Below are 72,089 nucleotides of genomic sequence, written 5' to 3'. Positions count from 1 at the left end.
TTACGAGGTTTTACATGTTATGAAATAAATCTTCAGTAAAACCTACACTAGGTTCACCTACCAACATGTGTAAAGAACTTCTCAAATGTTGGCTGTTTAATTACAAGGTTATGTTTGCGAAGTTCTGAGATGTTTGAAATAGTTATTTAAAATCTCAACATGATGTACTTTTTGTATACCTTAAAACTGCAAAATGTTTATATGCCTATGTACCTATGAGACTACTCAAACTGGGTACGCTATAATTGTTGTACTGAATTATTCTAAATAAAATAAATATAAAAAAAAAAAAATTGAGGAGAACTTAACCTTGAACATGCAATTATTTCCCGGCGCCCTTTCTGGATATTTTCTATATGAATTGACCAACCTGCTTCATATATCATCAGGGATTGAACATATGTTTCAAATGTTAAACCTTTAAAGGTAATAAATTTGATATTATGTACCCATTGGATGTGTCTCTGGCTGATATGACGGACCCTGTTTTTACCTTATCATCAATATATGCAAAGATTAGGATAATATAAGAATGTGTTCACCCCTATTCTTCAAATGATAGTGCCATATAGGAGGTCCAGATGGGTGCCTTGTATGAACTTTTGTATGAATATTTTTTTTTAAATATTCCATTATTTTAACTTTTACAATAATTAATTTTACTGTAGCTATAGTATGCAGTTTAGTTAAGGGATTTGAAGTAAGATTCTGGTGTGACAATTTCATAGACTGTTTTGTCTGTGGGATTTTTTTTACTGCACTTTGGTTTTTTGAGGTGACATGGTTATGGTACTATTTGATTTTTAATGTGCTGGGGGGGGGGGGGGCACAAACAATTATTCAGATGGCAGTCAACTAAAGAAAACCATTTTTTTTTTATACATTTAAAGTTATAATTGATTATTTTTTATTTTTGACCCTACTCTACCAAAAAAAATAAAAAATAGGATAATAAATAATGGGCCAAGTGTGTTATATTGCAAGTAGGGAAGCAGTATCAGAAGATGATATATGATATCAGTGGACTTGACTACATCTGAATTTCCTTCTGATTTATTATTTACATAGGATTATTCATTAATTTTACATATATATATATATATATATATATACACATATACACACACTTATACACTATATTGCCAAAAATATTGGGACACCCCTCCAAATCATTGTATTCATGTGTTCCCTATTACCTCCATGGCCACAGGTGTATATAATCAAGCACCTAGGCATGCAGACGACTTCTACAAACATTTGTGAAAGAATGGGTCCCTCTCAGGAGCTCAGTGAATTAAAGCGTGGGACTGTGATAGGTGGCCACCTCTGCAATAAGTCCACCCATAAAATTTCCTTACTATTACATTTTCCACAGTCAACTGTTAGTGGTATTATAACAAAGTGAAAGCAACTGGGAACAGCAGCAACTCAGCCATGAAGTAGTAGGCCACGTAAAATGACAGAGCGGGGTCAGCGCATGCTGAAGCGCACAGTGCACAGAAGTCGCCGACTGTCTGCAGGGTCAATAGCTACAGACCTCCAAACTCCATGTGGCCCTCAGATTAGCACAACAACAGTGTGTAGAGAGCATCGTGAAATGGGTTTCCATGGCTGACCAGCTGCATCCAAGCCTTACATCACCAAGTGCAATGCAAAGCGTTGGATGCAATGGTGTAAAGCACACCACTACTGGACTCTAGAGCAGTGGAGATGTGTTCTCTGAAGTGAAAAATCACGATTCTCTGTCTGGCAATCTGATGGACATGTCTGGGTTTGGCAGTTGCCAGGAGAACAGCACTTGGCTGACTGCATTGTGCCAAGTGTAAAGATTGGTGGAGGGGGGATTCTGATGTGGGATTGTTTTTCAGGGGTTGGGCTTGGCCCCTTAGTTCCAGGGAAGGGAACTCTTAAGGTGTCAGCATACCAGGGCATTTTGGACAATTTCATGCTCCCAACTTTGTGGGAACAGTTTGGGGATGGCCCCTTCCGACATGACTGCGCACCAATGCACAGAGCAAGGTCCATAAAGACATGGATGAGCGAGTTTGGGGTGAAGGAACTTGACTGGCCTGCACAGAGTCCTGACCTCAACTCGATAGAACACCTTTGGAATAAATTAGAACGGAGACTGCAAGTCAGAGCTTCTTGTCCAACATCAGTGCCTGACCTGACATATGTGCTTCTGGAAGAATGGTCAAACATTTCCATAGACACACTCCTAAACCTTGTGGACAGAACAATTGAAGCTGTTATAGCTGCAAAAGGTGGGCCAACTCAATATTGAACCCTACATACTAAGACTGGGATGCCACCGAAGTTCTTGTGCGTGTAAAGGCAAGCGTCCCAATGCTTTTGGAAATTATATATATATATCAAAGAGTAGGCGTTAAGGTTGTCACACAAACTCATCTCAATATCACAAAGCATGAGCCGAAGGCTTATTTATTTAGCTGAGGGCAAATCTTTGCATTATGAGTTTCTCCAGAGCCTGTCTCACATCTTGGTTCCTTAGGCTGTAAATAAAAGGATTCAGCATAGGTGTAATGATGGTGTAAGCCAGGCTAACAATGCGATCATACTGGGAGGAGTAGTCTGAGGGAGGACGGAAGTAAATGAAAATGATGGTACCATAGAACAAGGATATGACCATGAGATGAGAAGAACAGGAGGACAAGGCTTTACTTCGGCTACTGCTGGTCTTAATTTTCCAAATATCCCTTGCAATGAACACATAGGAAATAAGTATTAAAAGAAATGTAATAATAATAGCAATAGAACCTTCGGTGTATATTAGTAGCTCAACTAGTGTAGTACTGGAGCAGGACAATTTGATGAGGGGTGTCTCATCACAGAAGAAGTGGGGGATCAGTCTGTCTTCACAGTAGCTGAATTGTGACACAATATAAACATGCACAACTGAATGCAGAGTTCCAATCACCCAGCAACTACTAGCCAGCATGACCATAACGGTATTATTAATGAATGATTTGTAGCGCAAGGGGTTACAGATAGCCAAATAACGATCAAACGCCATGATTGACAAAAAAAAAATCTCTGTGACCCCCAGAAACACAAAGAAGTACATCTGTAGGAAACAGCCAAGGAAGGAGATGGGGGCTTCTCCATGAAGAATGCTGGACAGAAGCTTGGGAACCGTCACTGTAGAGAAAGAGATGTCCACTACTGACAAGTTCCCTAGGAAAAAGTACATTGGTGTGTGCAACCGAGGAGAAAGTATAATAGAACTTAGTAAAAGTAAATTAGCAGTCCACGTGAGGCCGTATATAACCAGAATGGTGGAGAAGAAAGCAGCATGGTTGTACTGAAGATCCGAGAATCCCAGTAGAATAAAATCAGAGGTTACATTTACTTTTTCCATCAAAAAGAGCAAGAGACATTGTTGTCACCTCTACTGAAGAATCATATAAGTGGTCATCCACTCTTAATGTGCAGATACATACTGTATACAGATTCCTTTATTGTGTTTTTTTGGTGACAATGATAAGCAGCAACTCAAAGTATTCTCAATATACTACATATCATACCTTTCCATAGAATATGCAATTTTCGGGAGGTTCCCAATTTGTGAAACTTAACACCATGACTGAAAGAGATGAATTCCTCAGATTCCAGAGTACAGGATTCGGATAGAACTCTATAAAATATGTCTGCAGTTCGTACAAGTGTGTATACATCCAGAATGGTGGAGAGAAGAACAGCACAGTTGTAATCAACATCAGAAAACCTCAGAAGAAAAAAAGCTGAAGGTTAGATGGACATCTTCCATGAAAATGATCTAGAATGTAAAGACAGACATGGAGGAAATCATTGGAGTGGCTACATGACTCAGGTGAGGAATAGTCCCCAGGAAAGAGTTCATTGCTAAGTCTAAAACTGTAGCTTTACCTGGTTCAGGTGGTAGTGAGGAGGCATGAGAGAAGGAGCTGCAGGGGCTCCTAGAAGTTCTGTCCAGGAGGTCAATGAGCGAAGACAGTAGTCACACCCTCCCTCGTGAAATTTTGGATTTTAATGTGATTGTTATGGTAGCTTGGTGGGTTAGGAGGTCTTTGGGGGTGTAAAGAGGTGAGAAAGTTACAAAGAATGGAGCCCATCTAGTAGTATGATGAACTTAGAGCTTAGTGAACCTCATTGATGTTGATGTTGGAATTCAATTATAGTAAATTTTGGAGCTGTCCTAGAGCCATGGTGTGGTTAGAGACAATGGTGGATTTTAGAAAATACTTTTTGGTTACGGTTGTGGGTGGGGCTTAAGATGCTCAGTGGGGATCTACCCCTGCTAATTGCCTAAACCTAAGCAGGGAACTACGTTCATGTGAAATCAGCATTAAGGCAGATCTACCAAACTTAGAAGTGAGCATACCTGCACAATTAACTATATGTAACCCATGGCCAAGCTAGTTAACACTGTTAACCCTAGACTTAACTGCTGGTTAGAGAACACCACTTCCCAGGTGTGTAGCATTTAAGAACCTGTACCAGCCTCCACCAACCCAGCAATTGCTGCCACCTCACTCCCAGTGACATGTTTGAATGCTGTTAATGGATACTAAGGATGCTTTTTAATGTAACTACATGCATGTACTCTAAAAGTGCCAGAATAGGACTGGTCCTTAACCACTTCTTGACCGGCTAACATACATATACGGAAGAAGGTTGGCTTTCCTGCGCGAATTGCTATGTACGGCAGCTCCTTTAGGAGCCATAGCAGGCACGCGCGTGCCCGCTGCACAGGGGGGACCCGATGTGCATGGCCGGCGGGCACGATTGGCGCCGGCCTCCTGCGATTGGGGGCACCAGAGCCAGTAAGCATACAAATCCCTGTTCTGACAGGGGAGGAGAGACAGATCGTCTGTTCCTACTAAGTAGGAACAGCGATCTGGCTCCTCCTCTAGTCAGTCCCCTCCCCTCACAATTAGAAACACACCTAGGGAACACACTTAACCCCTTGATCGCCCCCCCAGTGTTAACCCCTTCCCTGCCAGTGACATTTACACAGTAATCAGTGCATTTTTATAGCACTGATCGCTGTATAAATGTCAATGGTCCCAAAAATGTGTCAAAAGTGCCTGATCTGTCCGCCGCAATGTCGCAGTCCCGATAAAAAAAAAAAATTAAAATAATAAAAATGTCATAAAAAAACATAAATCTATCCTCTATTTTGTAGACGCTATAACTTTTGCGCAAACCAATCAATATACGCTTATTGCAATTTTTTTTTACCAAAAATATGTAGAACAACACATATTGGCCTAAACTGATGAAGAAATTTGTTTTTTTAACATTTTTGGGGGGATATTTATTATAGGAAAAAGTAAAAAATATATATTTTTTTTTTTTTTCAAAATTGTCGCTCTTTTTAGAAATGAGCACATACCACCAAAAGAAAGCTCAATTTGTGGGAAAAAGAGGGACCTCAATTTTGTTTGGGTACAATGTCGTACGACCGCCCAATTGTCAGTTAAAGCGACGCAGTACTGTATCGCAAAAAATGGCCTAGTCATTAAGGGGGCAAATCCTTCCAGGGCTGAAGTCGGTAAGTGGTTAAACCCAAAAGCAAAAATGTATTATTTTTGCATAATTAGTAAATGAGGGATTAAGCTATTGCAATATTGCCCTATGCATTTCCCTTTATCTTCTAAAGTAAGTTATTCAGGTTAAGTTTTAGTTCTTTGAATAAATTGTGTAATGTGTTCTTCCACAATTTCCCCCAATGTTTTGAAATATATTGTGTGCATATTGCAGTTCCCCTATAAACCAAAATAAGAAATGGAAATCATTGTCTACCCTTATTCTGCAACCATGTTATAAATATCAGAATGGTATGATCATAAATTATCTGATTGAAAACACCCATACATTATATTTCCAATCCAGTGCTACCAAACTTCAATAGTGTCTCAAAAATAATCCACAAAAATTATATTTAATAGTAAATATAATGTATATACATGTAAATAATTATTTGTGTAAAAAGTGTTCTTGGATAATAAATGTCTATGCGATTAAGGTATAAGTGTCCATAAATCAAGATGAATATCTAAATATCCCTCTAAATATATGCGCTTTCACCATGGATGAAAAAATAGCTCACCTCAAGATCCTTCCCTTTTAGAGTAGGTCATACATGCCCACCATTGGGAGTTTTATTTTTTTATGTTTTGACTTTTATATTTGTGGCTTTTGGATGTTTTGATGATGCCATACGGATACTTTATTTACTTACGACACATTGCACAATAAAGGTACTGACTCCTTGATTAGATCTGTTATTTTAATGTATTAGAGCATCGCACAAGATATTAATTGAGAAAGTTCTTATTTCTTTTTTTTTTTTTTTTTTTATTAGCAGCAGCAGCTTTTGTTACAATTTGTAACATGTCACACTTGATTTGATTGTAGCCGTATTAGTGCAATTGTGACAGAGAAAAATGAGTACTGTCCGTAATACTTTTTTTATTTGCACTAACATACAATTTTTCAGGACAAGCTTTCGGGGTATGTATGTACCCCCGAAAGCTTGTCCTGAAAAATTGTATGTTAGTGCAAATAAAAAAAGTATCACGGACAGTACTCATTTTTAACATGTCACAAATATTGTTAGTGCAGATTAACCACCCGGACCATTTGGCTGGCCAAAGATCAGAGCACTTTTTGCGATTCGGCACTGCATGGCTTTAACTGACAATTGCGCGGTCGTGCAACGTTGCTCCCAAACAAAATTTACGTCCTTTTTTCCCCACAAATAGAGCTTTCTTTTGGTGGTATTTGATCACCGTTTTTTTGATCTGCGGTTTTTATTTTTTGCGCTATAAACAAAAAAAAAATAGCGAAAATTTTGAAAAAAACACATTATTTTTTACTTTTTGCTATAATAAATATCCCCAAAAAATATATAAAAAAACATTTTTTTCCCTCAGTTTAGGCCGATACGTATTCTTCTACATATTTTTGGTAAAAAAAAATGCAATAAGCGTATATTGATTGGTTTGCGCAAAAGTTATAGTGTCTACAAAATAGGGGATAGTTTTATGGCATTTTTATTAAAAATTTTTTTTTTTTACTAGTAATGGTGGCAATCAACGATTTTTATCGTGACTGCGACATTATGGCAGACAGATCGGACACTTTTGGAGCTATTTTGGGACCATTCACATTTATACAGCGATCAGTGCGATTAAAAATGCATTGATTACTGTGTAAATGTGACTGGCAGTGAAGGGGTTAACCACTAGGTGGTGCTGTAGAGGTTAAGTGTGTCCTAGGGAGTGATTCTAACTGTGCGGGGAGGGGCTGTGTGTGACACGACACTGATCATCACTCCCGATTACAGGGAGCAGTGATCAGTGTCCTGTCACTAGGCAGAACAGGGAGATGCTTGTTTACATCAGCATTTCCCCTTTCTTCCTCTCCGTGAGACGATTGCGGGTATCCCTGCGGACATCGAATCAGCGGGACCCGCAATCACACTCACGGAGCTCGCGGCTCGGCTGTTATCCTAGAGGAGCGGGAGGGGACATCCCCCCCTCCCGCTGCATCCGCCGCCTATAGGCTGAGACCCGAACAAAGCCCGATTCAGCTTTGATTGGGTCTCCAATGTAAAATCCCAGATGCAACGTCACAACGTAGGTATCACATCAATATTACAATTGTACGTTTATGGTAACAAGGGGCGTAACATAGGCAGGCTAATTCTAATCAGGACTCGAAAGGCTGCAAACATGTAATGAAAACATTGTTGGTGCCGTGTGCACAGTGAGGGTAGTGTGCAATACATATAATAGAATACAATTATATACAGAACTTACAAATTTCCTTTACACACCGATTTTAAAAAAATGTTCAGAAACGCTGATTTTGGCGATCTGAATACTTTTAAGTGCAAAGGAGGGATGTTTACATTCCTTGTGACAGCAATAAAAGTGATCAGATTTTTTTTTTTAACCACTTACCACTTCTTGCCGCAGTTTTACGTCAGCTGTTCGAAGGAGGATATCGTTGTTATGGCAGCAGCTAGCTGCCATAACCCCAGTATCCCCTTCTTCAGTGGGTGGTCCGCTACAAGAAAAAAGTGGTCTCTGCGGCGGATTCGCCGCAAGATCACTTTTATCGGTGACGGGAGAGGGCCCCCCTCCCGCCTTGATCCGGTGCCCTCCACCGCCTCCCGGGGCCGTCGGCAGCGGCGGAGGCGATTGCGTCCTGTCAGTAGCTGGGTATGGAGACGAGTGAGGGGAAGATAATTGAGGGCAATAATTCTAGCCCTAGACCTCCTCTGTAACTTAAAACATGCAACCTGGAGAATTTTTTAAACGTCGCCTACGGAGATTTTTAAGTGTAAAAGTTTGTTGCCAATTTTGAAGCCTGACAATTATCTTTCACAATATAAAAAAAAATTGGGCTAACTTTACTGTAGTCTTATTTTTTAATTCAAAAAAGTGTAGTTTTTCAAAAAAAAGTGGGCTTGTAAGACCGCTGCGCAAATACGGTATGACAGAAAGTTTTGCAACGACCGCCATTTTATTCTCTAGCGTGTTAGAAAAAAAAATTTATAATGTTTGGTTTGGGCGTTCTAAGTAATTTTCTAGCAAAAAAAAAAATGTTTTTAACTTGTAAACAACAAATCTCAGAAAGAGGCTCGGTCCTTAAGTGGTTAAAGGGACAATGTAAAAAAAATAAAAATAAATAAGAAGAAAATAAATAAAAAATTTTAAGAGCCCCCGTCTCCGCTTGCTTGCACAGCAATAATAATAATAATAAATGCATACGTAAGTCACGACCGCAAATGTAAACAGTGTTCAAATAACACATGTGAGGTATTGCCACAATCGTCAGAGTGAGAGCAATAATTCTACCAAAAGACCTCCTCTGTGACTCAAAACTGGTAATCGTTATTTTTTTTTAAAGCGTCCCCTATGGAGATTTTTAAGTACCGTAGTTTGTCGCCATTCCAACGAGTGTGCGCAATTTCAAAGTGGGACATGTTAGGTATCTATTTACTCTGCATAACATCATCTTTCACATTATATAAAGAAAAAATTGGGTTGACTTTACTGTTTTGTTTTTTTCCTAATCCATGAAAGTATCTTTTTTCCCCAAATAATTGCATTTAAAAGACTGCTGCGCAAATACCGTGTGACAAAAAAAATTTGCAGTGATCGCCTCTTTTTTCTCTGGGGTCTCTGCTAAAAAAAAATATATATATATATATATATATATATATATATATATATATATATATATATATATATATATATATATATAATGTTTAGGGGTTCTAAGTAATTTTCTAGCAAAAAATGTGGATTTTGTACACTTGTAAGCAACAAATGTCAGATATAGGCTTAGGTGTGAAAGGGATTAATATTAGTTAGTAACCGTGGGGTTGATTTACTACAACTGGAGAGTGCAAAATCTGGTGCAGCTGTACATGGTAGCCAATCAGCTTCTAACTTCAGCATTTTAAATTAAGCTTTGACAAAAAAAAATGGAAGTTGATTGGCTACCATGCACAGCTGCACCAGATTTTGCACTCTCCAGTTTTAGTAAATCCACATCCTATGTTTTGGAGTGCAGCTTTCAGCATTGGGAATTCATCTCAAAGTTTTTTTTTTCCTTCTAGTATGTGGAAGTTTAAAGTTTTCGGTATAAAAATTTTGTGATTCCTGACTGTAAACAAGCTACACATTGCCAAGAGAAAATGATTTCAAATTGTGTCCTCCATTTACATGTCATAACATTTTCCTTCAATATATTTGTACATTTTCACCCCCATTCATGTCTCAGACTGTTCATCCCTTTCTATAGGAGTCTCTTCTCTTCTCTGCTCATTCAGTAATGAATCTATCATTTTGTATTTTTTTTTTTAATCTATCATTTTTTAAACGAATATTGGATGCCTTGTGTTACTTACAATATTCTGAAGGAAGAAATTGATCTTCCATACATAGGCATCTCTCTATATATAATACAGAACACGGCTTCCTTTCATGTAGAGAACTGGGTGCACCAGGGAATGTTACTTTTTGTAACTAATTATGTTTCAAAAATTCTCTTGTGTTTTTGCTCTCATGTTTAACAAGAAAACTTGTTCTAAACACTAAAAATAAAAATGATCTCATTTTCGAGAAATACATAAAGTTTATTTTGTCTTGAGAAAAGTTTACTTTTGTTTCATTTTTTATTTAAACTTGTTTAACCACTTGCCTACAGGGCACATTTATCCCCCATCTTCCTGCCCAGGCCAATTTTCAGCTTTCAGCGATGTCGCACTCTGAATGACAATTGCGCGGTCATGCTACACTGTACCCAGATAAAATTGTTATCATTTTATTCACACAAATAGAGCTTTATTTTGGTGGTATTTAATCACTGCTGGGTTTTTTATGTTTTACAAAAAAAAAAGACCAAAACATTAAAAAAAATTTTTTTTTACTTAGTTTCTGTCATTAAATTTTGTAATTAAGTAAATTTTCTCCTTCACTGATGTGCGCTGATGAGGCGGCACTGATGGGCACTGATAAGCTGAACTGGTGGGCATTGATGAGGTGGCACTTATGGGCACTGATTAGGTGGCACTGATGAGGAGGCACTAATATGCCGCACTTATGGGCACTGATAGGTGGCACTGATGAGCACTGATAGGTGGCACTGGTGTTCACTAATAGGTGACACTGATTTGCATTGATAGGCAGGACTGGTGGGCACTGATAGGTGGCACTGATTGGCATTGATAGGTGGCACTGGTAGGCACTAATAGGTGGCACTAATTGGCACTGGTAGGCAGCACTGGTGGGCACTGATAGGCGGCACTGGTGGGCACTGATAGGTAGCAGGGATAGGCGGTACTGATGGGCACTGATAGGCATTGATGGGTGCCACTGATGGGCTACACTGATGGGCATTGATGGACAGCAGTGATGGGCATTGATGGGCAGCACTGATAGGCAGGACTGATAGCCAGCATGGACTGGTATCACTAATGGGCACTGATTGCTGGCACTTAGGGGCAGTGGTGGGCACTGATTGCTGGAACTGGTGAGCACCCATCGCTGGCACTGATTTGTGGCACTGCTGTCGCTATTGTAATCAAATCAGGGCACTGATGATCAGTGCCCTGATTACATGGATAGATGTCTCCTGAGAGGAGATGCCAGTGATCGGCTCTCCTCGCCACACACTCTGATGCCGATTACCGGCATCTCCGTGTTTACATGTGACCGGCTGTGATTGGACACAGCCGATCACATGGTTAAATAGCCGCGGACGTGGCTCTTTACAGAGATCGGGATCACGCCTTGTCCTAGCAACACAGAGGGGCCGTGATCGCCGCGCTGCGCGTCCCCGCGGGTGCGCGAGAGCAGCCATTCTGGGACGCCATCATATGACAGCATCCCAGAACGAGAGCCACACTGCCCCGCCATCATTTGATGGTGGGCGGGCGGAAATTAGTTAAACTATATGATAGATTGATGGAATCTGAGAAACATATATCTAAAATGACAAAGAAACATTGAAAATAAGCCAATTCCAGATAGCAAGGACAACTTGCTTCAAATTTGTGGCAGTGTTGAATTGTAAGTCTTGTTAAAGCCGAGTTTCACCCAAATTGTTCACTCTTCACCATGCAGTTAAAATCTATTTTTTTTTTGCTAGAAAATTACTTAGAACCCCCAAACATTATATATATTTTTTCTAACAACCTAGAGAATAAAATGGCGGTCATTGCAATACTTGCTGTCACACCGTATTTGCGCAGCGATCTTACAAGACCACTTTTTTTTGGAAAAAATACACTTTTTTTAAATAAAAATAAGACAACAGTAAAGTTAGCCCATTTTTTTTTGTATATTGTGAAAGATGATGTTACGCCGAGTAAATTGATACCCAACATGTCACATTTCAAAATTGCGCCCGCTTGTGAAATGTCGACAAACTTTAACCCTTAAAAATCATTAAAAAAATTCTACAGGTTGCATGTTTTGAGTTACAGAGGAGGTCTAGGGCTAGAATTATTGCTCTCGCTCTACAGATCGCAGCGATACCTCAAATGTGTGGTTTGAACACCATTTACATATGCGGGCGCTACTCACGTATGCGTTCGCTTCTGCACCCGAGCTCAGTGGGACGTGGGCGCCTCGAAAAAATTTTTTTTTCTTTAACAAAAAAAAAATGGTGTCACTTTTATTCCTATCACAAGGATTGTAAACATCCCTTGTAATAGAAAAAAAGCATGACAGGTCCTCTTAAATATGAGATCTGGGGTCAAAAACACCTCAGATCTTATATTTACACTAAAATGCAATAAAAAATAAAATATAAAAATGTTGCAATGGTATGGAGCCGGGTGGGGGCCATTTTCCCCTCACTCAGCTCCATGCCAAGCAGGGGATAGGATCTGATCGCCTTCGGTAAGCGGCGGAGGGCACTGGAGAGCAGCAGGAGGGGGGGGGGCCTCTCCCGCCACCAATAAAAGTTATCTTGTGGCAAATCCGCCGCTGAGACCACTTTTATCTTAAAGCGAACCACCCGCTGAAGAAGTGGATACCGGGGTTATGGCAGCTAGCTGCTGCCATAACAACAATATTCCACTTCAAAGAGCCGACGTAAGTGTTTAAAATGAAATGGCAATTTATTTTTATTTTTTTCTGTTCACTTACCTGATTTATGCCTATATTTAATTTCACTTCCTTTAGGGGCGGCGGCGCTGTATGTCATTTTTGCATTGTCTCCTGGCCTGGGAGATCTTTGTCAGCTTGGCAAGAGACTGCTCCTGTAACATTTAACATTGACGTCTATGAAAATTCTTGGTCAGCTTGGCATGGCACTGCTCCCGGAAGATTTAACATTGACGTCTGTATAAATTCTTGGTCAGCTTGGCATGGCACGGCTCCAGTAACATTTAACATTGACATCTATGCAAAATCTTGGTCAGCTTGGCATGGCTGTGCCATGTCAAGCTGACCAAGATTGCACCGCACTGCACATGCGCAAGATTGACAGGTGCATGCTGGGTAGCCAGTATGCACGGAATCCAGGAAGAAGGACACTGTGGATCAGATGCCCACACTGGAGATGGCCATGCTGTGCAGGAACTTCACAAAGTAAGAAAACAATGCTGCACAAAGAGAAAACTGGGCATTGTTTACAGCATACCTTTGTTACGCTGCACAAGGCATGAGTATTCTGGTGGTATTTTTATCTTAAAAGTCATGTTTCGGCCTGAACTCCACTTTAACTTGCTTCATATTTTCACTGGCAAGTTGTACACTTGCAGAGCACTTGAAGCACAAGTTCTAGTTGACACTTTTCCAATTTGTAGCAAATTTGCATGGCAAGTCTCTAGGAAGAGCAAAGTTGCAGTGGTGAGTCTACAGCAAGAGCTCTGCAAGCCTACAGCATGACAATTCAGACACAGTGACCCCTGTGGTGGGAGGACTATTGACACAACATAACTGAACCAGAACTTTCAGCAGCTTTACAGAATGCTTGAAAAGAAAGTTGATCTGGAGTCATGCAATGTGGACTTGCTGCAATTGTGTAACAAAATTGTGAAGCCTGGCAAGTCTAGCAATGTAGCAAGCCATTTTCAAACTTGCAGCACAATTGCTTGCTATCTGGGATGATTCTAATTTACAGATTTTTGAAAAAAAATTCTTATTTATCAATGGTGACAGCTCAAAAGCACTTGACATACACTCACGGGCCACTTTATTGGGTACACCTTGCCAGTACCGGTTTGGACCCCCTTTTGCCTTCTGAACTGCCTTCATTCTTCGTGGCATACAGTGCATTGATGGCAAAGATTGGAAACATTCCTCAGAGATTTTGGTCCATACTGACATGATAGCATCACGCAGTTCTCACAGATTTGTTGGTTGCACATCCATGATGCAAATCTCCCATTCCACCACATCCCAAAGGTGCTCTATTGGATGAGATGTGGTGAATGTGGAGGCCATTGGAGTACAGTGACCTCATTGTCCAGTGCTGAGATGATTTGAGCTTTGTGACATGGTGCATTATCCTGCTGGAAGGAGCCATCAGAAGATGGGGACACTGTAGTCATAAAGGGATGGACATGGTCATGGTAGGCCGTAGCATTTAAATAATGCTCAATTGGTACTAAGGGGCCCAATTACACCACCATTTCACCACCACCTGAATCGTTTATACAAGGCAGGATGGATCCATGCTTTCATGTTGTTTACACCAAATTCTTACCCTACCATCTGAATGTCGCAGCTGAAAATCAAGACTCATCAGAGCAGGCAACATTTTTTTCAATCTTCTATTGTCCAATTTTGGTGATCCTGTGCGAATTGTAGCCTCAGTTTCCTGTTCTTAGCTGACAGGAGTGGCACCCGGTGTGGTCTTCTGCTGCTGTAGCCCATTTGCTTCAAGGTTCGATGTGTGCATTCAGAGATGGTATTCTGCATACCTTGGTGGTAACGAGTGGTTATTTGAGTTAATGTTGCCTTTCTATCATCTTGAACCAGTCTGCCCATTCTCCTCTGACCTCTGACATCAACAAGGCATTTTCCACAACACAACTGCCGCTCACTGGATATTTTCTCTTTTTTGGACCATTCTCTGTAAACCCGAGAGATGTGTGTGAAAATCCCTGTCGATCAGCAGTTTTTTAAATACTCAGACAGGAAGTAGTTCCAGCTGAAGGTAGATGATGCCGGATGTTTGCTAATGAGATCAGCTGGCCAACTCCTTCCAGTGTCATGACCTAATATCTGCCCAGGAAGTAAGGCAGACTTAATTGAGCAGTGTGTTTAAACAGTTATGAAGAGAGTGAGGTAAGCCTGTGTAGAATTAATGGAAAGCTGTTTTATTTTTGCAAATAAAGTATTGTAACATGGGGGACCATTAGCTCTAGTGGTCCATGCGTTTTCAAGTGATTCACGGTAGTCAGGAACTATATTTTAAGGGGCTGGTAGCCCATTTTTATTTAAAGGCAAATAAAAAGTCTGTAACATAAAGGTTTCCCACGCAGGGGTTCTTCTCCAGTAAATATCCAGATGAAAAATGCTAGCCCACCTGGCTCTCTATTTAGCAGTACCTCTGCTCTTTATGCTGGTCACCCAACCATAGGTGCTTCTGTGCAGATTGGTTTACTCTAGCACCCAGAGCTCCACTCTGGCCTTAGTCCTCAGGCCATTTACTGCCTCTTGCAGACACTCACAGGCTGTGGCTGCCACCTACAGCTTCTCTGACTCCTGGAGAGGATTGGAGTCCTTCTGACTCCCATGCACAGACCCCCTGTCTGTTGGGTGGAGCAGGCTCCAACTGGGAGCCCTGAGGTATTCCTATACCTTCATTATAAGGCTTATGTGCACCTGAGCACACACCCTCTACAAAACCTGGACATAGGGTTGGAGATTCCATCCTACCCAAGACATACAAACTCTGTGTCTATTAAAGGACTGATTTTGTAGTGACAGAGTTTTGTACTGTCGCAATACATTCATACCATATTGGTACATAGGAGAGCTGGCATTTAGAAAGAAAAGGTGAACTTAGCCTTTAAGCATTTAATAAAGTTTGTATTTTTGCAACATTAACCCTATTATGACCCATTGTCACTTCAGTAATCCCCTATTTGCCAGGTATTCTTTATACCAAGGCTGTGTAGTTCATTAGTTGTTTGGTTATTGTGATAACACCTTAACAGGTGAGTGGTCTATAGGATCGTATTTCTTATTTCCTTAAATTGTATGCAGATGTCCGGTTCTTGCTATCTCTATGAAAATTACCTTACCAAGTAAAAGCAATTACAGTATGTATGTTAGAGATACAGTACTGTATTATATTTTGTCAGCTACACAATTGTTCCCTCAGACTGATAAACATCCTCAATTTAATTCCAGCTAATTCTCATTAAATCACTATTGAATGGTGGAGTTTATTCATTGCAGAAACACCTTAATTTCCTACGCAGTTTCCATTACCAGCTCTTGTCTACTATCCTAAACTGCCAATACCACTACCAGTGTCTGCCCCAGTCTGCTGACTTGCCTCCATTACCACCTCCTGCCACCTCTCCTGGCCTACTGCTGTCGCCATCTACCAGCTCCTGCCACCTCTCTTTGACTACCATCATTACCAGCTTCTACCACCTCTTCTGGTCTGCCATCACTACTAGCTCCTGCCACCTCTGCTGGACTGCCATCATTACCAGCTCATGTCACCAACACCAGCTCTTACATCCTCTGCTAAACTGTCTCCATTACAGTTCTTGACACCTCTCCTGACACCATTAGCAGCTGCTGTTGCCACCATTACCATCTCCTGCCACCTATTCTGGCCTGCAGCTGCCACCATTACCTGTTCCTGCTACCTCTGCTTGCCTGTAACCATTACCAGCTTCACCCCCACTGCCCCCACCCACCAACTTACTTACCGCTCAACAGATTGCCAACCACTTCAAGAACAAAATCGACACAATTCGCAAGGAGATATCCAGCATTCACATTCCTCCCCTACCCAACATATCAGGTCCAACTCCAAACTCAATACTCTCCTCCTTTTGCTCATTTACCACAGATGAAGTTGATAAACTCCTCTCCATGGCCCACCTCACTACCTTTCCCCTGGATCCTGTCCCCTCTCAATTACTGCGACCACCTTCCCACTCTATCCTCAACTCCCTAACCCACATCTTCAACCTCTCCCTCTCCTCCTGCACCTTTCCTTCCCCGCTCAAACATGCACTGGTTACCCCCATACTCAAAAAACCCTCACTAGACTCCACCTGTTTGAATATCTTAAGACCCATCTCCCTGCTCCTGTTTGCCTCCAAGCTCATCGAACGCCTTGTTCATGACCAAATGAGTCGCTACCTCACGGACAACAACCTTCTCGACCCCCTACAGTCTGGCTTCCGCCTACAACATTCTACTGAAACTGCCCTACTAAAACTCACCAATGACCTACTAACTGCTACAACCAATGGCCACTACTCCATACTCATACTTTTAGACCTCTCTGCTGCCTTTGATACAGTTGACCACCTGCTCCTCCTCAGCAAATTACACTCCCTTGGCCTCCGTGATTCTGAATTATCCTGATTCTCCTCCTACCTATCTCAGTGCACTTTCAGTGTCACTTACAACTCCATCTCCTCCTCTCCCCTTCCTCTTTCTGTTGGGGTACCCCAAAGCTCCGTCCTTGGGCCTCTCCTATTCTCACTCTATACCTCTTCCCTGGGCCAGTTGATAACCTCCCATGGCTTCCAATACCACCTCTATGCCGATGACACCCAGATCTTTCTCTCCACTCCTCAACTCACCCCCTCAATCTCCTCACGGATCCCAAACTTACTGAATGACATATCGGTATGGATGTCACACCACGTCCTCAAACTTAATCTTTCTAAAACTGAGCTTGTTATATTTCCTCCTTCACGACACAACACAACCATTGGTCCCTCCACACATGCCAGGGTCCTGGGTGTAATCCTTGACTCTGACCTCTCCTTCAGCCCCCATATCCAATCACTGGCTAAATCCTGCCGCCTTAAGCTCTGCAACATCTCCAGAATTCGACCCTTCCTGACTAATGACACCACAATGCAACTTATTCACTCCTTGATTATTTCCCGCCTTGACTACTGCAACTCTCTCCTTAATGGCCTACCCTTAAGCAGGCTATCCCCCCTTCAGTCTATTATGAATGCTGCTGCTAGACTAATACACCTCACTAATCGATCTGTGACTTCCGCCCCTCTCTGCCAATCTCTTCACTGGCTTCCCCTACCCCACCGTGTAAAATTCAAAATGCTAACCATAACATACAAGGCCATTCACAACATCACCCCATCTACATCACCAACCTCATCTGCAGATATCGCCCAAATCGTCCCCTCCGCTCCTCCCAGGACCTCCTGCTCTCCAGCTCCCTTGTTACCTCCTCCCATGCTCACCTTCAGGACCTCTCCAGAGCCTCTCTCATCCTCTGGAACTCCCTACCCCAGTATGTCTGATTAGCCCCTACCCTGTCCACCTTTAGGAGATCCCTGAAAATTCATTTATTCAGGGAAGCCTATACCACACCCACAAAACAACTATCCTCGAGCCACCCCCATCAAATCATTCTCTGCAGCAATTACCTTTTGTACCACCACCCCCTCTCTTTAGAATGTAAGCTCTACGAGCAGGGCCCACCTGTACCTTTTGTATTGAACTGTACTGTAATTGTGTTGCCCCCCTATACATTGTAAAGCGCTGCGTAAACTGTTGGCGCTATACAAATCGCATATAATAATAATAATAATAATGCAACCTCTTCTGGCCTGCAACCATTACCGGTTCTTGCAGCTTCTCCTGCACTATTCCAGGTGCTCTGGCACCATCAAGGTGCCATGAAAAATGTTTATGCAGCTGCATCTCAGCTTCAAAAATGTAAATGTTGACTATGTCTCCCAGTTTGCAGCCTATTCTAGTGCTCCAGAACTCAAAAATATGTGTGGCTATTTTTTCTCTGAAACATTACACTCTAAACTTTATTACAAGATACCCTTCAGCTAATATAATCTATTGTAATACAAATTTCTACATGCTGTATATTGAATGACTGTACAATATTTCTGGCCACTGTCTGTGATATAATACACTCTATTTTTTTCCTGTTAAAACCGGCCTTGTCTCTCCCAATTACATTGTGCTGTGCAACGCAAATTTTTTTTTCTTGATAAAAACCTGCCTAGTTTATCACATTTAAATGGTAGCCTAATAAGCCTGTCTACATACTGTGCATCAACTGTATAACATTTTTGACTATTGTCTGTGAATTAAGGAAAAACTATTATTTTTACTTTGTGATAAAATCAGCTTGGATCCCTCTTAGATTGCAGCCTAATAAAGTTGATTGCTTTCTATGTTTTGATTGTAGAATATATCTGGCTTTTGTTTCTGAAATTATACATTCTAATTTATTTCCATGTTAAAACCAGCCTCATCTCTCCCTCTCACATTGCGGCCTGATCAAACTGCTTACATATTGTGCAGCAACTGTACAATATTTGTGATTGTCAGTGAAATAATATACACATTTTTTTTTTTAGAAAATCTGCCTCATCTCTTTCTCTTAAATGGCACCCTAATAAGGCTGTCTACATGCTGTACATTGACTGAATGTGGCCTAGTGTGCTTTAACTGTACAATAGTTTTGGCTTTTATCTGTGAACAAATATACTCTAATTTTTATTTCTTGTAAAGATCTGCTCAGTCACCCTTATACTAATAAGGTTGATTATTTGCTGGTAATCAATTGTCCAACATTTATGTGTAGCCAGGTGCTTGGCTAAGAATGGAAAGTAAGATAAACACTGGCTGCAGCGGCTCTCTGTAACTGCTGACCTGTGGTGCTGATCTGGTTTACAGCTGTATCAGTGAGAGGAGAGAAACTGCTGAGCAAGAAGAGTTTGATGAACTGAGTCAGGCAGCACCGCACTGTGAGAACTATAGTCCAGAGGAGAGAGACTCTAATGTATTCAGGAGCTTTTCCCAGAGAAAGATTGTCAGGAAGAATGTAGGACGTGCAAAATACAGCTTCCTCTTGACATGAGGGAGACCAGAGTGTGCACACCTGCCTTTTTGGGTGTGCCCCCATCTGATACAAACCCATGACCTGAGCCAGAGAGTAAGGACCTGTCCCTGGGGTGTCTGCACCGAGAGACCAAGCCAGTCCCAGGATACAGTCTCTGCTGTGCTGCAGACCAGAGTTGCCCCAGACACCCCACAGTGATCTGACATCTAACCAGAGGGACAGCTGCTGCTTTGTCACTGGGTCTGGTGGGAGGCCCTTGTTGCCATAACCTGTTGCTAGTAGAGAGACTGAGCCCTTTAAGAACTGACTACACTGCTGCCTGGTAGCCTTATTGCTGCCTGCATGTTTGATTGGGACTGTTCTTATATGCACCAATAGGCCCCAATATTAGTCAACTTAAAAGTTAGGACTGAAGACTGCTCCTTTTCAGTTGCTACACAGACTTTTGCCAATTTCATAGTTTAAGAGGTACCTCTCAGGAGACATTGCACCATATCCTAGCTACAAGTATTTTTTGGTATTATCCTACAAGCTTTGCACATCTAGAGAGTTTTTTTTGCCCATTTTTGCCCATTCTTCTTTGCAAAATAGCTCAGGCTCTGTCAGATTGGATGGAGAGCGTCTGTAAACAGCAATTTTCAAGTCTTGCCATAGATTCTCAATTGGATTTAGTTCTGAACTTTGACTGGGCCATTCTAACACATGAATATGCTTTGATCTAAACCATTCCATTGCAGCCCTGACTGTATGTTTAGGGCAGTGTTTCTCAACTCCAGTCCTCAAGGCACCCCAACAGGTCATGTTTTCAGACTTACCATTATTTTGCACAGGAGATTTGATCAGTTTCACTGCCTAAGTAATTACCACAGCTATTTCATCTGAGGGAAATCCTGAAAACAAGACCTGTTGGGGCGCCTTAAGGACTGGAGTTGAGAAACACTGGTTTAGGGTTATTGTCCTGATAGAAGGTAACCCTCCACCCCAGTCTCAAGTCTTTTGCAGACTCTAACAGGTTTTCTTCTAAAATTGCCCTGTATTTGGCTTCATGCATCTTCCCATCAACTCTGACCAGCTTCCCTGTCCCTGCTGAAGAAAAGCATCCCCACAACATGATGCTGCTACCACCACCATGTCTCATGGTGGGGATGGTGTGTTCACGGTGATGTGCGGTGTTAGTTTTCTGCCACACAGTGTTTTGCTTTCAGGCCAAAAAGTTGAATTTTGGTCTCATCTGACCAGAGCACCTTCTTCCACATGTTTGCTGTGTCCCCCACATGGCTTCTTGCAAACTGCAAATGGGACTTCTTATGGCTTTCTTTCAACAATGTCTTTCTTTTTGCCACTCTTCCATAAAGGCCAGATTTCTGGAGTGCAAGACTAATAGTTGTCCTGTGGACAGATTCTCCCACCTGAACTGTGGATCTATGCAGCTCCTCCAGAGTTACCATGGGCCTCTTGGCTGCTTCTATGATTAATGCTCTCCTTGCCCGGCCTGTCAGTTTCAGTGGAAAGCCATGTCTTGGTAGGTTTGCAGTTGTGCCATACTCTTTCCATTTTTGGATGATGGATTGAACAATGCTTCATGAGATGTTCAAAGCTTAGGATATTTTTTTATAACCTAACCCTGCTTTAAACTTCCCTGCAGCTTTATGCCTGACCTGTCTGGTGTGTTACTCGGCCTTCGTGATGCTGTTTGTTCACTAAGATTCTCTAACAAACCTCTGAGGGCTTCACGGAACAGCTGTATTTATATTGAGATTAAGTAACACACAGGTGGACTCTATTTGGTCAATTGGTTCCACTAGATTTTAGTTAGGGGTATCAAAGTAAAGGGGGCTAAATACAAATGCATAACACACTTTTCAGATATTTATCTGTAAAAAAAAAATTGAAAACCTTTTATCATTTTCCTTCCACTTCATAATTATGTGCCGCTTTGTGTTGGTCTATCACATAAAATCCCAATAAAATACATTGACTTTTTGGTTGTAACAGGACAAAATGTGGAAAATTTCAAGGGGTATGAATACTTTTTAAGGCACTGTATTTGCTTTGTAATAATAAATCACCTCTAATGTTGGGTGTCCTACATGTGTCGATGCTGCCGCATTATGTGAAACTATTGGAATAATTTTTTACATTTTAGAATGGTGTGCCTTGAGACCGTCCATAATTTTAAAGGGTGCCTTGACTGAAAAAAGGTTGAGAAACACTGGTCTAGTAGACTGCATCACCATTCATTCTAATTCATACTAAAACATTGAGTTCATTTACAGCTAAACAGTTTTGTGTCTAATTCGCTGTTAAAGTTATCTATAGTCCTTTTCTTATATGTGATTGCAGTGACTTTAATTCTACCAATTGAGGTTGTTCTTGGAGTTAAGGCACAGAACAGAGAACCCAAAATACCAAGTGACTGCTTTGGGAATAGCATTACTTATGGCTATTAGGTCTCAAAAAATACACTCTCATTTAATTTCATGATAAAAAAAAAAACACCAAATGTGTCCCACTTACATTGCAGCTAAATCATATATTAACATTGCAGCTAAAATATATTATCATTTTTATTCCAGAATAAAAACGGCCTCATCTCTGGTATGTGGGGTTGTGGTTTTGAAGTGTTTTTGGTGCACTCTGTTTTAACAATATATTGGGAAACTACAAAAAAGAAGTTCACAAACTATATTATTAAAATGTTGTGCAACAGGTCAATTGACATGAAGCTGAGGACTTCAGCCTTACTTTTTAAAGTTCATTTTGCGATAGCTTTTAGATCTGTTGTGGCTGCTACTTCCACCAGCCATTTCAAACATATTAATGCGTGATAAAAAAAATCAGGTGTTGCAGCCAAAACTACCTAAAATAGGCCCTTTTTTCAAGTTGAAAAGAATCATAATGGTGTGCTGCATTAATGTATAAGTTATAAAAAAAAACTATTGTGCATGCAAAATATGATGCCAGATACAGTGTTGTTGACCCTGTAATTGAAAGGATTGGTGTTTTTCCTGTGTTGCCCTCATAGTCACATAAAATAGAGGATCCTGCTGTACATTTGTTTTTGTATTGGACATGTTCCCCATGGTAATGCCTAGCTCCCAGCACCCTATGCTTGACAATTCCTTGTTTATTTGCCTTGAAAATAGACCAGTAGGGTTCAGATTTAAGCTCAATTTTTTTTAACTTTACGATGGTTTGGATGAACGACCTGCAAACTCAACCTAGACACAGTCACTCTTCCCTAATTAAGATGTGAGAAGCTTGGTGAAAAGGGGTGTTTATATCTAGATGTCCATTCCAAATTATAATGTAAAATGAGAGCTTTGGTTTGCAGGTAGAAACCCAGCTGGAACATCTGAGGCATGCATGATTTAGCAAACTGTAATGAAAAACGGGTAGGAAAGTTTTTAGTCTTTGTAGCAACCTCCACTAAATAGGTGGCTAACAGGGGCGTAACTAGCACCATAGCGACCCATGTGGGCGCTATGGGGCCCGCAGCCAAGTGGGGCCCAGTGAGGATAAGAGCACCGCCAGCACAGTCTTCCAGCCAGGGGAAGAGAGAGGAAAGGAAGAGCTGTCTGTATCAGCAGAGGGCTGAATTGCCCGATGTAAGAGCTTTCATTAGAACTTCCAGTGTTCCCGGGGCTCACGTCACATAGCTCCACCTTTTGGCCCGGTGCCTTTGATAGACAGAACGCCGATCCAATGCGGGACATGTGACGTCATCAAAGGCGTCGGGCCAAGAGGTGGGGCTATGTGACGATGAGCCCCGGGAAGACGGGAAATTCAAATGAAAGCTATTACAGCGGGCAATCCCGCTCTCTGCTGATCTGGGTGGCTTGCCTCTTCCTCTGCATAGGTGGGGCTGTATGGGGCACAGGTCACGCTGCATTGGGCACAGGTCACGCTGTATGTGGCACAGGTCATGCTGCATTGACACTAGGGCAGCTGTGGGGGGGGGGCTGTTTGCAGGGGGGCCCCCATACAACATTTTGCAATGGGGCCCTGCTCTTTCTAGTTACGCCCCTGGTGGCTAAGGTATATTTACTTATTTTGGCTTCACTGCAGTCAGTGGATCAGTAAACAGTTGTTGTGGTTTGGTCAGGGTTTCCTAAGCTGGGTGACGAGAGTCAAAAGGACAGCATGAATATTTATCATGCCCCAGCCAATCCCTGTATGGAGGAATTTAAAAGGTGGCTGGGGAGGTTTAAATGTTTGGGAGGGTTTTCCAGTGTGATATGTCCTCTTAAGTGAGGGTTCCAGTTCTACTAGGGCTGGCACCCCTGTGAGATAGCCAGTGAGACAAGAAATGGGCACTCTGGGTCTCAGCAGGAGCTGGGCTGAGGGCCTGGAGAAGATTGCTAAAGGGTTATTCGATGAGGAACTACCTGTGGATGCTAGGTGGTAGACAGCTCCTGGGACATTGTGAGTAAAGACCTTGCTGTGGTCTCTTGGGTGTGCAAGGTGCTAGGAAGGAACTAATTTTTAGAGGATACTATATGGACCAGGACTACTTTTATAGAGTCCTAGATAACTGGCCATCCCCGTTACCTCCATGAAAGGCTACATAGAGAAGATTAGTGAAAGGCTGTCCTCCTGTTACTCTTGCTATTGTTTTTGAGTATCCTGAACCCTTGAAAGCCTCTTCTGCTTCAAGTTATTTAGCAATAAATTCTAAAAAGACATCCCCTAGATTGAGCCTATATTGATGGTGTGCATGGGACTGTGCAACCTCTGTACTAGCAGGGGGGACGTGGGTATATTTTCAGTGGACCCTCTGTGGGTCAGAGCTACATATACAAATACATCCATCTGCAGAGTCCATCTTACAAAGGAATGAGCAAAACACGAGCTGAAGGGTTATTTGATTGAAAAGCATTGCATTATGAGCTTCTTCAGAGCCTGTTTCACATCTTGGTTCCTTAGGCTGTAAATAAAAGCATTCAGCATAGGTGTAATGATGGTGTAAGCCAGGCTAACAATGCGATCATACTGGGAGGAGTAGTCTGATGAGGGGCGGAAGTAAATAAAAATAATGGTACCATAGAACAGGCAAGTCACAATGAGATGAGAAGAACAGGAGGAAAAGGCTTTGCTGCGGCTGCTTCTGTTTTTCATTTTCAGGATAGCCCTTGCAATAAGCCAATAGGAGATGAGTACAAAAATAAATGGAATGGTAACAACCATAGAACCTTCGGTGAAAATAAAGAGTTCTTCTAGTGCAGTACTGGAGCAGGACAGTCCAATGAGGGGTATCACATCACAGAGGAAGTGGGGGATCAGTCTGTCTTCACAGTAGGTTAATTGTGACACATTATAAGTGTGCAATAATGAATGTAGAGATCCTGCCACCCAGCAACTACCATTCAGTATGAACAAAAGCTTATCATTCATTATTAATGTATAGCGTAAGGGGTAACAAATAGCCAAATATCGATCAAACGCCATGACTGACAGAAGAAGGCTCTCAGTGGAGCCCAGAAGAATGAAGAAAAACATCTGCAGGAAACAGCCATGGAAGGAGATGGAGGCTCCTCCATGAAGAATGCTAGACAGAAGCTTGGGAGCGGTCACTGTAGTGAAAGAGATGTCCACCACAGACAGGTTACCTAAGAAAAAGTACATTGGTGTATGCAACTGCGGAGAATGTTTAATAGAACTTATTAAAAATAAGTTAGCAGTCCATGTGAGGGTGTATATGACGAGGATGATGGAGAAGAAAGCAGCATGGTTGTAGTGAAGGTCTGAGAAGCCCAGAAGAACAAAATCGGAGGTTATATTGACTTTTTCCATTAAAAATGACCTCTACAATGAATTAAAACTTGATACCAAATTCTTCAAATCCATTAGCTCACTTATTTTATCTTTCTGTCTTCTTGATACACTATTTCTGACAAAGGACATGATAAACGGCTTATAAATTATAAACGATTTATACGGCTGTTTATTTCTTGAAACAATCTACCTAATGAGCCACTAGCACCTTCTTTCAAAAACCAATCCACATTTTCCTTCTTTTACAGTGAAAGTGTTTTTGTGTCTTTTGAAGTGATATTAAATTGAACTGGTCTCCCTAGGAAAAAAATAAACTAAGCTCCGATATCTCATAGATTATCTGGGGGCTCCTAAAACCCAGTTTGCTTTTTAAAGAAGAAATCTTGACTCCATTTTTATGATTATGTCCAGTTCCCCTGGGGACAAATGACATGGTATTTGACCTATTTCCATAGACATTCTAATGCCCTATACACACGATCGGACTTTCCGACAACAAAACCGTGGATTTTTGTTCGAAGGATGTTGGCTCCAACTTGTCTTGCTTACACACGGTCACGCAAATGTTGGCCAACAGTTACTAACGTGGGAACGTGGTGACGTACAAGACGTACGACAAGCCGAGCAAAAGGAAGTTTAATAGCCAATGCGGCTCCTTCTGCTTGATTCCGAGCATGCGTGAACTTTTGTGCGTCGGACTTGTGTACAAGTTTTGTTGGCGGAAAATTTGATAACCTGCTAGCCAACATTTGTTGGCGGAAAGTCCGCCAACAAATGTTCAATGGAGCATACAAACGGTCGGACTATCAGCCAACAAGCTCACATCCAACATTTGTTGTCGGAAAATCCAATCGTGTGTACGGGGCATAAGGGTAGCTGTGAGGTTGGACAAGGCACCCCTCCTCCCTCCATGGTTGTCCAACAAAGCAGCTAGCTTGGATATGGCTGGTTTTCTAAATGGCACATTTCTCTATCTCCAAGCGCTTGCCTGGAACATTTTAACTGACAAGCCCCCGCTACCCCTGCATTCCATGCATGTTTCAGGCAAGTGCTTGTAGATGGAGAAAACTGCCATTTGTCAATGTAGCTGTGGAGCTGTGCTGTCAGATGGTCATGGAGGAAGGAGGGGAGTCCTGTCTAAGCTCACAGCTAGCTTTATACAGCACATAGGAAGGTGCAATAAAGTACTGCATGCACTTTGTCTTCTGGCAAGCAGAACACATGAATACAAAATCAAAGTGAGACTTCTTATTTAATGTACTCAGCATTTTGCTTCTGTGTTCACTGGCTGTGGCCTACTCCCTCCCTCACTTCTGCCTTACTAGTAACTAGCATGTAGGGTAGGTGGGGTGTGGTTGGTCGTCGCATCCTCCATGTTTCCCTCCTCGTTGGGTGCCAAGCAAAGGTCACATGAGAGGCCTACTCTAGGGTGGGCTCTTCTGGGCTACACTAGGCACTTTGAATAGGGTCTCTGCCTAAAACAGGGGGGTACCTTTACTAGAACAGCTGACTGATCTCTAATAAACTCTTTTGATGTTTGTGTACATCACCACGCTCACTTGTGCAATTAGGACACAGAGAGCCCTTGCCCTCTCCACTTGTCCAGTGTTTTACCACTACCCCACTCCCAGTAATGGTAGGGGGTGCCACCATGCACCACTTCACCTAACTCTTTCCCTTCCATACCTGTGCACAGGATAAGGGCCCCGGCAGTGCAGATCTGCTCCCATTGCTATGGGATATGGATAGCTGCTGAAGGAGTGCCGACAACATCTCCCTCTCTGCAAAAGGCTATCTCACCTCTCACATGTGGACCCTTATGACAGACTGCTAGAGAGACCTTCCTTACCCCTTGGTAAACGCTGTATCTTCACACTGTATTAACTCTAGTACAATTGTATAGACATGTGTGGTCCGTTTTGTTCCAAATTGAAATTCGGACAAATTTTTCATTATTCAGAAATTCGGATGTATCCAAATTCCCGAATTACAATAGCAATGAATTTAAACGAATCCTAAATAACTCTTCAAACCAAATTTGAATTCTAATATTTAATAATAGAATATGCAAATTAATAATAGAAATGCAAATTGAATTCGGATTTCCGAAGAGAATAAAATAGAATAGAAAATAAAGAAATTGAATAGAAAAGAATAGAATAGAATAAAGAAAAAACAGAACAGATTGCAAAATAAAAGAATAGAAAAAAATTGAATAGAAAAAAAATAAAGTAAAACAGAACAAAATAGTTTAGAAAATAAAAGAACAGAATAAAATAAAATAGAATAGAAGGTAAAGTAATAGAATGGAATAAAAAATAGAATAGAATAAAATAGAATATAACCATCTTCTGAAATTCAAATTTTGAATAGAATAGAAAAGAATAGAACAGAATAGGAAAGAATAGAATAGAAAATAAAATTATAGAATATAAAAGAATAGAATAAACAATAGGAAAGGATAGAATAAAAAGAATATAAAAATATAAAATTTGAATTTCGAATATAATAAATTGGAAATTTTGAATAGAAAAAAATTGAATTTGAATAAAATAAAAAAGAATAGACTATAATAGAAAAGAACGGAATAGAAAATAAAAAAATAGAATAGAAAAAAAAACAATAGAATAGAATGGAATAGAAAGAATATAACCGTCTCCCAAAATTTAAATTTCAAATGAATTCGATTTCAAATGGAATTCAATTTGAATGGAATTTGATTCGAGTTCGAATGGAATTAGAAAAATTTTAATCAATTTGAGTTTGAATAAATGAAACGAATTCCGAAAATTAATTTAACAAGTTAAATGCATTTAACTAAACTAATTTATGTAAATAACGAAACAAAACAAATGTTTTCATTCTGCACATGTCTATCATTGTCTTCATACCCCAATGAGTGACCAAACTGTAACTATATGTGCCGGTTACTTGCATTACAACCTTTAAGTAACTTCAGACCAGGCAAAGACAACGTTTCAAATGTTTTACTTGAACAAATTACCATGATGACATATACAGACAACAGTCCTAAATACAGTGCAGTTATGTCCCTAACATCCCTAATCCCTAACTAAGGCTTGTGGCTGCCCCAGCATACCTGCATAGGAAAGAGTCAATTCATGGCAGAGTCAATGGATGATATCATCAGGAAGGACCGCAAGTCCCAGCAATCTTCCTAGACAGTGGGAACTCTGACCTCAGCATGGCACTGGAAATCCAGACTCTTGTAACATCAGTGAGCAGGTCTGACCAAAAGGAACCAAACTGACAGAATGGCAACAAATCCCCCCTCCCCAATGGTCTGGGACTCCATTCCTTTTATAGCACACAAGACAGGGGGGTTGTACCCAAGATAGACCCGGGAACCACAATTAATTCCCACCTTCTCGGCTGGGGCAGCATTGACCTCTACCTGCCTATAAGTGAGTCAACTCAACACAATGCATCAGACTCGAGCGAACTCAATACAATGCATCAGACTCGAGCGAATAAGCCAGAATCAGTGGCCACAGAAGATGGCTGTAGCATTATAGAGGGACCCACATTATACAGGGAGGTACCACACTTTGAGATAAGTGGCTGTTTACTTTTTGTTTTAAAAATAACTCCACTTTTGTTGAGAAAAAAACATTCTGCTCTGGGTGATCTCTGTACATTACAAGGATCATAACAACCTTTGTTGCAGATTCCTACCTTTTCTTATTCTGAATTAATCCCTGTTTGTTTCTCTGTGCTGTCAGATGGTCATGGAGGAAGGAGGGGAGTCCTGTCTAAGCTCACAGCTAGCTTTATACAGCACATAGGAAGGTGCAATAAAGTACTGCATGCACTTTGTCTTCTGGCAAGCAGAACACATGAATACAAAATCAAAGTGAGACTTCTTATTTAATGTACTCAGCATTTTGTTTCTGTGTTCACTGGCTGTGGCCTACTCCCTCCCTCACTTCTGCCTTACTAGTAACTAGCATGTAGGGTAGGTGGGGTGTGGTTGGTCGTCGCATCCTCCATGTTTCCCTCCTCGTTGGGTGCCAAGCAAAGGTCACATGAGAGGCCTACTCTAGGGAGGTTTCCCTCCTCGTTGGGAAAATTGGTGAGCCAATCACACAAGCAGGAAATGATGTTTCTGGGGAGTGGTCAGTACACATTCTGTGTACAGAACAACCCCAGGTAGCCATATTGCATTTTCAATAAATTACAGCGGCTGCAGATTGAAAAGGAAAGGTAATTTTTAATAACATTCAATTACAATATGACTTGTGTCGCAATTGTATACGCTATATTATTTTTTCTTTATTTGCTATATTTTTTCACCGCAAAAGTGGAGTTACCCTTTTAAGACCATAGATTTTACCATTAAAGTTTAACTAAAGGTAAAACTTATTTTTCTTTAATTTTGGATAGAGAGGAAAAGAATTAGAACACCCGTCAGATCTTTATTGGTGTTTGTGTGCCCATTAGGGAGTAGACATGAGCAATTTATTTTCTTCCAAATTAGTTTTTTAACAAATTTCGACAAATTCCAAATGAATGAAAACCCGTTTAACAAACTTTTCCAAATATTCGTAAATTTGATTATTCAAAAATTCGTAAATTCATAAATTCGGAAATTCGTAAATTTGAAAATTTGGAAATTCGAAATTCGAAAATCCGAAAACCCGAAAATTTGAAATAATAACTAACTAATAATAGCTTAACTATTACAAACTATTCAATTATAGGTATTGGAATTTCCTTTTAAATTTGGCTGTTAGTGAACGTAACGAATATGAATTTATCAGAAGTTACGAATTATCTGAAATAATGAATGCCGTATCTAAACAACGGAACGTAACTAATTAATAATAATAATAATAAATAACAATAATAATAATATTTTATTATTATTATTATTATTATTATTTATGATTAATTAGTTACATTCCATTTGTTTAGATGCGGTAATTGTTATTTCAGATTATTCGTAACTTCGGATAAATTTGTATGTGTTACGTTCACTAACAGCCAAATTTGAAAGGAAATTCCAATACCTATAATTTAATAGTTAGTTATTAATAGTTAGTTAGTTATTCTTTCTTATTTTCGGATTTTCTTTCTTATTTTCGAATTTACGAATTTTAGAATTTTAGAAATCACGAAATTACGAATTTTCAAATTTACGAATTGCGATCATAATGCATGACCTGAAAAACGAAAAAAGGTGAGGGATAGGTGTCCCAGATACTTTAGCAGATCACTTACAGACTCTCCAGATCCAGTCCAATGTTTAGCTTCACTGTGTCAATACCTTTAGGCTCGGTTCACACGGGGGCGACTTGTCAGGCGACCTAGCCGCCTGACAAGTCGCCTCCCGTTCTGTACAATGGAACCGTTCTAATCGGAGCGACGCAAGTCGCTCCGACTTAGAAGAAAGGTTCCTGTACTACTTTGGGGGCGACTTGCACAGACTTCTATACAGAAGTCGTCTTGCAAGTCGCCCTGGCAGTCGTGTGCAGGTCGCCTCGGTGAGGCGACCTGCAAGTCGTGCCGCCTCTGGTGTGAACCGAGGCTCAAGCCGACCCAGCAACAATGTAAGCACTTTCCCAAATTTCAGTGTGTCCTCCAAGTGAGTCACCAGGCACTTCTTAAAGACCAGCCTTCTACCTGGCCCTCTCCAGCAAGGGCATGCATAAGCTGCAGAGCCATTTCACAGCACCCCAGTGTTATCTGTTGTTCTTACTCTATACATTTTTGAGAGCTCTATAAATTTTTGAGAGCTCTATACATTTTTTTTCTATCTATCCATTATTATGCATGTGCTTCCACTGTGGAGGCTCTCAAAAATTATAGTGAGTCTTCAAGCAAAACAGATTCAGGTTTTCAACGCAGTCTCATTAACCACTACACATCCGCGCCACAGCGCGGACCTGAATTCCTGGGAGGCCGTCATATGACGGCCTCCCCTGTGCATGCTCCCCGCACGCGCCCTGCAGGGTGATCAGCTGTCAGCCAATGACAGCTGATCACATGATGTAAACAAAAGATCGGTAATCATTTTTTTTTCTACTCACGCTGACAGCGTGAGTAGAAAAAAAAGCCGATCACCGACTCGGATGTGAGGGACATCAGTCCCCAAGTGGAAGAGGCACATCTGCCTCACAAGTGCCACCTAATAGTGCCATACAACAGTGCCCACAGTGCTACCTAACAGTGCCCACAGTGCCACCTAACAGTGTCCACAAGTGCCACCTATCAATGCCAACAAGTGCCACCTATCAATGCCCACCTGTAGTGCCAATCAGTGCCACCTGGCAGTGCTGCCCATCACTGCCACCCATCAGTGCCCATCACTGCCGCCTCTCAGTGCCCATCACTGCCGCCTCATCAGCGTACATCAATGAAGGAGAAAAATGACCCGTTTTAAATTTTTTATAACAAAATATAAAAAATTTTTTAAAAAATTAAAAAAAAAAATTGTTTTTTACATTTTTTTAACAAAAAGTAAAAACTGCAGAGGCGATCAAATACCACCAAAAGAAATCTCTATTTGTGGTGAAAAAATGATAAAAATTTCATTTGGGTACAGTGTTGTATGACCACGCAATTGTCATTCAAAGTGCGCCAGCGCTGAAAGCTGAAAATTGGTCTGGATAGGCGGGGGGTTTAAGTGCCCTGTAAGCAACTGGTTAAACTAAAATAAAAAATAATAGATACAGAATTTTTTTATTTCATATCTGCTTTGAAATGTTAAAATCGTCCTTTTATTTTATTATTATTATTATTATTATTATTATTATTATTATTGATATAATTATTATTATTTGGTATAAAGCATGGAGAAGTTATTTACAAATTAAATATAATGATTTTTTTTTTCCACTTTGCACTTTCTTAATGCGAAACAAAACATTACGAAATGAATGAAAATAATATAAACTATTTATGGTTAAAGTAAAAAAAATAAAAGAACAAAATCAGCAGAAAAATAAGCTAAGTGGAGAGGGGAATGATGGAGTTATTTTAAAGTGTTACTAATCCCACAACAGTAAAATCAGTCTTTATATGCAGTAAAGCATGCTTGTTGTACTCACTGTGGAACCAAAAGGGTTAATACTCTGGATTATGTAAAAAGGCTGTTTGATCCTGTCTTCTCTGATCTTCCCCTTCTTCCACTGTCCCCTGATAATTTCCTGATAACTCAGAGTCTTTGGAGTCAGGCTGCACATGCTCAGTTTGGCGTGTATTGTTATAGAGTTTATTTTTTTCTTTCTTGGAAAAGTGCATGTGATCAGCGCAGGGCCAATCAGCACTGTCCAGACAGAGGGTCAGGGTTCTTGCAGTCTCATAGGACAGTTAGAAAGCTCCTCCTACAAGCTTTAACCAGTGCTTGGCTGGACACTGATAGAAGTCACAAGACTGCTATTTACTGCTGATGGGAAAAGGTATTTATCAGTTTATATTTACTAAAACTATTGCATTTCCATGTTCGGTGTACTGTGTGAGACCAGATATAGTGAATGCAGGCTCCTGGGTTTAGTAACACTTTAATAATTCTTTATTTGTTCTTTGCCTACGTACCTTTTGCTATAATGTTCCTCTTTTCTCATTTAAAAAAAAGTTGGAAGGGATGTGAGTTTTGGTGAAGCTTCAAGCAAAAACAGATTCAGGTTTTCAAGGCAGTCTCATTAAAATGAAATAAAAAATAATAGATACAGAATTGGTGATTTTATTCATGTCCTCCTTGAAATGTAAAAATCTCCTTTTTATTTTATATTATTATTATTATTATTATTATTATTATTATTATTATGATCATTATTATTATTTGGTACAAAGCATGGAGAAGTTATTTCCAAATTAAATAAAATTATTTTTTTCACCTTTGCTTTTTTTTTAATGCAAAACAAAAAAAATTACGAAATTAATGAAAATAATAAAAACTTGTAAATATTAATGGTAAAAAAAAAACAGCAGAAAAATAAGTTATGGGGAGAGGAAAAAGATATAGTTCATTTAAGTGGTTGCACAGGTTCAGTTATTTATTTATTATATTATTATACTTACTTATCCTGTGCAAGGACATTGCAAAGAGTGTCCCTGAACCTCATCTTCTGGGGTCCTCCGCTGGTGGTGTCCACTTAGCCACCTCTCCATGTGCTCCATGTAGCTTGGAACCCCCCCCCCCCACACACACACACACTTCCTCCTCACATTTATTTACTGTCAGCAGTAGGAGCATCTGATACCTGTTGCTTCACTTGACTAAAGAGTGACTAAAAAACAGGATTATCGCCATATTAACGGTGTGCTGGTGAGGATTTTTATTTTCCTGCTATTGTTTGGTGGTGCCATCTACTACAGCATACTACACCAAGTGTGGGCGAGCCTGTAAAGAGTGCAGCTGATACAGTACAACTTCTCTGAGATTTTATTTTTAGTCTCGTTTGCTACCCATTGGAAAAAATTGTGTATGTTTTTTTTTTGTTTTTTTTTTTAATTTAAGGTTTTGACAAAACAGTCTCATGAGGAATGACTGGAAGAAGCTCTGGGCTCACAAAAAAAAAATGTTGTGTGTCTTTTACATCGACAATAAAGGCCTCTTACTCTATTCTCTACTTCTATGCAAGAGAACCAACAGACCATCGTTGGTCTTCCATAAACGTGCCATAAAATTATTAAGTGTTTTTTTTTATCCTGTTGACATTACCAGCAGTACAATTCTATCAGTCAGTTTACATAAGTTGCAATAACTCATCATTTTCCCTGCCCAAGCCTGTGAAGCCCTGTCCATTGGAGCAAAGATCTGGGTCTAACACCTCAATAATACCAAGGAGGCCACCAATGTTCTTCAGTAATGCATATTTTTTTTTAAACCCATATTGGATTCCCAGTGTCACCTACCATATCCTACAGCAAGACAGAGATCTGCTAGTCATGAGCAGTTCTCCGTATACCATATATAATACACGGCTTCTTCATTTCAGAGAACTGGAAGTCACAAGGGAATGTTGCTTTTCTTAATTACGTTTTCAGAATTCTCTTGCGTTTTTGCTAGCTGAGGATTTTTATGAATACTAAAAATAATAATAATTTCACTGTCATTATTATCTTTTAATTACAAATGATCATGGTTTACTTTTTCTTCAGAAAAGTCAAATTATTTTAAATATAATAATAATAAGTTGAGCCTTAATCAATATCAATAAAAATGCTATAATGGCAAAATTATGTGGACACCCCTCCAAATGATTGAGTTCACATGTTTTCATAGCTAATACTACAGCATACCAAGACATTTTAGACATCTTTTGTAGTAGCACTTTATGGAAGGCTCTTTTCTGTTCCAGCATGACTGCACCCCTGTGTACAAAGCCAGCTCCATACACTGTAGACATGATTTGACCAGTTTGGTGTGGAGGAAATTGAGTGTCCTGCATTGAACCTTGACCTCAACCCTACTTGATACCTTTGGGATGAATTGGAACACCAATTGTAAGCCAGGTCTTCTCATCCCACATGAGAACCTGATCCCATAAATGTCCTTGAGTGAGATACAGTATGTTATACTGAAGTGGTAATGTATATTGTACTGTTTGTTTGTATATGTTGATATAATGCTGAAAAAGTTGCTTTATCCATAGATTGCTGTTGCCACACGTGAGCTATGGTTAAAGCTGAGCTCTGGGAAGAAATGTAAAAATACCCCATACTCATTTACATGGGGGGTCCAGGATCAAGCTCCCCGCTTGCAGACCCCCACAACCACCAGCCAGGGTTGTGGAGAAGAGGCCCTTGTCCCCATCAACATGGCACCCCAAAGCACCCCCCCATGTTGAGAGCAGGTGGCTTGGTATAGGAAGCAATGGAACTCTGGGAAGAAATGTAAAAGCACTTTTATAAACGAGATCTCTTACTTTGGAATTGTGTGTGAATATTCATTGTTCTGTAGCGCTACGACCTAGAGGGCCACTGGATATTTGCTCCCCCTATTCCTGCTCAGCAAGGCAACAGGCATTTTCCAACTTTCGCACTAAGTCAGTAACCAGTCCATGGGCTTGTTTTTGTTGTTTTATTGAGGGAATTCAACTTGTATAGGGATGAGGGATTATGGAATGCCCAACATGAACCTAGTAGAACAATTTGAAGACAAACTTCCTTCTCTATGTACACAAAAATGGATCCTGGACTGCACCCCCTCCGGAATAATGCCAGTCTCTAGTGGATCAATAGCAGGGTTCCTCTTTCAGAAGCTGTATGTCCCCTTGATGAAAGATGAAGTCCCGACACTTGCAGGAAATACCAGCCCACCTGGCTGCCTTGAAAAGTGTTCCCAGAGCATGGGATTCAGGTTAACTGTGACACTGTCCTAATGAAAGCATGTTGGATATTGCATCTGACAGCCTTTTCCCTTATTGACACTGGGGGTTATAGGGTAGAAGTACTCACACTGTCCCTTGATTCCTGCTGCCTTGTTTAAGACTGCTGTTCTGGCTTCCTGGTATACTGGTCTTCCCATGCTAGATAGGGTGTCTCTTGGATGAGACTGAATGGTGGTGAAGATCCCTCTCTTTAGCTTCCTCGCCTTCCTTCCTCAGCTCAGCCTGGAGGCAGAGCTCCCCAGCCCTGGGGTCCCCTCCCAGGCTTCACAATCCTCAGCACTCCATATTCCACCCGACAATAGCCAGGCCAGGCTCTTTAATATTTATGGGCCAGTCTTTCCACACTGCCAGGCCTTCTGAGTGGGGATTAGTCAAGCTCCCATAAATATTCATATCTTTCCCTCTGTACCTCTAAATTCTAGATTTCCAGAACCAGGGGGAGGCAATAGAGGCCTGGTCTGCAGAGCATCCAGCCTGACCTTAAGCTGAACCCACAGCAATCACCCAGACTCACATGACTACTGTGAGTCAGCATAATTTTACCTAACCAGACTGTACACTAGAGAGTGCTACAGTTCAATTGCTGAAGCAGCCAAAGACTAATTTCCTTATCATATTCTCCTTTCTAGAGCTCATCACTCTGACTTCTGTTTCATAAGACTGATGGCCACTATGTTCCCCTTCCCTATGGCCACTGATCATGTTAATGCCCCTCCGCAGCATTCTTCTGCAGTGGGAGGACCGTAAATTTACAGTGCTCTCTGCCTACCAGGGAGCAGGATCTATTTGTGAGGTCTGCTCATGGTGCTCAGGTGCAGCTCAGCTTGTCTGAACGTTTCACACTTGCCCAATAGGGAGGCATATTGGACAGTGGGAGGAAACCTGACAAGTGAGGGCACAGGCATTGTTACAGCCCTGGTTATTGTCAGAGGAAAATGCCTTGTTGCATGCCGGGTGACTGTATAAATGCCTAGGGGTCTTCGGCTGCTCATGTGTTCGGGGTCTTCGGCTGGAGAGCGGGGTCCCGGAGGGAGGGGGCGGCTGCCCCTCCTCTGTAGAAGTTGCGATGCGGCCTTGGGTAGTCGACCTGAGGGCTGAAAATCAGAGAGAAGCCAAACCCAGAAGTCCCGTAGAGCTGACTGGAAGGTGGATATTAGGAAGGCCTGTCCTGTGAGGGCCACCACTTCAGGTAGAAGAGTCAGTGGATGGGTGTCAGTCAAGGGGATACTAGATAGTGTCTTGAAGATAAAGTAGTTGCATCAACTCTGCTTCCAGAGAGAGCGAAAAGACTTAATTTTTCCATACATGTGGCAGTATGGTTAAAGCAGTGTGTCTGCTTCCACATGTATTCTGGTGAGGCCAAGTGAGAGTTGTCCTTATCTACTGTGAATAGTTCAATTTGAGTATCCCACTATTCCCTTCTCCTATCCAAGTTCCACAATAAATATAGAAATAAATAAATACCCTGGACTGTTTATTGAGTAACGAGCAAGTGGGAGTAAGGTGGTATATGTGAAAAACCCCTAGCAACTGGCTGCAGGTGCAGAGCAAGGCCCAAGAAGTCAACACACAGCAAGCCCTACAGTGACAGTGCTTTCTCCTCATTGGGAGGACCCAAGCTACATAGACTCCTGGTCTATACAATCTATCAATGACTGCAAAAGCTGAATGACAGCCTGGAGACTCCTGATCTGTCCTGTCATCCACACCTGCCTGAATAGATTGGCAGGCTATAGAAATATAAAAGGATGTGACATGGGCTCCTGTGTGATTCATCCATCCACTAGCCGGGCATCTCTGTGCTTTTCTTCTAAAAGTTATACCATCACAGACTATTTAAGAGAGACAATTTCTCAGAATATAAAAAGTGAGTTGGGAAAAAATTACTGGAGATCAACTTTAATTGATTGGGAGTTGCTTTTGTTTGATAGGATACATAGACAAAAATAACCATGGTCCTTGTGTGGCGTTTTCTAGTCTTATGATTAAGTGATGTTGTGCAAAAGATATCAAGACTTTTCCTCTACTTTAATGTGCCAATCTCAATAAAGCCTCCTAGTGCTCTATCCTGTTTGTAGATTCATTTTTTTGCAAACATTTCACATACAGGTCAGCAAATATGTGAGCAGGAAGGAGTCTGGTTGTCTGTCCCCAAGCAGCCATGGCAAGGATTATGCTAACCTTCCACTCTGGGAGTGCCACCAACAGGTGATCCATCCTGACAGCTATGGTGTTGCTGATGCTGTAATTGAAAGGATTGGTATTTTTCCCATGTTGCCCTCAAAGCCACATAAAAAGAGCACATAGAAAGTCCATACTTTCATTGATAATTGTGTTGTGCCAAAAAAAACTCTACAGAGAGTAAACAGACTCAGGAAATAATTAAGTCAGTGTAGTTATATCTATTTTTTTTACATTTTTACATTTATTATTTTTATATATTTTTTTTTATTTTATTTTTACATTTATATCCTATGGTGTCTTATTTATTATTAGATGGTGTACTGTGACCCTGAGTGAGGGAAGGATTGGGCTGGTGTTGGTGTTAACGGCTGATATATGATGACAACTTATGTGATCCAATATTGAAAGATATTTCTGGAGTTTAATATCCTTTTACTTTTACTGTTTTGGACACGTGCATGAATATTGAAATGTAGTTCAAGGTATTTGAAGGCTCATTGTGAGCCAATGTTCATTGAGTTCACCTTTATAGTTTAGATTGAGGCGTATCTCCTTTTCCTATTTCTACATGTATTTTTCGCTACATTATATAGAAATGCTCACCCTATGGTCCCTATCGCTATTGGTGGTGCTCCTCTTCTCCCCTTCTTAAATACAGGATTGTTAGCAGTGCCTATTTTTTAATATTTGTGACATACAGTATCTCACAAAAGTACACCCCTCACATTTTTGTAAATATTTTATTATATCTTTTCATGTGACAACACTGAAGAAATGACACTTTGCTACAATGTAAAGTAGGGAGTGTACAGCTTGTATAACAGTGTACATTTGTTGTCCCCTCAAAATAGCTCAACACACAGCCATTCATGTTTAAACCGCTGGCAACAAAATTAAGTGCACCCCTAAGTGAAAGTGTCCAAATTGGGCCCAAAGTGTCAATATTTTGTGTGACCACCATTATTTTCCAGCACTGCCTTAACCCTCTTGGCATGGAGTTCACCAGAGCTTCACAGGCTGCCACTGGAGTCCTCTTCCACTCCTCCATGACGACATCACGGAGCTGGTGGATGTTAGAGACCTTGCGCTCCTCCACCTTCCGTTTGAGGATGCCCCACAGACGCTCAATAGGGTTTAGGTCTGGAGACATGATTGGCCAGTCCATCACCTTTATCCTCAGCTTCTTCAGAAAGGCAGTGGTCGTCTTGGAGGTGTGTTTGGGGTCGTTATCATGTTGGAATACTGCCCTGCGGCCCAGTCTCTGAAGGGAGGGGATCATGCTCTGCTTCAGTATGTCACAGTACATGTTGGCATTCATGGTTCCCTCAATGAACTGTAGCTCCCCAGTGCCGGCACCACTCATGCAGCCCCAGACCATGACACTCCCACCACCATGCATGACTGTAGGCAAGACACACTTGTCTTTGTACTCCTCACCTGATTGCTGCCACACACGCTTGACACCATCTGAAACAAATAAGTTTATCTTGGTCTCATCAGACCACAGGACATGGTTCCAGTAATCCATGTCCTTAGTCTGCTTTTCTTCAGCAAACTGTTTGCGGACTTTCTTGTGCATCACCTTTAGTCTTCCTTCTGGGACAACAGCCACGCAGACCTATTTGATGCAGCGTGTGGCGTATGGTCTGAGCACTGACAGGCTGACCCCCCACCCCTTCAACCTCTGTAGCAATGCTTGCAGAACTTATACGTCTATTTCCCAAAGACAACCTCTGGATATGACGCTGAGTGTGTGCACTCAACCTCTTTGGTCAACCATAGCGAGGCTTGTTCTGAGTGGAGCCTGTCCTGTTAAACCACTCTATGGTCTTGGCCACCATGCTGCAGCTCAGTTTCAGGGCCCTGGCAATCTTCTTATAGCCTTGGCCATCTTTATGTAGAGCAACAATTCTTTTTTTCAGATCCTCAGAGAGTTCTTTGCCATGAGGGGCCATGTTGAACTTCCAGTGACCAGTATGAGAGAGTAAGAGCGATAACACCAAATTTAACACACCTGCTCCCCATTCACGCCCGAGACTTTGTAACACTAACGAGTCACATGACCCTCGGGAGGGAAAATGGCTAATTGGGCCCAATTTGGACATTTTCACTTAGAAGTATACTCATTTTTGTTGCCAGTGGTTTAGACATTAATGGCTGTGTGTTGAGTTATTTTGAGGGGACAGCAAATTTACACTGTTATACAAGCTGTACACTCACTACTTTACATTGTAGCAAATTGTCATTTCTTCAGTGTTGTCACATGAAAAGATATAATAAAATATTGACAAAAATGTGAGGGGTGTACTCACTTTTGTGAGATACTGTAAATAGCCAGCAAGTTTTTTTCTTCATTATATGTCCCTCTTGATCATGTTCAGACCATCATTGAGACCCAATATTAATTATGTTATCTGCTTCCTTTTTTTTTTTTGTCTGTACTAAACTAGTATCTGTGATGTACATTGTCTGATACTGGTATTGATGTTGGTAACATATAGGGATTTCCCCCCCCCAAAATCCCTTTGGGTCTGGCATAGCTTTTAAGGGGAACTCCATGCCAAAATTTTAAAGAAAATTGGCGTGGGGTCCCCCCAAAATCTATACCAGACCCTTATCCTACAAGCAACCTGGCAGCCCAGGATGGGGGGGTGGGACAAACGAGCGCCCCCCCTCCTGAACCATACCAGGCCGCTTGCCCTCGACATGGGGAATGTGCTTTGGGGTCCCCCTAAAAGTACCTTTTCCCCATGTTGATGGGAACAAGGGCCTCGTCCCCACATACCTGGCCCAGTGGTTGTGGGGGTCTGCGGGCGGGGGGGCTTATCAAAATCTGGAAGTCCCCTTAAACAAGGGGGCCCCCAGATCCCGCCCCCCCCATGTGAATGGGTATCGGGTACATTGTACATCTACCCAAAAAAAAATCTAAAAAAAAAAAAGCTCTTTTCGCTGTGACAGCTGTTATATAGGCAAGGGTGGGGCCACCAGGTGATGTAACCAAGCCTCTTCTGATGTCATGTGCCCTCAGAGGGGGGCTGGGTCATCCGGTTATGTCAGCGGATGGCCCCACCCTTGCCTATACAACAGCTGTCACAGCCAAGAGACAGCAGTCGGTGGGACGAGTATTTTTTTTTCTATTTTTCAGGTCTGTCGGGCGGCGTGATTGAAGATGGATGGACATCGCAGGACACGATTTTTTTTTCTTTTTTAATGAAGAAATTTAAAAAAACGGTCTTTTTTGGTTTTTACTTTTTGACACTTTTTTTGGGTGGATGGGTATCCGATACCCATGCACATAGGGAGAGCCGGGATCAGGGGGCCCCCTTGTTAAAGGGGGCTTCCAGATTCCGATAAGCCCCCCACCCACAGACCCCCACAACCTCCAGGCTTCATGCTCGGATAAGGGTCTGGTATGGATTTTGGGGGGAACCCCACGTCAATTTTTTTTTACATTTTGGCGTGGAGTTCCGCTTAAAATCCATTTCAGACCCAAAGGGCCTGGTATGGATGGAGGGATGGGGGGAGGGAACTCACACCATTTTTTCCTTGATTGTTATCTATATTACTGGGAGCCGCAATACATTACAGCCGCGAGCAATTTTAAATTACATTTTTTCCTTTTGAAATGTCATTTTGCTGCGGGACTGTAAAACACATCAGACAGATGCGCCACTTTACAGGCAGACTAAGGGGACCCCCCAGGCATGATATTTAAAGGAATATTTCCTTTTTATTGTTTCACTTTAGGCATTCTTAAAATCACTGCTTCTGAAAAAACTGTTGTTTTAAAAACTTTTTTTGCATTGATCCATGTCCCCTGGGGCAGGACCCGGGTCCCCAAACACTTTTTATGGCAAACACTTGCATATAAGCCTTTAAAATTAGCACTTTTGATTTTTCATGTTCGTGTCCCATAGACTTTAATGGTGTTCGCATGTTCGCACAACTTTTTTGCCTGTTCGCATGTTCTGGTGTGAACCGAACTGGGGGGTGTTCGGCCCATCACTTTACAGCGCCTTGAAAAAGTATTCACGCCCCCTGAAATTTTCCACATTTTGTCATGTTACAACCAAAACTTAAATGTATTTTATTGGGATTTTTTATGATAAACCAACACAAAGTGGCACATAATTATGAAGTGGAAGGAAAATGATAAATGGTTTTCAAAATGTTTTACAAATAAATATCTGAAAAAATGTGGTGTGCATTTGTATGGTGCCCCCCTGAGTCAATACTTTGTAGAACTGCCTTTCACTTCAATTACAGCTGCAAGTCTTTTTGGGGATGTCTCTACCAGCTTTGCACATCTAGAGAGTGACAGAGAGTGGCTCTGTCAGATTGGATGGAGAGCATCTGTGAACAGCAATTTTCAAGTCTTGCCACAGATTCTCAATTTAATTTAGGTCTGGACTTTGACTGGGCCATTCTAACACATGAATATGCTTTGATCTAAACCATTTGATTGTAGCTCTGGCTGTATGTTTAGGGTCGTTGTCCTGCTACCTCCAACCCAGTCTTGAATCTTTTTCAGACTCTAATGCCCCGTACACACAATCAGATTTTCCGACGGAAAATGTGTGATAGGACCTTGTTGTCGGAAATTCCGACCGTGTGTAGGCTCCATCACACATTTTCCATCGGATTTTCCGACACACAAAGTTTGAGAGCAGGCTATAAAATTTTCCGACAACAAAATCCGTTGTCGGAAATTCCAATCGTGTGTACACAAATCCGACAGACAAAGTGCCACGCATGCTCAGAATAAATAAAGAGATGAAAGCTATTGGCCACTGCCCGTTTATAGTCCCGACGTACGTGTTTTAAATCACCGCATTTAGAATGATCGGATTTTCCGACAACTTTGTGTGACCGTGTGTATGCAAGACAAGTTTGAGCCAACATCCATCGGAAAAAATCCTAGGATTTTGTTGTCGGAATGTCCGAACAAAGTCTGACCGTGTGTACGGGGCATAACAGGTTTTCTTCTAAGATTGATCTGTATTTGGCTCCATCCATCTTCCTATCAACTCTGACCAGCTTCCCTGTCCCTGCTGAAGAAAAGCATACCCACAATATGATGCTGCCACCAACATGTTTCACGGTGGGGATGGTATGTTCAGGGTGATGTGCAATGTTAGTTTTCCACCACACATAGTGTTTTGCTTTTAGTCCAGCAAAGTAAAATTTTGGTCTCATCTGACCAGAGCACCTTCTTCCACATGTTTGCTGTGTCCCCCATATGGCTTCTTACAAACTGCAAACCGGACTTGTTATGGCTTTCTTTCAACAATGGCTTTCTTCTTGCCACTCTTCCATAAAGGCCAGATTTGTGGAGAGTACGACTAATAGTTGTCCTGTGGACAGATTCTCCCACCTGAGCTGTGGATCTCTGCAGCTCCTCCAGAGTTACCATGGGCCTCTTGGCTGATCCTTGCCCAGCCTGTCAGTTTAGGTGGACGGCCATGTCTTGGTAGGTTTGCAGTTGTGCCATACTCTTTCCATTTTCAGATGATGGATTGAACAGAGCTCCGTGAGATGTTCAGAGATTGGGATATTTTTATATAACCTAACCTTGCTTTAAACTTCTCCACAATTTTATCCCTGACCTGTCTGGTGTGTTCCTTGGCCTTTATGATGATGTTTGCTCACTAAGGCCCCTTTCACACGATCAGACCGTTCAGGTGCTCCGGTCAGTTTTGACGGCGGACCTGAACGGGTGCTCCATGTTAGCCTATGGAGCGACGGATGTCAGCGGAGACATGTCGGCTGACATCCGACCCGGTCCGATCCGCAAAAAGCAGACGGATGGCCCTACATCCAGATCCGTCGCTGGCGGATCGGATCGGGTGAGATCGGATGAAAACGGACATGCTGTCCGTTTTCATCCGATCTCTCCATAGGCAGCAGCGGCGACTGACAAGCCCCTCCCCACTCAGTGAGCAGAGAGGGACCTGTCATCCGCCGGTTCAGTGGAGATCAATGGGGAGATCTCCCGCTGAGCCGGCAGACCGAGGTGGACTCCGTGGAAACGGAGTCCGCCTCGTGTGAATGAGGCCTTAGGTTCTGTAACAAACCTCCGAGGGCTTCACAGAACAGCTGTATTTATACTGAGATTAAATTACACACAGGTGGACTCTATTTACTAATTAGGTGACTTCTGAAGGCAATTGGTTCCACTAGATTTACGTTAGGGGTATCAGAGTAAAGGGAGCTGAATACAAATGCACGCCACACTTTTCACATATTTATTTGTAAAAATTTGAAAACCATTTATCGTTTTCCATCCACTTCACAATTATGTGCCACTTTGTGTTGGTCTATCACATAAAATCCCAATAAAATACATTTACGTTTTTGGTTGTAACATGACAAAATGTGGGGTATGAATACTTTTTCAAGGCACTGTACAAATGTAAATTCATGCAAATAGAAACTGTTCATTTTTTGATACCGGTACTGATTGAATTTATTCTCTTATAACTAAATATGCTTTATAGCTCCTGAAGAAGCAGTACAGCTAAATATGTTGATTAACAGGCATATTTGAATAGCACAGTATTTGTATACTTATGTATTTTGTATGTCATAATCTGTTTTTAAACAATGTACCATTGGGGAGCAACTTGTACGCCCACATTTTTTACATTTGAAATTAAACAAATGAAATGTATTTTTATAAAAATTTGATGTGTCTTGGCACTATTAAAATCGCTTTTTCCTGTCCTCCTTATAACAATAAAATAAACTAGTTTAATGGGGAATGTGTAAGTAATACAAATTCTACTCAGTATCAGAGAACATGAACAGATATTTTTTTTTTAGCTTAGCTATGAGAAAAGCCTTGGATGATGAGTTTCTTCATAGCCTGTTTTACATCTTGGTTCCTTAGGCTGTAAATAAAAGCATTTAACATAGGAGTAATGATAGTGTAAGCCATGCTAACAATGCGATCATACTGGGAGGAGTAGTTTGATGATGGACGGATGTAAATAAATATTATGGTACCATAGAACAAGGATATGACCATGAGATGAGAAGAACAGGAGGAAAAGGCTTTGCTTCGGCTACTGCTGGTCTTTATTTTCATTATAGCCGAAGCAATGGCCACATAGGAAATAAGTATCAAAAGAAACGGAATAGTAATAACCATAGAACCTTCGGTGTATAGTAGGAGCTCAGCTAGGGTAGTACCGGAGCAGGACAGCTTGAGGAGCGATGTCACATCACAAAAGAAGTGGTGGATTAGTCTGTCCTCACAGTATTTTGTTTGTGATAAAGTATAAGTGTGCAGTAATGAATGTAGAGATGATGCCATCCAGCAACTGATATTCATCATGAGCATAACCTTATTATTCATTAATGATACGTAGTGTAAGGGAATACAAACAGCTAAATATCGATCAAATGCCATTACTGACAGGAGAAAACTCTCAGTGGTGCCCAGAAGCACAAGGAAGTACATCTGCAGGAAACAGCCAAGGAAGGAGATGGAGGTTCCTCGAAGAATGCAGGACAGAAGCTTGGGAACCGTCACGGTAGAAAAAGAGATGTCCACTACTGACAGGTTCCCTAAGAAAAAGTACATTGGTGTGTGCAACTGTGGAGAAAGTATAATTGAACTTATTAAAAGTAAGTTAGCAGTCCATGTGAGGGCGTATATGACCAGAAGGATGGAGAAGAGAACAGCATGGTTGTAGTGAAGGTCTGAGAAGGCCAGAAGAATAAAACCGGAGGTAAGATTTACTGTTTCCATCACTTATGATCTAAAACATTCTTTGTGATGATACCAAATTCACATAATGCAATTCTACTTGTATTTGCAGATTTCTTTGTTATGCCTTTCCTGACAATGGACATTAAGTACAGCATTTCATATTACTTTTTTTTTATTTTACTCTTTTAAAATGCATTATACACTTTTGAAACAATCTGTCTTATCAGCAAGGTGCAGTTTCTTTGGAAAATGTATCCAAATTTTTATCTACATTTTTACATTGCATCACCCTTGTGCCTTATGCAGTGACCTTAAAGAGGATGTGTGGACCAAAGACAAAAATTACACTTCAAGTCATCCAAACTGCAGGTTCTAAAGTCAAAAAAGTGCCTGGGGACATCTGAAACCCAAGAAGCTCTGTTGTTGCCTTATGGGTTTATGTGAAATCTCCATTAATAGCTGTAAAATATTGTAATTATGAATATATTTCATTTAGCTTGTATCTGTGGAGGGCGTGCAACATAGCTTCACAGAAGTGTCTGTTAGACCAGACAATTTGGTGCCTAGGCTTGTGTATCTAAACAAACCTCATTGTTCTACACATACTCACTTCAAAGGATCCCATGTTTGGATATGAAATGAAGGGAGGCCAACCCCCAATACTTAACTTCCCGGGAAAAGGTCAAGTTAATCTCCTGCTCAGAATAGTTACAAGGATTTGCATTAAAGGAGGCTGACTTACAGTGCCTTGCAAAAGTATTCACCTACTTGGCTTTTTACCTATTTTTGTTACATTACAGCCTTTAGTTCATTTTTTTTTAATCTGAATTATATGTGATAGATCAGAACAGAAGAGTCTAAGTTGGTGAAGTAAAATTAGAAAAATATATACATAAAACTATTTTTCAGAAATAAAAAACTGATAATTGGCATTTTGCGTATTCTGTTATGAAGCCCATAAAAAGCTCTGGTGCAACCAATTACCTTCAGAAGTCACATACTTAGTGAAATGATGTCCACCTGTGTGCAATCTAAGTGTCACATGATCTGTCATTACATATACACACCTTTCTGAAAGGCCCCAGAGGCTGCAACACCTAAGCAAGAGGCACCACTAACCAAACACTGCCATGAAGACCAAGAAACTCTCCAAACAAGTAAGGGACAATGTTGTTGAGAAGTACAAGTCAGGGTTAGGTTATAAAAAGATATCCAAATCTTTGATGATCCCTAGGAGCACTATCAAATCTATCATAACCAAATGGAAAGAATATGGCACAACAGCAAACCTGCCAAGAGATGGCCGCACACCAAAACTCACAGACCGGGCAAGGAGGGCAGCACAGATACCTAAGGTAACCCTGGAGGAGCTAAGGAGTTCCACAGCAGAAACTGGGATATCTGTACATAGGATGACAATAATGCCCTGTACACACGGTCGGATTTTCAGACGGAAAATGTGTGATAGGACCCTGTTGTCGGAAATTCTGACCGTGTGTGGGTTCCATCACACATTTTCCATCAGAATTTCCGACACACAAAGTTTGAGAGCAGGCTATAAAATTTTCCCGACAACAAAATCCGTTGTCGGAAATTCCGATCATGTGTACACAAATCTGACGCACAAAGTGCCACGCATGCTCAGAATAAATAAAGAGATGAAAGCTATTGGCTACTGCCCCGTTTATAGTCCCGACGTACGTGTTTTACGTCACCGCGTTCAGAATGATCGGATTTTCCGACAACTTTGTGTGACCGTGTGTATGCAAGACAAGTTTGAGTCAACATCCGTCGGAAAAAATCCATGGATTTTGTTGTCAGAATGTCCGATCAATGTCCGACCATGTGTACAGGGCATAAGCCGTACGCTCCATAGAGTTGGGCTTTATGGCAGAGTGGCTAGAAGAAAGCCATTACTTTCAGCAAAAAACAAAATGGCACATTTTGAGTTTGCGAAAAGGCATTTGGGAGACTCCCAAAATGTATGGCGGAAGGTGCTCTGATCTGATGAGACTAAAATTTTACTTTTTGGCCATCAAAGAAAAAGCTATGTCTGGCGCAAACCCAACACATTACATCACCCAAAGAACACCATCCCCACAGTGAAACATGGTGGTGACAGCATCATGCTGTGGGGATTTTTTTCAGCAGTCGGGACTGGGAAACTGGTCAGAGTTGAGGGAAAGATGGATGGCGCTAAATACAGGGATATTCTTGAGCAAAACCTGAACCACTGTGTGTGATTTGAGGCTAGGATGGAGGTTCACCTTCCAGCAGAACAATGACCCCAAACACACTGCTAAAGCAACACTTGAGTGGTTTAAGGGGAACATGTAAATGTGTTGGCATGGCCTAGTCAAGCCCAGACATCAATCCAATAGAAAATCTGTGGTCAGACTTAAAGGTTGCTTTTCATAAACACAAACTATCCAACTTGAAGGAGCTGGAGCAGTTTTGCAAGGAGGAATGGACAAAAATCCTAGTGGTAAGATGTGGCAAGCTCATAGCAACTTATCCAAAGCAACTTGGAGCTGTGATAGTTATGGGTGAATAGTTATGCACATTGACTTTTTATGTAATTTTGTCCTATTTGTTGTTTGCTTCACAATGACAAAAAAAAACATCTTCAAAGTTGTGGACATGTTCTGTAAATTAAATGATGCAAATCCTTAAACAATCCATGTTAATTCCAGGTTGTGAGGCAACAAAAGATGAAAAATGCGAAGGGGTTGTATACTTTTGCAAGGCACTGTATGCAAAGTATAGGGATTGGAGATGTAGCCAGTCCTTAACTAGGAATAGGGAAGCCCACCAATCAGAGCCACGCCATGCCAACCAATGAGGCATCAGCCTGTAATAATATACACAGACTAGATGGGAAGGAAACACACACTCTATGGCAGAGCGGTCACGTGAATGGAACCTCTATGGGAATGGTAAATATGGGAAATCTCCCTTGTACTTGTATCTAAATATGTTGGTCTTATGTATTTTCTGTCCTACTGTTTGTAGATTAATGTTTTAAGGAATATACTCTGTACTCCTTCATGTAATACAGGATTTTTACCATTTTCTTGTACAATTAGATAGCTTGCTGTGTATTAGTCTAGGCCTACTTTACTATATACCAATATAACTCATGGTCAAAGAACTCTCATTTACCTACTTCAGATCTGCGATATAGCCGAATGACAGCTACAGCGTGGACCTGCTTTCCTGGCAGTATGTCTACTGACGTCTTTCCATGCCTGAGCGGCCTGCGCGCCTCCTGCAGGGCACATGCTCTGTGATCAGCGAGTCTATGAGACTCGCTGGATCACACATAGAAGTAAGGGGTTGATCCTGACCCCTTACCGCGTGATCAGCTGTCAGCCAATGACAGCTGATCATGTGATGTAAACAGAGATGGTAATTCACGCTGACAGCGTGAGGAGAAAAAAAGACAATCACCGGCGGCCGTGAGAGGGACATCAGTCCCGATCGCGGAGAGCTGCTGCCAGCTCCTCAGTGCCCACCTGTGCCACCTGCCAGTACCACCTAGCAGTAGACAACAGTGCCGCCTACCAGTGCCCACCAGCACCACCCATCAGTGCCCACAGTGCCAACCATCAGTGCCCACAGTGCCACCTATCAGTACCCACAGTGCCACCTATCAGTGCCCACAATCAGTGCCTCAACAACAGTGCTGCAGATCAGTGCCACCTATCAGTGCCCATCAGTGTCACCTACAAGTGCCCATCAGTGCCGCCCATCAGTGCCACCTATCAGTGCCCATCAGTGTCATTTATCAGTGGTACTTAATCAGTGCCCATCAGTGCCACCCATCAGTGCCACCCATCAGGGCCATCTTATCAGTGGCCATCAGTGCCACCTTATCTATGCCCATCCGTACCGCCTTATCTGTCCCCATCAGTGCCGCCTTATCTGCCCCCATCAGTGCCACCTTATCTGTGCCTATCAGTGCCGCCTTAACTTTGCCTATCAGTACCCACCAGTGCAGCCTATCAGTGCCCACCAGTGCCGCCTCATCAGCGCATATCAATGAAGGAGAACAATTACCTGTTTGCAAAATTTTATAACAAACTATGAAACGTGATTTTTTTTTTTTTTAATTTTCCATCTTTTTTGTTTGTTTAGCAAAAAATAAAAATCCCAGCTGTGATTAAATACCACCAAAAGAAAGCTCTATTTGTATGAAAAAAATGATAAAAATTTCATTTGGGTACAGTGTTGTATGACCGCGCAATTGTCATTCAAAATGCGTCAGAGCTGAAAATTGGCCTGGACAGGAGGGGGGTTTAAGTGCCCAGTAAGCAAGTGGTTAACCCAGATAATATCTGAGAGATATTAAATCTCAAATATAGTAAACGGGTAACACTGTGATGTAACACAGTATAAATCACACAAATAGGAAACATAAAGGGAATACAAAGACACTGAATTTCAAAAGAGCCAACTTCCCTAAACTACAAACCTTGCTACAAGGCATAAATTGGGATAAAATCTTAGGAACAAAGAATACGGAGGAAAGATGGGTTTGCTTTAAGAGCATATTAAATAAGGGCATTAGCCAATGTATCCCATTGGGTAATAAATTTAAAAGAGTGAAAAAAAGTCCTGGATGGCTTAACTCCAATGTAAAAATGCATATAAAAGCAAAGGAGAAGGCCTACAAAAAGTACAAGGTTGAGGGATCATCCTCAGCATTCAGACTTTATAAAGAATGCAACAAGAAATGTAAAGGTGCAATTAGGATGGCTAAGATAGAACATGAAAGACACATAGCGGAGGAGAGCAAAAAAAATCCCAAGAAATTCTTTAAGTATGTAAGCAGTAAAAAAGGGAGGACAGACCATATTGGCCCCATAAAGAATGAGGAAGGACATTTGGACATTGGTTACAAAGGATGGGGAGATGGCGAAGGTATTGAATTTATTCTTCTCCTCAGTCTTCACGAGTGAATCGGGGGGCTTCAGTAACCAAAACTGCAGTGTTTATCCTCATGACACAACACAGGAAGCACCTCCATGGTTAACAGAGGGCAGAATTAAAATTAGACTTGAGAAACTTAACATTAATAAATCACCGGGACCAGATGGCTAGCATCCGAGGGTACTTAGGGAACTCAGTCAAGTGATTGCCAGACCGTTGTCCCTAATTTTTACTGACAGTCTACTGACTGGAATGGTACCAGCTGATTTGAGAAAAGCCAATGTAGCACCAATTTTTTAAAAGGGCCCAAAATACATCCCTGGGAATTACAGACCAGTTAGCCTAACATCAATAGTATGTAAACTCTTGGGGGGGATGATAAGGGACTATATACAAGATTTTAGTAATAGAAACGGTATCATTAGCAGTAATCAGCATGGATTCATGAAGAATCGTTCTTGCCAAACCAATCTATTAACCTTCTATGAGGAGGTGAGTTGCCATCTAGATAAAGGAAGGCCCGTAGACGTGGTGTATCTGGATTTTGCAAAAGCATTTGACACAGTTCCCCATGACTCGGTTGAATTGATGATAGGCAACTCCTATCCTCATATTGATTAGTGGTTCCAAATTTATAATAACTACTGCAGTAGGGAACAGACACAAAAGATACGCTCAGCATCTTTCCAAATTACTGTTCTGCTTTATTATGACGCAATTGAAGGTTTTTATGCACATGATTACGTAGGTATCACATTAATATTACAATTGTACGTTTATGGTAACAAGGGGCGTTACATAGGCAGGCTAATTCTAATCAGGACTCAAAAGAATGTAAACATTTACTGAAAACATTATTAGTGCTGTGTGCACAGTGAGGGCAGAGTGCAATACATACAAAATACAATACAATTATATACAGAACTTACAAATTTCCATTACAGTCTCCCCTCTTTTGATCAATATTTTGATCACTAACCATACCTGCTATCACCTTTAACCTGAAACCTCCACACGCTTAGGTGGAGGTAGTCCTGGCCAAAGAGGCAAAAAACTCCATTGTGGAGAAAATAATAGCTGAGCAACTTTTTCATTACCAAATGACTTTTCATTGTGAAAAACAAATGATTGATAAGACATATTTACAGAGTACTGGCTGTACACTCCTGTGGCCAGAATGGCCTTCTAGCTTAATTGTTGGCATGCTGACTTATCAGCATATGTAAACACAGACAATTCTACATAAAATGGAAGACGTACAAAAGACAAATATGACTTCAACATGGCTAAACTATTTTTCAAATATATATATCCCTTACAATTAAAGTAACTGAATCAAAAAGTACCCTAGACTGTGATCACAAGAGGGAAACAAATCAAACACAGAGATTTCTTTAATTTAGTCATTTTTGCAGTGTCTGGTGTGGATCCAGGTGACTTTTCCTTCAAGTTTTGCAAAAACTGTACATGAAATAGATGCTGTATTGAGTCTCCAAACATTTCCTTATATATAAATGTCTCTTAAAAATCCACAAGTCACCTGGCTTTAGTTTTAGATCCTTCCAAACTTTTAGGATCTGGAATTGGGGAGAAAACACATAAATGAGTTTGTCAAAAACCTTAAAAGATCAGCAACATTCTCTATGAGATCCGAATGAAGGACTTCAGCTGCTGAGACAAAATATAAGCAAGTGAGTAACACACTCCCAAACAAAATCCCATAGGGAGAGAGTCCAACATCCCCTTAGGGGCTTCATAAAATATAAGAAAACATTCAGGCAAAAGTTTTCTAGTTTCTTACTCTACTTTGTCCGCTACATTGTAGACAGTAAGGGGTGTAAAAATAAAACCTCAAAACTTCTATTAAGGACTCTCCTATAAAAAATGATTTCCTCTGTTACTCTCTGTACTCCCTGGCACTCTGTACTTACAAACTACTTCTGATAACACTTTTTACTGTGGCCTTTGCAGTAGCATTTTCCACTGGACATCCAAAAAACATGTCCATACAGACAAAATGCATACTCGTAAGATCCTAACTTGAGCATCTGGATATATCTTTTATGTAATCTCTGGGAGGGATGTTCAGCTTTTGGTAACACCTTTGGTAACAGGTAAAACAAGAAGTGGTATGTTATAAAAACAACTGTGGAGAACCCTGGCTCTATCCCATGCTCATTTACTAAGGCAGCCATAACTGCTTGTGACTCATGACACGGTCCATGTGTCAAGCTGAAGGGAAAAGAGTGGCTGGCAGACATAAATGATCACCTTTTCCAAAGTCCTGTTTCATAAGAAGTTGCCCCCTGTGGACCACTTGTTCTTCTCGTTCTGGGGTCCTTAAAGTTGAATTATTAATCCCAGCTATACTGGGCCAGAACTAGGGTGGAATCTGTGAGTTGCACAGACCCATCAAGTGTCCGGGGCTGTAAATGCAGCATCCTTAGTCACCTGGTCTGCTTCCATGTGTGAAAGTTAATATGGCTACCTCAGCAAGAAGCTGGAAGGCTGAAAACAGCCGATCAAATTAACTTAGCATGCTTTATTGGTTTACCTGCCGAAGTAAAAACAAACTTCTGGCCCTTCAAATGGAACCAAAAGCTCTCTATATCTCGACTATCTATATAAATATACACTCTTTTTACAGCTCACAGGCTTTGCTAAAACATGGAGCTCTGTTTCTTGAGCTGGGGAAAAAGGATCCAATGACTTTGAATACAGAGTATCCTTCTGGGTGATAAACTGCATACTCAAATCTACAAAAAATTAAATATCTGGGTCTTCAGGGAGTGTGTCCTGCACTGAGCTCACAGCAGCTGATTCCTACACCATCAATTTAACACATGTGTCTTTTCCTTTCTTTTGAATAAATGTACGCATTTGTCATGGTTAGATATGTACATAAACAAACTCATATTTTAAACCTTTCATTAAACAAACATTTAGTTAGCTGTATATTTGCTGCACAGAATGTCGGACCATTAAAAATTAAATGTTTGTCCAAAACAATATCTAACTTTGTCTAATAGCACCTTTGCATAAAGCTACAGCTCTGATATATTGGGGTGAACCCTTCATTACTGGGTCCAGCTTGCATAAATATATTACAATGGCTTGTTTTCTATCACGCTATTTCTGTAAGAACTCCAGTCTCATGTTTCAAAAGACAACTTTTTCCTGGCAATATTATAATAAATGATAACAATACCCTGCGGTCATGGAGAGATGCCCATAAATCCAAAATATTCTTCTGCTTATACCACTGCACTTACAAGAAAAAGGGGCACATCATTTCACAATCCACACATTCTGCTTTGGATTTCAAAAATAAAAATAAATAAAAACAAAAGGACCAAGAATCTGTATGATGGACCAGAAAGCATCAAAAACTATAAAACAACTGGCTGCAGGTGGCATCTATCCTAACAGGGTGTGTGGACTTGATGTGATGGGTCTGTTATATTTAAATTTTATTTATAACAACTCTCACATCATGGACTGACATCAAGTTATTATCAAGAACCTTGAAATTTCATTTTTGTAGAAAAACTTCTTATGTATCCCATCCATCTTTGTTAAATATTATGGCAGCTTTATTCCAAATAACAACCTCATCTTAATCTTTTTTCTCTCAATAAGGGCTTATTGAATAAATGTAAAATTACAAAATTGTTATCTTAATCTAAACTAATCTCATTCATTACAAATTTCCCCATTAACCTCGACTTCATTTCCAACCAAAGGTTGTCTAAACCAGTTTCAATATATCTATATTATTAATAAAATTGTTAAACTCATATTAGAAATTAATACTCATTATTACTTAATTTTACTTAATTTCCCTTTTTTAAATGCACTGTTTCCACTATCAAAGGATATTCAATTTGTGTAATACACGGTTAAATGTAACCTTCATTTTACCATGTTTGGAAAACAGATTCAAAATAATTGTGATCACATTGTTTACCATTAGATTCGTTAACCCGGCACATTTTGTTATAAATGTTTTGTCTAAAAAACAGAAATTGGCATGATGTCCTTCCAGCTTATCACTGACCTCTCATCCCAGCCACATTTCTTTCAGGAGAGCACAAAGGAGGGGGTCACATCTGCGTACATGACACACACAAGCAATAGAACTAAAGGTCCCAGCATTCGCACACACACCAATATCTCTCTAAAATCGCTTACATTTTTCCCATTTGTACACAACACATGCATATCATTCTCTCACTTTCTTTTAACTCTTTAATATTTCCCTGCCTAAATTCTGCTTTCCTTATTTTGTTTAAATAACTTTTATATCTAGCTTCTATGATTCTATGATCAGATGGGGAGCCACAGTGCTCATCCCATCTTCTCTCTCTGACAACATATAAAGTATTCTGTTTTACCTCTCATTTCTCTGTTTCTGACTTTAATAGTTGTAGTGCCTGACCCCAAATTCATCCCACAACTTAACATGAAAATGTCCCTTTCTGTCTAGTGTTATTTGTCACCCTTGATCCATCCTGCTCACATAGATAGCTGTTTCTCTAGCTGTTTACTCTGCATGATTCTTAGTCCCTGTGGACCTTGGTAACCCAGTTACCCATTGTGGATCCCTGTCCACTCTAACCATTAATCTAGGGGCTCAGTATAGGCGGAACCGCACCTTTGGTTCATATATAGCGCTCCTCTTGCGCTGGGCATTTTTGAGGGTCTCTTACCCTTCATTCCCTTACTTAATTCAATGCCCATAATGACTGGCCAGTCTTCTCTCTTCTCTACTTGTGCCTATACCCTCTTGCCTCTAAACTACTTTATCTAGCAGATGTACTACATATACCTGTGAACAGCACTATTCTTCCCTTTCTTATCTATAACACTCCGATGGACAATAGACAGGGACAACATAACATATAACCACCAATCAATACAGTTCGATTAAGGGGAGTAAAATAGGTACCCTTTGTCCCGAAAATGCCTTACCGATCAAGGAAGTCTGATAACTCAAATGTAAGCAAAAGGCTTACCTCAGCCGGCTGATTATCAGAAATTCCCAGATCGTCTCAAGCTCCTCGTTTCGGATACTCAGGGTCACCTGGAATCCCCTCCTGGCTGGCTCGCCATGCTGACTCGGTTGAATTGATGATAGGCAACTCCTATCCTCATATTGATTAGTGGTTCCAAATTTATAATAACTACTGCAGTAGGGAACAGACACAAAAGATACGCTCAGCATCTTTCCAAATTACTGTTCTGCTTTATTATGACGCAATTGAAGGTTTTTATGCACATGATTACGTAGGTATCACATTAATTTTACAATTGTACTTTTATGGTAACAAGGGGCGTTACATAGGCAGGCTAATTCTAATCAGGACTCAAAAGAATGTAAACATTTACTGAAAACATTATTAGTGCTGTGTGCACAGTGAGGGCAGAGTGCAATACATACAAAATACAATACAATTATATACAGAACTTACAAATTTCCATTACACCCATAAACGTTTACTGTACAAAATAAGGTCTGTTGGCATGGACCATAGGGTGAGTACATGGATTGAAAACTGGCTACAAGGGCGAGTTCAGAGGGTGGTGATAAATGGGGAGTACTCGGAATGGTCAGGGGTGGGTAGTGGGGTTCCCCAGGGTTCTGTGCTGGGACCAATCCTATTTAATTTGTTCATAAACGATCTGGAGGATGGGATAAACAGTTCAATCTCTGTATTTGCAGACGATACTAAGCTAAGCAGGGCAATAACTTCTCCGCAGGATGTGGAAACCTTGCAAAAAGATCTGAACAAATTAATGGGGTGGGCGACTACATGGCAAATGAGGTTCAATGTAGAAAAATGTAAAATAATGCATTTGGGTGGCAAAAATATGAATGCAATCTATACACTGGGGGGAGAACCTCTGGGGGAATCTAGGATGGAAAAGGACCTGGGGGCCCTAGTAGATGATAGACTCAGCAATGGAATGCAATGCCAAGCTGCTGCTAATAAAGCAAACAGAATATTGGCATGCATTAAAAGGGGGATCAACGCAAGAGATAAAATGATAATTCTCCCGCTCTACAAGACTCTGGTCCAGCCGCACCTGAAGTATGCTGTCCAGTTCTGGGCACCAGTCCTCAGGAAGGATGTACTGGAAATGGAGCGAGTACAAAGAAGGGCAACAAAGCTAATAAAGGGCCTGGAGGATCTTAGTTATGAGGAAAGGTTGCGAGCACTGGACTTATTCTCTCTGGAAAAGAGACGCTTCAGAGGGGATATGATTTCAATTTACAAATACCGTACTGGTGACCCCACAATAGGGATAAAACTTTTTTGCAGAAGAGAGTTTAACAAGACTCGTGGCCACTCATTAAAAATAGAAGAAAAGAGGTTTAACCTTAAACTACGTAGAGGGTTCTTTACTGTAAGAGCGGCAAGGATGTGGAATGACCGCAACACACAGGGATATATAATGTAATACTGACACATAATCACACACATAGGTTGGACTTGATGGACTTGTGCCTTTTTTCAACCTCACCTACTATGTAACTATGTAACTATGTATGTAACCAGCGTCTGTTTCTGTGGTCATTAGCTGTGGCCCGCCTCCTTCTGCCTTATTAGATAGTGAGACCACTAGTCACAGTGCATTAGGCTAGAGGTACCCAGAGGTACCTTTACCTTGGTGATTGTAAACCCTTACGTACAGTATCTCGCAAAAGTGAGTACACCCCTCACATTTTTATTAATATTTTATTATATCTTTCATGTGACAACACTGAAGAAATGACACTTTGCTAAAATGTAATGTAGTGAGTGTACAGCTTGTATAACAGTGTAAATTTGCTGTCCCCTCAAAATAACTCAACAAACAGCCATTAACCACTTAAGGATGGAGCCTATTTCTGAGATTTGTTGTTTATAAGTTAAAAACAGTTTTTTTGCTAGAAAATTACTTAGAACACATAGAAAATAAAATGGCGGTCGTTGCAATACTTTCTGTCACACCGTATTTGCGCAGTGGTCTTACAAGCGCACTTTAAAAAAAAAAAAAAAAAAATTGAATTAAAAAATCAGACAGCAGTAAAGTTAGCCCAATTTTTTTTATATTGTCAAAGATAATGTTACGCCAAGTAAATTGATGTCCAACATGTCACGCTTCAAATTTGCGCCCGCTTGTGGAGTGGCGACAAACATTTACCCTTAAAAATCTTGACGTTTAAAAAATTCTACAGGTTGTATGTTTTGAGTTACAGAGGAGATCCAGGGCTAGAATTATTGCTCTCGCTCGCGGCGATACCTCACATGTGTGGTCTGAACACCATTTTCATATGTGGGCGCTACTCACGTACATGAGCCCTGCGGGACGGGCGTGTTTAATTTAAATTTTTTTTTCTTATTTATTTTACCTTTTATTTTTTATTTTTACACTGTTTTATTTATTTTTACACTGTTCTTTTAAAAAAAAATTGTGTCACTTTTATTCCTATTACAAGAAATGTAAACATCCCTTGTAATAGAAAAAAGCATGACAGGACCTCTTAAATATGAGAACTGGGGTCAAAAAGACCTCAGATCTCAAATTTACACTAAAATGCAATAAAAAAATAAAATAAAAAATGTTGTCATTTGAAAAAGATTTAAAAAAAAATGTCCCATTAAGAGTTATGTTTTGTTACGTTACTCTTCCGCCCTGCAATGGTATGGAGAGGGGTGGGGACCATCTTCCCCTCACTCGTCTCCATACCCAGGAAGGACAAGCATCCGATTGCCTTCGCCGCTACCGATGGCTCCGGTAAGCACCGATAAAAGTGATCTTGCGGCGAATCTGCCACAGAGACCACTATTATCGGAAACCGAATGGCCTGCCAAAGAAGAGGATACAAGGGTTATGGCAGCTAGCTGCTGCCACAACAAAGCTATCCCTCTTCAAAGTTAGGACGTATATCGGCGTGCGGCGGTCAGGAATTGGTTAATGTCTAAACCGCTGGCAACAAAAGTGAGTAAACCCCTAAGTGAAAATTTCCTAATTGGGCCCAAAATGTTTTGTGTGGCCACCATTATTTTCCAGCACTGCCTTAACCCTCTTGGGCATGGAGTTCATCAGAACTTCACAGGTTGCCACTGGAGTCCTCTTCCACTCCTCCATGACGACATCACGGAGCTGGTGAATGTTAGAGACCTTTCGCTCCTCCATCTTCCATTTGAGGATGCTCCACAGATGCTCATTAGGGTTTAGGTCTGGAGACATGCTTGACCAGTCCATCACCTTTACCTTCAGCTACTTTAGCAAGGCAGTAGTCATCTTGGAGGTGTGTTTGTGGTCGTTATCATGTTGGAATACTGCCCTGTGGCCCAGTCTTTGAAGTGAGGGGTTCATGCTCTGCTTCAGTATGTCACAGTACATGTCGGCATTCATATTTCCGTCAATGAACTGTAGCTCCCCAGTGCCGGCAACACTCATGTATCCCCAGACCATGACACTCCCACCACCATGCTTGACTGTAGGCGAGACACACTTGTCTTTGTACTCCTCACTTGGTTGCCGCCACACACGCTTGACACCATCTGAACCAAATATATTTATCTTGGTCTTATTGGACCACAGGACATAGTTCCAGTAATCCATGTCCTTAGTCTGCTTGTTTTCAGCAAAGTGTTTGCAGGTTTTCTTGTGCATCATCTTTAGAAGAGGCCTCCTTATGGGACGACAGCCATGCAGACCAATTTGATGAAATGTGCGGCGTATGGTCTGAGCACTGACAGGCTGATCCCCCACCCCTTCAACCTCTGCAGCAATGCTGGCAGCACTCATACGTCTATTTCCCAAAGACAACCTCTGGATTTGACGCTGAGCACGTGCACTCAACTTCTTTTGTCGACCATGGCGAGACCTGTTCTGAGTGAAACCTGTCCTGTTAAACTGCTATATAGTCTTGGCCATCATGCTGCAGCTCAGTTTCAGGGTCTTGGCAATCTTCTTATAGCCTAGGCCATCTTTATGTAGAGCAAAAATTCTTTTTTCAGATCCTCAGAGAGTTCTTTGCCATGAGGGGCCATGCTGAACTACCAGTGACCAGTATGAGAGAGTGAGAGCGATAAAACCAAATTTAACACACCTGCTCCCCATTCACACCTTAGACCTTGTAACACTAATGAGTCACATGACACCGGGGAGAGAAAATGGCTAATTGAGCCCAATTTGGACATTTTCACTTAGGAGTGTACTCACTTTTGTTGCCAGCAGTTTAGACATTAATGGCTGTGTGTTGAGTTATTTTGAGGGGACAGCAAATTTACACTGTTATACAAGCTGTACACTCACTACTTTACATTGTAGCAAAGTGTCATTTCTTCAGTGTTGTCACACGAAAAGATAGAATAAAATATTTACAAAAATGTGAGGGGTGTACTCACTTTTGTAAGATACTGTATACCCAGTGATGTGACTGGCCTCAGATGATACACAGAGATGAATCAAATCCTCCTACATACAGTGCATCCGGAAAGTAATCACAGTGCTTCACTTTTTCTACATTTTGTTATGTTGCAGCCTTATTCCAAAATAGATTAAATTCATTATTTTCTTCAAAATTCTACAAACAATACCCCATAATGACAATGTGAAAGAAGTTTGTTTGATGGTCATCTATGGTAAACTATACTGTATTTAATAAAATTGTGTTTTTTATTAACTTTTCTGTTCTGTTGAATCATACTTAAGTGAACAGTATAAAGCAAGGAGTTAAGTGTAATTTGAGACCTGAGGGAATGGTCACTCCCCCCTCTACACAGCTTTTTAGCATGTGGGTGGGTCTAAGCGTTTGGCTATTTGTAGAGGTGAGAATGCACAAGGAGTCCAAGGATTGCAGTAAAGAGTATTAACCGGTTCCCGACCCCTTAATGGCTCCCCTGGGCGAGCTGCTGTAGCTGTACGTCAGCCCTTTAAGACGCTGTAGGAGACGCGCGCGCACACGCAGTGTGTGCCCGGAGACGATGTAAGTGCCCGGTGGGTGCGATGACCGCTGGGCACCCGCTATCGCTCGTGACAGAGCGAGAACCGGGATCTGTGTGTGTAAACACACAAATCCCAGTTCTCTCAAGGAAGAGGAGAGAGATCGTGTGTTCATACTAAGTATGAACACCAATCTCTCTCCTCCCCTAGTCAGATTAGAACACACCTAGGGAACACAGTTAACCCCTTGATTGCCCCCTAGTGTTACCCCTTTCCCTGCTAGTGACATTTATACAGTAATCAGTGCATTTTTATAGCATTGATCACTGTATAATTGTCAGTGGTCCCAAAAATGTGTCAAAAGTGTCCAATATCGCAGTCCCGATGAAAATCTCAGATCACCGCCTTTACTAGTAAAAAAAAAAAAAATTTCATAAATCTGTCCCCTATTTTGTAGACGCTATAACTTTTGCCCAAACCAATCTATAAACGTTTATTGCAACTTTTTTTTACTAAAAATATGTAGAAGAATACATATCGGCCTAAACTGAGGAAAAATTGTTTTTTTTTTACAAATTGGGATATTTATTATAGCAAAAAGATATTATTTTTTTATTTTCAAAATTGTTGCTCTTCTTTTGTTTATAGCATGAAAAATTAAAACCGCAGAGGTGATCAAATACCACCAAAAGAAATCTCTATTTGTGGGAAAAAAGGACGTCAACTTTGTTTGGGTGCAACGTCGCACGACCGTGCAATTGTCAGTTAATGCGATGGAGTGTCGTATCGCAAAAAATGGCCTGGTCATTGAGCAGCCAAATCTTCCGGGGCTGAAGTGGTTAACATGAATGTTTTGACAAGGTGGCGACAGAGTCTGTGTAACACGGCCAAACTGGCCCAGCAGAACTTATAGTGAGTTTGCAGAGGATACCCGAAAAAGACGCATGATGCCCGGCAACATCTGACAGAGGAGATGGCACACACGGCACGTGACACAGGCGAGCAGTCCCTAATCTGTTCCTCCTCAACTGGAACCTTTCTCTTTGCTAGACACGTGGTCCCTGACCAGCGGGTTCCTGTCCCTAACCTGGCCACTTCGCAAATGCACGCCAACTAAAGTAGAACAATGTTATTTATTAGCATTGCCCACATTAAAGATGGCCGTAGAGATCATCCAGGGAAGCAGAGTCCAATCAGAAAGTTGCTCTTCTGATGACACCTATAGAGGCCTCAAAGGAACATGAGTTCCCCCTGTCCTCTGCTCTGTCTGCATGGCAGCTGCTGAGTAGCGCAGCCTGTGCAGGGAGGCCGAACTGCACCTGCCTACAACTATATGTTACAGGCCCTTAATTCTATAAAGTGACTATATAACACTCTCATCTCATATTTAGACTTTAAAGTAGTTTTATTTTTTAAATTGTTGCCCAGAACTGTACTGAATGCTGAAGATAGGGAGGTAGAAAGGCTTTGATTGGGAGTAAAATTATTTTTCTTGTCTATCCATCTGTTACTACAAGTCCTCTTGCATATCTTTAGAGCACAAATGTTTATCCACATTTATTTAACACTGAACTCCATTTGCCATGTGGTTACCCAACCATTCAGCACATCTAGGTCTGCTTAAAAATTAGAGAGATCTAAAAGGACTACATTTCATTTTATAGCCCCTCCATCCAATATTCTGTTTACTACCTTAGAAATAGCGAAAAAATGTTACAAAATCTGTCCTCCATAGATGAATGTTGTCTATTACTTTATTTGTAGTTTATTCTATTTGTTCTTTCCTGAGATCCCCCACAATATAAGGCCAGAATATGTAATCATGTTGAATTATGAAGTACCATTTCGCTTTATACCAGGCCAATAGCATCATGGCAGCTAGAAAAAAAATAAAATCTCTAAATATAAGAAATGATGGATTATAATTAAGTGATCTTAACTCTTTGAGGACACATGGATGCAAACTATTTCATCCAAGTACTTTATACTCTTTTATTATTAATTTGCATATCAACATTACGATTGTGATACAGTAATATTACAATGATGTTATTCACTAGCACAGTCATATAACATGCATACAGAGAACATAGTTAATTTGATAAAATTTCCTTTTCATTGCCCTTTTCCCCACACACCTACCAGACCCAGACTGGAACAAAAAATAAGCCTGGGCATTTTAGACTGAGCAGTCCCAGGTCTACATCGCTGCTCTGCTGTTCCCGGGAGGATATCCATTGACATCCTCCTGGAACCATGCCCCCATTGTGCTGATTATCAGTGCAGCCCCATCAGTGCCAATCAGTGCACATCAGTGAAGCTTATTAGTTCCCCTCAGTGTAGCTTTTCAGTGCCCTCCTCCCAATGCAGTTTAGCTCTCCACCCCAACATCCTGGTGCTAGTTCAGGCTTGACATCTCTGCTATATACAGTATCTTGAAAAAGTATTCTTACCTTTGAAATTTTCCACATTTTCTCATGTTACAACCAAAAATGTAAATGTATTTTTTGGGTATTTTATTCGATAGACCAACACAAAGTGGTACATAATTGTGAAGTGGAAGGAGAATGATAAATGGTTTTCACATTTTTTTTAGAAATAAATATGTGAAAAGTGTGGGGAGCATTTGTATTCAGCCCCCCTGAGTCAATACTTTGTAGAACCCCCTTTCTCTGCAATTACAGCTGCAAGTCTTTTTGGGGATGTCTCTACCAGCTTTGCACATCTAGAGAGTGACATTTTTGCCCATTCTTCTTTGCAAAATAGCTCAAGCTCTGTCAGATTGAATGGAGAGCGTCTGTAAACAGCAGTTTTCAAGTCTTGCCACAGATTCTCAATTGGATTTAGGTCTGGACTTTGGGCCATTCTAACACATGAATATGCTTTGATCTAAACCATTCCATTGTAGCTCTGGCTGTATGTTTAGGGTCGTTGTCCTGTTGGAAGGTGAACCTCCGACCCAGACTTCTATGGGGTTTCTTCTATGATTGCCCCGTATTTGGTTCCATCCATCTTCCCATCAACTCTGACCAGCTTCCCTGTCCCTGCTGCACAGCATCCCCATAATATGATGCTGCCACTACCATCTTTCACAGTGGGGATGGTGTGTTCAGGGTGATGTGCAGTGTTAGTTTTCCACCACACATAGCGTTTTTCTTTTAGGCCAAAAAGTTCAATTTTGGTTTCATCTGACCAGAGCACCTTCTTCCACATGTTTTCTGTGTCCCCCACATGGCTTCTCACAAACTGCCACTGGACTTCTTATGGCTTTCTTTCAACAATGGCTTTCTTCTTGCCACTCTTCTATAAAGGCCAGATCAGGAATCAGGAAAAATAAACATCCTTTTGCAAGTTAACACATTACCTATATTTTAATTGCAATTGTGCGTTTCAATACATGAAGTGCTCATTAGGCCCGTTTTATTTTTATTTTTACATCTTACCAGACAGCACAGCCCACACGGGTCCACCTACTTTATTGCAAATAAGGATTAAAGCTTGTTCACCTCTGGCCTGTGATTGGATGATGGCTCATTATACTGTCCCTCTCTCTCTCTCCCATTCTGAGTGCATAGCTCCCAAATGACCTTCATTTTAAGGGACTGACCCTCCTTTGGAACTAAAACAGTTGTCCCTCATTTTTCTTTGATGTGTAGACAACTATAAAAAAAATAGGTGGAAGCGGGAGTCACCCCCCTCGATCTCGGCGTGGCTTAAAAAAATAGCCAATATATATGCTATTGAAAAAGGTATCGCAATTACGTAGGTAAGGTAAAGGTAAAGAGGTGAAATTTAATAAAAAATGGAAACCATGGTCCCTCTTTGAATGTACCAGGGAATATGGCCATGCGCTTGTGGAGAGGGAGCAGGTGAGGTTTTAGGGGGAAGGAAGAGAGAGAACCTAACTCTCCTTGCTCCTTTTTAAAAAATGTTTTCCTCGCCTTCCCCTAGTAAATCATACCCGTGTATAAGTGAAATGCAAAGGGGGAAAAATTTACATGAACGGTAGAATGGATAAATTAGAGATTTTTTTTTTTTTTTTAAATAATGGCCTTATATACATCCGCTGAAAATAGAATTGATTTGTGTTAAGATATACTCTGAGATACGCATGCAACTAATAATGTGTCTGTTTATATGTATAAACATTTTTGAAAAAATAAAATACAGAATAAAAAAAAAAAATAGGTGTTATATAAAAAAGTGTTTTACAGCACCAAACCATTCATCTAACTTGTTAAATATTTAATTTGTAATTTTTAAAAGCAAGTAAAAGTAGTGGTAAGAAAAAGGACTTCTCAGTGTAACCAATCATTTTTTGCTTATTAATTGTTTATTTGTTCTTTGCCTACATACTGTACCTTTTGCTATAATCTGCCTCATCTAAAAAAAAAAAAAAAAAAAAAAAATAGAGAGAGATAAAAGTCTTGCTGAGGCTTCAAACAAAACAGATTCAGATTTTCATGCCACTCTCATTTTTAAGAAAAAGAAAATAGATACAGAATTGGTGATTTCCGTATTTCCGTATGTGCCTTGAAATGTAAAATTATTTATTTTATTATATTATATTATTGTAGTATTATTTGGTACAAAGCATCAAGAAGTTATTTACAAATTGAATAAAATATTTTTTTTCAAATGTGCACTTTTTAATGCATCACTAAAAAAATTACAAAATGAATAAAAATAATAAAAACTTTCGAATAATAATGGCTACAAAAAAAAAAAATCATCAGAAAAATAAGAAGGGAAATGTGACAGGAGTCACTTTGGGTGGGGGGTTTGTGCAACTCAGCTTACCTTGGAGAGCTTTAGAAGAATCCTCCCCCAACAGCCAGGGCAGACAGAGACAATAAAACAATGAAATACAACCACACCCCAAACAATCTCAGCAAAATAGTCCAACAGCATGAGACAACACACAATATATACATATATACCACATTGAGTCTGACTAGCATAGATCACAGTGGGGTTCTCAGGCACCCTGTGCCCCTAATGGACACAGGGTGATTTACACATAAGAGGGTCCAGGAAAGCTGGACATGGAGTTTTCAAAGCTCTCCAAGGTAACCTGAGTTGCACAAACCCCCCACCCAAAGTGAATCCTGTCACAGGAAGGATGGAAATAATTGAGGTGAGTGTATAGGCTTAGGTTTTTTCTTTTCTTATTAAAATAAAAAGCATGTTATACTTACTTGCTTTGTGCAGGTATTGCACAGAGCGGCCCCTTACCTTCTCTCCTGGGGTCCACTGTCAGCAGTGTCCACTCCAAAATCTTTTCTGCATGCCCCCATCCTATGGTAGCACACGTGTGGACGCACTCTAAAGCCAGACTGTTTCCATAGACACACACAGCATGGATGGTCCCCTGCTCCCCCCTCACAGAATTCGACTGACAGGAGTAAGAGCCAATGGTTGTTGTTTTATGTGGCTAAAAAACAAGAATATCACTATACCAAGATGTGCTGAAGATCTTTATTTTGTTGTTATTGCTTGGTGGTACCATCCACCAATTCACTACAGCACCCTACATCAGGTGTGGGTGAGCCTGTAAAGAGTGCAATGGATACAATACAACTTCTCTGAGATTGTATTTGTTGTCTCCTGTTTGCTACCCATTGAAAATTGTGTTTGTTTTTTGTTTTGTTTTGTTTTTTTATAATATTTACTATTTACCAATGCTATATGCAGCCTTTAGCATTGGGAATTTGCATCTTTTAAAGTGGTTTTGTATTGAACCATTTTTTTTTCAAATTTAAAGTATGAACACAACAGCCCTGTGATGAATGAGTGGAAGAAGCTCTGGGCTCACAAAAATGTTGTATGTCTTTTACAATGACAATAAAGGTCTCTTATTATTTTCTCTTCTTCTATGCAAGAGAGCCAACAGACCATCGTTAGGCTTCCATAAATGGGACCTAGAATTATCCTGTGCTTTTTTTTTGACATACCAGCAGTACCATTCTACCAGTCAATTTGGATGAGTTGCAATAGCTCATCATTTTTCCTGTTCCAGCCTGTGAAGCCCGATCTATGGTGTAAAGAACTGGTCTAATGCCTCATTAATAATGGGGGAGGTCTCTAGTACTCTTCAGTAAAGCATCCATTTCTTTAACCCATATTGGATTGCCAGTGTCACTTACCAGTGTATGGAGCAAGACAGAGATCTGCTAGTCATGAGCAGCTCTCCGTATACCATATATAATACACGGCTTCTGCATTTCAGAGAACTGGGAGTCACAAGGGAATGTTGCTTTTCTTAATTATGTTTTCCAAATTCTCTTGCGTTTTTGCTACCATGCTTAACAAGGAGGATTATTATGAATACTAAAAATAATAATAATTTAATTATCCATATTATTATTTAATTTAAAATTATCATGGTTTATTTATTTTTCAGAGAAGTTACATTATTTTGAATATAATAATGATTTGAACCTTAATCAATATCAATAGAAATGCTATAATGGCAAAATGATGTGGACACCCCTCCAAATAATTGAGTTCACATGTCTTCATAGCTAACGCCACAGCATACAAAGACATTTTAGACATCTTTTGTAGTAACAGTTTACAGAAGGCTCTTTTCTGTTCCAACACAACTGCAGCACTGTGTACAAAGCCATCACCACACAGTTTGGCCACTTTGGTGTGGAGGAACTCAAGTGTCCTTCACTGAGCCCTGACCTCAACCCAACTGATTACCTTTGGGATAAATTGGAACACCCATTGTGAGCCAGGTCTTCTCATCCAACATCAGAACCTGACCTCATAAATGTCCTTGAGTAAGAAGGTATAGTGTAATGTTTATTTGTGCCTGTTAAAGTGGTAGCAAACTCTGTTACACCAATTATTCCTGCAGCTAAGACTATAATAAGGTACACCTACAGCCTATAATAAGGCTTACCTGTAGGTACTAGACATGTGCAGTTCGTTTCGTTCCGAATTAATATTCGGACAAATTTTTCGTTATTCGGAGATTCGGATATATCCGAATACCCAAATTACTATATAAACAAATTTTACCGAATGCTCCAAATAACGTAAGGAAATTGGGACTGAAATTCGAATCAAATTTTACATATCGCAGTTGCGCCGTGTTGCTAGGATGTGACATGGGCAACTACCTGATTCAACCATTCAGTGGCTGGGCATCTCTGCACTTTTCATCTAAAAGTGACTATTCAGGAGAGACAATTTCTCAGAATATTAATAAGTGAGTGAGGAAAGGATTACTGGAGATCAGCTTTATTTGATTGGTTGTTGATTTTAAACAACCTTGAGTTGTTTTTCTTTGATAGAACATATAGACCATGGTCTTTGTGTGGAGTTTTTTAGTTTTATGATTAAGCGAGTTTGTGCAAAACATGTCAAGACTTTTCCTCTGCTGTAATATGCCGATCTCAATAAAGCCTCCTACTCTTAACAGAATGCTGAAAAAATGTGCTTTTATCCATGGATTGCTGTTGCCACACGTGAGTTATGGTTATTGCTGATCTCTGGGAAGAAACGTAAAAACTTTCATAAATGAGGTCTCCTAATATTGTAATTTTATGTAAATATTCAACTGTTCAATTACTGAAGCAGCCAAAGAATATTTCACTTGCCATATTCTCCTTTCTAGGGTTATTCACCCTGATTTCTGTTTCATAAGACTGATGGCCACCATGTCCCCCTTCCCTGTGGCCACTGATCATGTAAATGCCCCTCCGAAGCATTCTTCTGCAGTGGGAGGACCCAGGCTATAGAGACTCCTGACCTGCACCTTCCTTCAATGACTGCAAAAGATGAATGACAGCCAGGAGACTCCCAATATGTCCAGTCCATCCACACCTGCCTATGCAGATATAAACGGATGTGACATGGGTGCCTACCTGATGAATCCATCCAATAGTGGAGGCATTTCTGCACTTTTCATCTAAAAAGTGACTATTCAGGAGAGACAATTTCTCAGAATATAAGTAAATGAGTGAGGAAAGGTTTACTGGAGATCAGCTTTATTTGATTGGTTGTTGATTTTAAACAACTGTCATGAACCGGTGTGACCAGATTGTGTGGACTGCAAAGAGGAAACCAAAACGCATGTAAAGTGAAATAAGAATGTTTATTAAAGATAAGTGATATAAATAAACAAACACCCCAAATATAAATAGTGCTCAACCAACCGACAGAAACCCACAAACAACAGATAATATATACAGCAAGGGGCAATACCGGAATCACAAATGTCAGCCAGGCCAGGGTCATACACAGCAGGTCAGCAGGAACAAGGGATATACCAGAAACATAAACGTAGCCAAGCCAAGGTCATACACAGGAGATCAGCAACTGAACAAGGGCAGGTTGGGAAAGGGAGATAAAGGATGGGATAGGATACAGGCTCAGGAACAGGTTCAGGGTCCGATACAGGTTTACAGGATAGCAGGATAACAGGTCAGGGCGCAAGGAAGAAAGATACCAAGGCAAGCCTATGAGGGCTTGCCGGGTATTTATAAGGCTGTGGTAATTCATGTCACAGCTGATCGCAGAGTGTGCTGTTTGCTCCACACTGCCGGAGTGCACCCGCTGGTGGACACCGGTACTACGGCCCAAGGATGCAACAGTGCCACCAGCAGGAGAGACCTCTTACTGCAGGTCCCAGGTGTTGGAAGACACCCGCTGGTGGACACTGGTACTGCGATCCAAGAGGCCGATAGCGCCACCAACGGGTAAACCCTCTCATGACAGTACCCCCCCAAAGGAGTGGCCTCCGGACGCTCTAACAAGGTGCAATTGTGCAAAGTTCATGGCCTCCAACTGAACAGATGAGGGCACATCAGGCTGGGCATCGGGTACATCAAACTGGACAGCGGGCACATCCGAGCAGGCAGCGGGCACATCCGAGCAGGCAGCGGGCACATCCGAGCAGGCAGCGGGCACATCCGAGATGACAGCGGGCAGGAACATACCAAGCTGGGCAGCGGGCACTTCGAGCTGGGCAGCAGGCGTATCAGGCTGGGCAGCAGGCATGGGCACTTCGAGCTTGGCAGCAGGCACTTTGAGCTGGGCAGCAGGCACATCAGGCTGGGCAGCGGGCATGGGCACTTCGAGCTGGGCAGCAGGCACATCAGGCTGGGCAGCGGGCATGGGCACTTCGAGCTGGGCAGCAGGCACGTCAGTCTGGGAAGCTGGCACATCAGTCTGGGAAGCTGGCACATCAGTCTGGGAAGCTGGCACTGAGAGATCAGGCTGGAAGGCAGGCACAGGGACAATAGACTGGGAAGCTGGCACATAGGACTGGGAAGCTGGCACATCAGACTGGGAAGCTGGCACATCAGACTGGGAGGCAATCTTCAAGACATCAGGCTGCAAGGCAAGCTGCAAGACATCAGGCTGGGAAGCTGGCACATCAAACTGGGAAGCTGGCACATCAGACTGGGAAGCTGGCACATCAGACTGGGAAGCTGGCACATCAGACTGGGAAGCAATCTTAAAGACATCAGGCTGGAAGGCAAGCTGCAAGACATCAGGCTGGGAAGCTGGCACATCAAACTGGGAAGCTGGCACATCAGACTGGGAAGCTGGCACATCAGACTGGGAAGCTGGCACAGCCGTCTGGGAAGCTGGCACAGCCGTCTGGGAAGCTGGCACATCAGACTGAAAGGCAGGCATCGAGACATCAGGCTGGGAAGCTGGCACATCAGACTGGGAAGCTGGCACATCAGGCAGGGAAGCTGGCACATCAGGCAGGGAAGCTGGCACATCAGACTGGGAAGCTGGCACATCAGACTGGGAAGCTGGCACATCAGACTGGGAGGCAATCTTCGAGACATCAGGCTGGAAGGCAAGCTGCAAGACATCAGGCTGGGAAGCTGGCACATCAAACTGGGAAGCTGGCACATCAAACTGGGAAGCTGGCACATCAAACTGGGAAGCTGGCACATCAAACTGGTAGGTAGGCATCAAGACATCAGGCTGGAAGGCAAGCTTCAAGACATCAGGCTGGGAGGCTGGCACGTCAGACTGGGAAGCTGGCACGTCAGACTGGGAAGCTGGCACGTCAGACTGGGAAGCTGGCACGTCAGACTGGGAAGCTGGCACGTCAGGCTGTGAAGCTGGAACGTCAGGCTGGGAAGCTGGAACGTCAGGCTGGGAAGCTGGAACGTCAGGCTGGGAAGCTGGAACGTCAGGCTGGGAAGCTGGAACATCAGGCTGGGAAGCTGGAACATCAGACTGGGAAGCTGGAACATCAGACTGGGAAGCTGGAACATCAGGCTGGGAAGCTGGCACAGCAAACTGGGAAGTTGGCACAGCAAACTGGGAAGCTGGCACATCAAACTGGGAAGCTGGCACATCAAACTGGGAAGCTGGCACATCAAACTGGGAAGCTGGAACATCAGGCTGGGAAGCTGGAACATCAGACTGGGAAGCTGGAACATCAGACTGGGAAGCTGGAACATCAGACTGGGAAGCTGGAACATCAGACTGGGAAGCTGGAACATCAGACTGGGAAGCTGGAACATCAGACTGAGAAGCTGGAACATCAGACTGGGAAGCTGGAACATCAGGCTGATAGGCAGGCATCAAGACATCAGACTGGGAAGCCGGCACATCAGACTGGAAAGTGGGAGCAGGTTGGGTTACTGGCAGGATTGTGTGAGTGGGGAAGAACTTCCGTTTCTTCTTTGGCTTAACTGCTGGAGATCTGTAGGTGGCTGTAGGACTGTAGACAGGAGGTGAGGCATACTGAAAGGAAGGGCTGGGATATGGCAAGGAAGGGGGAACAGCAGCCAGAGGGAGTTCTTGTGGGGAAGTTGCAGGTATTAGAGAAGAGGCAGGTGGGTTAAAGGCAGGATAGGTGCAGGAAGTAGAAACAGGGCATTGATACTTGGTGGGGAGCAGGGTATATTGGACTGCAGCTGAGGTTGCCAGGGGTGATGGGAGAAAGGACATCTGAGCAGGCAGGTATTTAGTAGCAGGTCTGGTTTGTGGAGAGCTGACAGAAGCTGGGCATAACAGGTCTAACCATGCCTGAAGTACAGGTAGCACAAAAGTGGCCTCACATTCCCCCTGTCTGACCAGCGACTGCACTTCATCTATACAATCCTTCAACAACTGTTTGGGACAAACCGAATAATGCTCAAAAAAGGATGCAGAGTCATCCTCCAACAGCCATACTAAGGACGCAATCTGGTTAATGCTGAAGGGGGGAGAAAAGTCATCATGGCCCTCTGGAATACAAGGCAGAGCCAGCTCTGTACACATTCCAATCAAAGGCTGAACATCCTCAAACCGTATACTGCCCTGATCGACCACAGAGTGAGCTAAACGGATAATCTCCAGCAGCTGATCACTGGACCACCCTTTCAATGTCTGGCGGAGATATTCAGAACTCTCTGTTGCCAGCAGAGCATAATAAGCAATTATATCTGAATTCATCCCAGTAATGTGCAACAGAACCGAGATGGTTCCCTTGTGCAGCCACTTCTGGTCAGAGATGGCCTTGGTATACTGTCATGAACCGGTGTGACCAGATTGTGTGGACTGCAAAGAGGAAACCAAAACGCATGTAAAGTGAAATAAGAATGTTTATTAAAGATAAGTGATATAAATAAACAAACACCCCAAAT

The 72,089-nt window shown here is 41.4% G+C and overlaps 3 protein-coding genes across 3 annotated transcripts; all 3 read right to left on the bottom strand.

Moving 5' to 3' along the window:
- Positions 1–2,446: 2,446 nt before the first annotated feature.
- Positions 2,447–3,379, bottom strand: LOC141129690 (olfactory receptor 1G1-like). Its single transcript, XM_073617785.1, has one exon. It carries the CDS (start codon positions 3,377–3,379, stop codon positions 2,447–2,449), a length of 933 nt encoding a protein of 310 aa, XP_073473886.1.
- Positions 3,380–24,432: 21,053 nt separating this feature from the next.
- On the bottom strand, positions 24,433–25,365 carry LOC141129689 (olfactory receptor 1f45-like). The gene has a single exon (XM_073617784.1). It carries the CDS (start codon positions 25,363–25,365, stop codon positions 24,433–24,435), a length of 933 nt encoding a protein of 310 aa, XP_073473885.1.
- Positions 25,366–44,712: 19,347 nt separating this feature from the next.
- Positions 44,713–45,642, bottom strand: LOC141129688 (olfactory receptor 1f45-like). The gene has a single exon (XM_073617783.1). It carries the CDS (start codon positions 45,640–45,642, stop codon positions 44,713–44,715), a length of 930 nt encoding a protein of 309 aa, XP_073473884.1.
- Between the last annotated feature and the right edge of the window lie 26,447 nt (positions 45,643–72,089).

This window comes from Aquarana catesbeiana, linkage group LG02, assembly GCF_042186555.1.
Source record: "Aquarana catesbeiana isolate 2022-GZ linkage group LG02, ASM4218655v1, whole genome shotgun sequence".
NCBI classification, from domain to species: domain Eukaryota; kingdom Metazoa; phylum Chordata; class Amphibia; order Anura; family Ranidae; genus Aquarana; species Aquarana catesbeiana.
This window is presented reverse-complemented; position numbering and strand designations above follow the sequence as displayed.

What these genes read in the sequence shown, in the direction of transcription:
- LOC141129690 (XM_073617785.1), bottom strand. Translation starts at nt 3,379, where the DNA reads ATGGAAAAAGTAAATGTAACCTCTGATTTTATTCTACTGGGATTCTCG.
- LOC141129689 (XM_073617784.1), bottom strand. Translation starts at nt 25,365, where the DNA reads ATGGAAAAAGTCAATATAACCTCCGATTTTGTTCTTCTGGGCTTCTCA.
- LOC141129688 (XM_073617783.1), bottom strand. Translation starts at nt 45,642, where the DNA reads ATGGAAACAGTAAATCTTACCTCCGGTTTTATTCTTCTGGCCTTCTCA.